The 72,089-nt window shown below is 35.1% G+C and overlaps 1 pseudogene; it reads right to left on the bottom strand.

Annotated features, from left to right (window-relative positions):
- Positions 1-51,259: 51,259 nt before the first annotated feature.
- Positions 51,260-51,979, bottom strand: LOC117078429 (annotated as a pseudogene).
- Positions 51,980-72,089: the final 20,110 nt, after the last annotated feature.

Below are 72,089 nucleotides of genomic sequence, written 5' to 3'. Positions count from 1 at the left end.
TATGATATTTTGTTGTTGCAGTCCCAATAGACCAAGATAGTGGGTCACTAAATGAGAGTTTCCTGCTTACTAGGCAAAATGACATGTACTCATTGAAACTGTATGTAACTATATTGAAAATCCAAAATATTTTACACAAAAAGCTTCTAGAATTAATAACTCAGTTGAGTAAGTTGCCAGGAGACAAGATCTCTATACCAACAATGCGTTGTGCTTCTACATAGAAGCGATGAGAAATGGAATTCTAGTTTATCTCTGTCTAGCTATCTACCTAACTGCCTGCCTAAAAATCTATGAACCAACAGATACATAGGGACAGGTCTACCTAAATGCATGCAAGATTTGTATGCAGAATACTACAAAACATTAATGAAACAAGTCAAGGAAGATATACATAGAGAAATATACTGTGTTCATAAATTGGAAAACTCAAAATTGTTAGTAATTCTCTTCAAATTGACATATGGATTTAATGCTAACCCAATTAATATTTTAGTAAGGTGTTTGGTTGAAGTAAATAAACTATTTTTAAAATATTCATGGAAAAAGAGTAAATAACTTAGAATGGCCAAAATAATTTTGACAAGGGAGAGTTGGAGGAATCTATAACTTAATTTTAACACTATTAAGTTAAGTAATCTAGGCAGTGCCAAATTTCTTAAATTATAGATATGTAAATACATGAAAGAGTATAGGGGACTTCAGAAATTTACCCATGCATATGTGGTCTTTTATTTTTGGCAAAATTGCAAAGAAAATTCAAAAAAAAGGAAGAAATATTTTTAAATTAGTGTTGCTGAATCAATTGGATGTTCATGTACAAAAAAAATTCATTCATTTATAATTTTTATCATATATAAACATCAATTAATTAATATTTTAAAATGTATTTGTGTTTATGAATGTTTTTTGCTTATGCATTCAATAACTCACATAAATTGTAAAGCAATATTTTTTACCAGGTTAGTTTACAGGTTATGGAATCAGGCCAACCAACTAGAGTACAGATTAGAATCTTCAACTCTATGTAACTTTGCAAATATAATTGATCTTTTATGGGTTTAGTTTCACTATTTCTAAAACTATTACATTTATACTTTCTTCATGGGATTACGGTGATAATTAAATGAGGTTATTTACATAAATGATAATGAAATAAAAACATTTACTTATAATTACTTTGTGCCTACGAGCTTTAGATGTATTGACTCTTTTACAGTTCACAACAAATGTATAATGAGTTACTTTCAATCCATATATGGTATATGAGAAAATGAGGCATATCAAAATTAAGCAATGTGTTTAATATAGGAGACTTAAAGTTTTAGAGCTACAACTATAACTCAGACTGATAGAGACTATGTATTCATTACTCTGTTCTAATGTTAACACAGTGATCCATTGGAATGAGATGTTTATAATGTAATGCATTTAGTATATAATATTATATAAACTAGATATATATTGCCTTTTGAACACATTGCACAGAAAATACATGAATCTTGATAAGTCAGTGTTATCACTAATTCAATATTTGCAATGTAAGTTTTAAACTACTATACCGTAGCTATTATTTTCTTTCTTTCTTTTCTTTCTTTCTTTCTTTCTTTCTTTCTTCTTTCTTTCTTTCTTTCTTTCTTTCTTTCATAGGGCTGCTAGCTGTAACTTTATGTTATAGTTTAGTAAAATCTTTTCTGTTGCAAGACTTTTTCTCATCTAGATAATGACATTTACAATGTAAAATTCATGAAAAAGTAGAGTAAGCAATTGGATATGTTCTCTACAAATATAAATTTTTATGAATTTATTTGTGATCCAGTTGTTTTGTCCTAGAGGTTTTTAGAAAATTGTATTATTATTCTTAATTTCATTGTCAAAACAGTGATTATGCTAGTCTTAATTGTATTTTATGAGAAACTCCTTTAATAATGTCACTTCCTCTTGCTTCAGGTGGATTAATGTAGTTTCATGTATTTACTTACAGAGGCTATCAATATGATAGAGATGACACAGAGAAAATACAGAAAATATTAGTTTGATAATATGTATAATTCATGCTAAATCACTCATTATTTTATGTTACTCATATCCTAATGGAAATTAGCATAAATATCCCATAAAGCAACTCTTCAGTTAGATGGTAGCATGGAGCATATTCAGAGTCAGATAGGCTTATACCATCATACCAGTACCTAAAAGTATCAGAGCAGAGTTATATACATTTGAATATGTTATAAAGAACATGTGTTATAAAGAACATATGTTATAAAGAACATGCAAATTTTTGGTAGAAATGTAAGAAAGAAGGAGGATAGTAACTGGCAGAGTTGGAGAAGGCTTTCAATTTGCCTTTGTAGTTTTCTAATTATCTTTGAATAATTATACAATGTTTTTCAAATTCAAAACACATAGTCATAATGGAAATGGTTTTTATAGTAATTCTAAATGCAGAGAAGTCAAATTGTGTATCAAGATTTCAAACAAATTTTAGCCTCCTTTACATTAGATAGTCAATATTTTGACATTTTGGGTAGTGTCCTGTAGTAAAAAAGTAAAATCTTCCATGATCATCCTTTAAAGGTGACATGAAGAAAAAAAAACAAGTAATATTTCTGGAGGCTGGGTTCTTTGTTATTATACAGCATGAAATAGAGTACTGGTTAGAACAATTGGATAATATGATTGGTAGACTGTTCATTGGTTTTCATCTTTTAATGTCTTAAAATTACTCCAAGCAAAATACTAACAAATCTAAAAGTGTACATATTTGTAATCATTTTATTTATTGGGAATAGGTGTGTTCAGTCAGTTGCAAGGTTAATTTCAATTAAATTTCTAGAAATTTCACTAGAATTTACTTTCCTGTGAAATTTTAAAATTTTCTTGGAAGTTATGTTAATTTGAATCTCAGTCTGCTAAACCTTTAAATACACTTCTGAATGACAAAGCTAATTCACCAATTGTCATCCTCAAAAAACAAGGTAAAATAAATATACATTGGGTGGGAGAAAATGACTTTCCTTCAAATAGAACATAAGGATATATTTATTAATGAAGGTAGAGGCAATTAAGAAAATTTAAAGTATTAATAAATTCAGTGAGAGAACTAGTTTTACTGATTGTAGTATGTCTGTCTAATTAAAAAACATGCAAACCAAATGACCATCTTTATTTACATCCCAGATTCTAAACGCAAGTGAAAGAGTCACTCATCAAAGGCTTCTATGGCTAAACTTCATGATTATATACTAAAGAGGAATCTAACCAAGAAACTCACGGCTGCTCTTGAGAAGATGCACTGCTAAACCACTAAGGCAGAAATCACTTTTTATGACCTCATCCAGTATTTGATAGAAAGGGATTAGCAGCTTACCTGTAAACTGCTCTCTTCATTTACTGGGAGATTCTCTGCAAAGAGAAGTGACCCAGTCAAATTTCCTTCCCAAATCCATTGTTGGTATGTTATGGTGAATGTATCTGTATATAGAATGCTTTAACAAGATAAACCTGGTCTCTTGAGAATTGCTTATGTTGAAGAAACCTGAAATCCATCGATTCATGGGGTATGACTTTATAAGAAATATCATGTAACCTGTAACTGTTAAGAGTGTACAATGAAGTTTTGTGGCCAAACAGCTTACTTATGTGCAAGTAATAGCTACATACATCTCTTACAGTCATTGACTGTTAAATCTTGATGAGAATCTGGCCTAATGTGAGAAGAAAGGACCTAGAAAGCTTCTGGGTAAATGATTATACACACACACACACACACACACACACACACACACACATATATCTTATTCAATTGCATGTGCACTTGAGTTTATTGGTAAAGCTTAATATAAAATAAATTTTCTAATTTGTGTGAGTCTCATTTGACAATCCAATCATGTGTCTTTGTTCAGGGTATTCCCAAACAAATTGTCTTTCAGAACTTCAAAGTACAATGTCTAATAAAAAACAGGGAATTAAAAACACGATGAGAATTTGATGTTCTTTGTGTTATATCAGTTATGTCCATGTGACTTTGTACAATTTATATAGCTCCTCACACATTAAATTCTTTGTTTAGTTATTGGCCTCTTGGAATAAATTTTACAATGGAGTGATCAAAATCTTTGATTTTGTTCTATTTCAAACTTCTAGCAAATACATGTTTTGAAAGGTCACTTGGGTCTAAGAAACCACACTTGGAAGTAGCAGATGAGGTAAGTAGAAATTCATTAAAAATTATTCAGCAATTTTAGTGGATAAAAAGCTCACTGAATAATGTGAATAAATGAATGAAGGGAATGATGTACTATGGTGGCCAAATATCTAAGTTGATATTGTGTGATATTGGAGTGAAGATGATACATTTTACTCTCTAATAGATCACAATGGAATACCATGTTAAGTTCTAGGCATATCATTTTGAGAGATATAGATACGGATTTGCCTGGGAAAGTCCTACTTTATATTTATGTCTGTTTTAGGAAACAATTATTAACAGTGGCCCTTTTCATTTTCAATAGTGCTCTGCTTTCAATGATGAATATAGGGTCATTCTAGATGTAGACAAAGTAGAATATGTTTAAGGGAAATCAGTTTGCAAGGTAAAGGACTAGACATGTCTAACACGGATGTTCTGGATATTAGGAAACTTGTCACAATTTTATTCAAGTATTTGAGAATGTTTAATAATTTATTTTCTAACTACCACAGCTTGTCAGCTTTGGAAATGATTCCATAGCAGGATTTGAGTTTTTCCTATTACTGCAACATGGCTTCCATCATGACTGACAGCCAGGACAGCTTCTAGTGATACTTCAGAATTTATTCTAAAAATTAGTTTTTAATTTTAATTAAAGAAGACCTTACTGATTCCTAAGATCTCACCAAAGGCTCAAAGTTTGTGCATTAACAAAGTCAGAGAAAAATGGGGGAGAGAGAAAGAATAAGAAAGAATGATGCAGGACGGGCACCGTGCCTCAAGCCTGTAATCCAAGCACTTTGGGAGGCCGAGATGGAGGGATCATGAGGTCAGGAGATCAAGACCATCCTGGCTAACACGGTGAAACCCCGTCTCTACTAAAAAATACAAAAAACTAGCCGGGCGAGGTGGAGGGCGCCTGTAGTCCCAGCTACTCGGGAGACTGAGGCAGGAGAATGGCGTAAATCCGGGAGGCGGAGCTTGCAGTGAGCTGAGATCCCGCCACTGCACTCCAGACTGGGTGACAGAGCGAGATTCCATTTCAAAAAAAAAAAAGAGTGAATGATGCTCTGGGAATATATAACACAGTTGTTTGATTTTTATTTGACTTCTGCAACACTCAGGTTACAGACAGAGGATGCTTGACTGTAATGAGCTATTGAAGATTAAAGACTGGGCTTCTGCAAGATCATAATGGCAAGTGAAAGTCCAGTTGTCTCATGATAAATTTCTTTTCTTTTTTATTATTATACTTTAAGTTCTAGGGTACATGTGCACAACGTGCAGGTTTGTTACATGTGTATACTTGTGCCGTGTTGATGTGCTGCACCCATCAACTCGTTAGCACCCATCAACTCGTCATTTACATCAGGTATAACTCCCAATGCCATCCCTCCCCCCTCCCACCTTCCCATAATAGGCCCCGGTGTGTCATGTTCCCCTTCCAGAGTCCAAGTGATCTCATTGTTCAATTCCCACCTATGAGTGAGAACATGCGGTGTTTGGTTTTCTGTTTTTGCCATAGTTTGCTGAGAATGATGGTTTCCGGCTGCATCCATGTCCCTACAAAGGACACAAACTCATCCTTTTAATGGCTGCATAGCATTTCATGGTGCATATGTGCCACATTTTCTTAATCCAATCTGCCACTCATGGACATTTGGGTTTATTCCAAGTCTTTGCTATTGTGAATAGTGCCACAATAAACATACATGTGCATGTGTCTTTATAGCAGCATGATTTATAATCCTTTGGGTATATACCCAGTAATGGGATGGCCGGGTCATATGGTATTTCTAGTTCTAGATCCTTGAGGAATTGCCATACTGTTTTCCACAATGGTTGAACCAGTTTACAATTCCACTAACAGTGTAAAAGTGTTCCTATTTCTCCACATCCTCTCCAGCACCTGTTGTTTCCTGACTTTTTAATGATCGCCATTCTAACTGGTGTGAGATGGTATCTCTTTGTAGTTTTGATTTGCATTTCTCTGATGGCCAGTGATGACGAGCACTTTTTCATGTGCCTGTTGGCTGTATGCATGTCTTCTTTTGAGAAACGTCTGTTCATATCCTTTGTCCACTTTTTGATGGGGTTGTTTGCTTTTCTCTTGTAAATTTGTTTGAGTTCTTTGTAGGTTCTGGATATTAACCCTTTGTCAGATGAGTAGATTAAATTTCTAAAGAAGGGGACCAGCATGGTGGTTCATGCCTGTAATCTCAGCACTTTGGGAGGTCAAGGCAGGTAGATTTCTTGAACCCAGGAGTTCTAAACCAGTCTGGCAACATGGCAAAACCCTATCTGTATAAAAATTGGCCAGGCATGGTGACTCACCTATAGTCCCAGCTACTAGGATAGCTGAGTTTGGAGGATTGCTTTAGCTCAACAGGTTGAGGCTCCAGTGAGCCATGATCAACCCACTGCACTTCAGCCTGGATGACAGAGCAAAACAGGGTCTCAAAAACTAATATTAAAAAAAAAGTAATAATAATAATAAAGAAATTTCTGAAGAAAATACTGAGAAACTTTATGAGGAGTGAAATTTCTAGCCATACCAGTGTGACTATGATACTTTCTGGTCTAATTCCTGAGGAAATGTCTTCCACTCTTCCACCATTTTTTTCGATTTGGGTGAATGTATACTGTATATGATAACTACATGTTTGTGATACTTATAAACAGATGCAAGTATCAGTGTACGTTGGGGTAAAACATTGTTGGAAAAAATTCAGCATGGAAGCAATAATTTTGTAACCTTTGTATGTTTATAAAAGTGTCCATTAGTTTATTGCCAGAGTCTTTTGTTTGGCATTCAACCTCCTACCCATGCGTTCTTCCTGAAGGTAACACTGGGAAACAACTATTTGGCTTCTCAATGCTACCTGCCAGGCTGGTTTTTCTGAAACTTTGTTTCCCAGCAGGTCCCAAGTAGTTATGTTGTTTGAAGTTGTGCTTTAGTGAATCCTTAAAATATTTTTTGTGTCCTCTCTACTTTCCAAACAATAGCTATAATAAAGAAGCATTTTCTTCTCAGTGATAAGCCAAGATAAATTATTATAGAAACCCTGCCTTTGGAGAAATTCCTAAAAATTCAAAACCTTTACTTTAGCATCTATCCTTTGTTTTAATTTGTCAGTAGATATATATCCTCAGCATTGTATTTATGTTAGTAAGAGCTAATCTTCAAGCAGGTGTTTTTAAAAATAAACATTTTATTAAAAGAGTAAATTCTGAGAAACTCACTAGAAGTTGAACCAAAATTAAATGAGAAAAAAAAATTAATCAGGATTATTGAAAATGCTCCTTTTGAAAGTGACCTCTCACAAGATTTCTAAGTCTATGACATGTATATTTTTCCAGTAGGCTATTGCCACATTCAAATGTTTACTTCTTAGGCTGGCTGCCTTAACCTTCCAGAGAGTAACTGGAGGGTTAGCCTACACCTTCAGGGTATCAGATTCCATACATAGAAAAGGGAATGAAACAAAATAATTTCTGCTGAACATCTGTAGGTTTTATAGTCCAGAGTTAAGGCCTAATTGAGAAAAGGGCTCAGAGGAGCCTGACTAGAATTTGGTCCAAGTGAGAATCTTCATTACCGTTAGTTGGAAGAAAAGTTTACAGAAAGTTTACAAAAAATTCTGTAAACTGTTTAAAAAGTTTTATTCTAAGCCAAATATGAGTGACCATGGTCCATGACACAGTGCCAAGAGATCCTGAGAACATGTGCCTGAGGTGGTCGGGCTATAGCTTGTCTTTATACATATTAGGGAGATGTAAGACATCAATCAATACAATATATATTCTTTGAGTCCAGAAAAGTGGGACAACTCAAAGTGTGCATATATAGCAGGCATAGTTTCCAGGGCATAGGTGAATTCAAAGATTTTCTGATTGGCAATGTGTTGAAAAAGTCTCTAAAGACTTGGAATCAGTAGAATGGAGCCTCTGGGGTAAGAAAAGGGGTTGTGGAGACCAAGATTCTTATTATGCAGATGAAGCCTCCAGGTAGCAAGTTTCAGAGAAAATAAATTGTAAATCTTTCTTATCGAAGTTGAAAAGATGTCAGACTCATAGCTAATGCTCTCCTGGATTAGGAGAAAGACCTGGAAAAAGAAGGGGATTCTCTATAGAAAGTGGATTTTCTCCACAAAAGACAGCTTTGCTAGGCCATTTCACAATATGTCAAATAACTACATTTAGGGTAAAATGTCGCAAATTCTTTCAGGGCCTGGTGTTATGCTGGTATCTTATTGCTACTGTTAATCAAGTTTAGCCAAAGCTGTTTCCTTACATATTTGAGTTTGGCCTAAAGATTTTTATGTACATCATGAACTATAACAAGTGGAAGTGTAAACCAACTGTAGCCCAATCACTGAGTTTTGGCCAACCAAATGTAGTCAACTTTTTGAACCATGTTTAAATAAGGCAGACACCAAGCTGTAATCAGTCCAGTTGTTTCTGTATCTCACTTTCAATTTCTGTACATCATTTCCCTTTTTTTTGTCTATAAATATTTTTCCAACACATGGCTGCACTTGAGTCTCTGAATCTGTTGTGATTCTGGGAGCTTCTTGATTCATGAAGCATTCATTGCTTAATTAAACTCCTTTAAATTTAATTCAGCTAATGCTTTTAACAACTGGTGTTAGAAATGGGATCCAAAGTACAGCTTCTAGCAGCCCCTAGGAGTGGTGAGTGAATAAGCAATGTACCTTCAAGGATCCACTTGTGTCCCTTAATCTCTGAATGTCTTCGGATCATGAGTAAGTCTGTTCTCAGATTTTAGAACTCCACAGATTTGTGTTTTGAACCCTCTGAGTTTATTTGAGCACATTTCTGATCCAAACTGGGTTTGGAAGTTGCAACAGAAACTTGACTGGGTCCAGAATTGAATTTGATCTGGCAATTAACTGGCATGGATCCAATTAGAAGCCTGTTACATCTTACTGGGTGAGAAAGAAACTGGTAGTAAATGGTAGTATGGCAGGGATCATAAAATTTCGCTTTTAAAAATTCACAAGGATTTTTGTGTTCTACCCCTTTGTTTCATTTTTCTTGAGTGCTTAGGTAAGAAAAAAAATCATTGGCTAAATTAATTAAGGGAACCTGAGAACAAAGTCAATGTTTTAGATAAGAATGGAAATGGGATCCTTAATTTCTGAAAAACTGAGTTTCTTCCAGCTTATACATTAGGCCTGGGAAGCAGAGAAGTCCTACAGAAATGGTAAAATCTCATAAATATAACTAGGAGCGGAACATTCCAAATGAACAACAATGCACTGAAGTGCATTAAAAAAAAAAAAAAAGAGGACTTCCAAATTAGTCTCCTGTAGGGATGTTGATTGGTGAGCTTCTAAATAGATTTCAACATTTTTATTTAAATCACACTTATTTTACTCTGGCCAGAGTAAAATAAAAATATTAAATATTAATATTTAAATATTAATATTAAAATTCAGGTCCCCCATGCAGCTGGGTGAGTGGCAACTTGCAAAACAGAGAGGATTTTGCCTGTGGTTACATGATTTTACTTTGTAATGTGGCTTGGGCCCTGGAGCCATGGTGTGGTAAGTAGGGTCACTAGGGCTGCTCAGGGAAGGGGAACACAGAAATCTGACATGCAGGCAAAAAGGTAAGAATTTCTTACCAGACTTCTAGACTCTCTCTCTCTGTGCAAACCAGTTGAATGAATAGTAAAAATCACTGGTTATCTCTTCTGTAATGTTTTAATTAATGGGAAAGAGAATGTGTGAGGCTAGTCTTAAGCTGTAATGAATGTGGTGTGCCCTATATGTCTTTCTGTATGGTTCTCTCATGAAGGGGGGTTCCTTAGGATAGAACGAGGGCCTAGGACCCCATTAGCCCACTGTTCAAGCCAGCCCAGAAAACTGGTCATTTACAAACTTTGTCACAGTACTCTGAAAACCAAAGAAACAAACAAAAATTGGATGAGGTCTCCATTTTGTTTTATGTTCTTGGTAGCTTGACTTTGTAACCATGTGGCCGTACTTTCTTTTGGTCTCTGCCATTTTACAATGGTGGCACAGGTTCAATACTGGCTTAAGAAAAATGAGTAAGTTTTGGTTAATACCTTTGTGACTTGTACCACTTGCTTAATCGCTTCCCTTCCACGAATAGCTTCTGGCTTCCTTTCTTATATCTTCCTTTCTCTGAGCTACCTCTAAAGATTCCAGATTTTGCAAAAACTGATTACTACCTCTTTGAAAATACCTCTCTTGTGGTTAAGTCATAACCTTAGTTGAGGCTTGTTGGTTTCTCTTGTGAAATTACTTTTGGTAAAGTTTAAAAGCCAGAATATTGGTTGCTTGGCTTGACTAAAGGTGAGTAATAAGAAATTTAAAATGATTTTTAAAAGAGGGCTATGGTTAAAAGTCAGCTTAATTAAAAGTGGATATCCAAGCTATAGGTATCTTTAAAAGTCTTTTGTTTTTTCTCATTTTGGATCTTGTTCTTTTTTTGGAAAAAGAGTTTTTCTTCTCAATCGACTAAATTATTTTGTCTTGCCACTGTTAATGCACACATGAGAGGACTTAAGATAACTTCTGATGGCCTGGGACTCCTTGGGAAACAAGAGGACTTGCCACACACTCTGTTTTTGGAAAAACCTCTGTGTTCCTCAGGAAAACCCAGGAATTGAAAGCAAATAGATCTCTCTCAAAGTCTAAGTCTCTGTGCGGTTTTGCATTGTGTTATCTGACTCTTTTTACTTTGTTGAGTGTGACCCCTAATAATCTGAGAAAGGTCTCAGTTAATTTAAAAAGTTTCTTTTGCCAAGGTTGAGGACATGTGCCCATTACACAGCCTCAGGAGGTCCTGACAACATATGCTCAATGTGGTTGGGGCACAATTTGGTTTCCTACATTTTAACAAGACAGGAGACATCAATCAATATAAGCAGGGAGGGAGCTTCCAGGTCACAAGTAATTGAGAGACAAATGATTGCAATTTTTTGAGTGCCTGATTAGCCTTTCCAAACGAGGCGATCAGATATTTATTTCTCTCAGTGAGCAAAGGGATGACTTTGAATAAGATGGGAGGCAGGTTTGCTCTAAGCAGTTCCCAGATTGACTTTTCCTTGTTAGCTTAGTGATTTTGGGACCCCAAGATTTCCAAGATTTATTTTTCTTTCACAGGGTTATGAGAGATTACTTTTCATTGTAAGAGAGCTTTAGTGTGTAATAACTAGGTAGGAAATACAGTTTTAGAAATGGGCTGATTGCAAAATGTGCTGATGGGCTTTGGGTTCCCATGCAATAAAATGCACAGTAAAAGCATTGCACTGTCTCCTCCCATAGCATTTCCCTATTTTTTGAGAGTCTAAGATCTGTTTTTGTCTTCCAGCTGTACCTGCTTATTAGCTCTAGAAGCTGCGTGTTTTACTAGCCCTGTTTATTGAAGGGCTCCATCCTGAGGCCAGTAACCCAATTAAGAAACTGGAAAATTTAAAAAAAAAAATAAAAAAACTTACAACTACTGGATCTTCTTCTGCCTGTCTGTGTAGTTATATATGTATTGTGTATGTGATGTTCACATAAAAGAGCTATAGTTAATTAACTTAAAGAAAAATAAATGCTTAAATCAAATATTTTGAAGAAAAAATAAAACTTCCATGTCTTTTAGTTCATGTAACTTTGATAATCTTTTGGAAATAAAAGCAGCTTTAAAATTATCGGTAAAATAAAGACATTTGGTCTAAATCAGGTGGGTCAGATATTAGGTTTCTTAAATGCTTCAAGGTCATAAACTGCTTTGACTTTTAAAAATCTTTCAATTTATCTACTTTGGAGACATTAGATTATAGATAAGGCCTGGGGACATATGGAATTAGCTACACCCCCTAGCTAAGCAAAGAACGTTGAAAAGAAAAGAGGTTTTATATAAGGAAGGATCTTGTATGGTAAAATCTTGTCCTAAAGTGAAACAACTGGTTGTTTAAAAAGAGGAATGTTGAGGACAAGTCAGAAAGTCCAAGCATGTTACAGATGATCTGTGTAGTCATGAAAGGATTTGTGAATGTAAATCTGTGCACCAAAAGTAAAAGTTCACAAGAGTTACCATTATATGTGTTTGAGACTACTGGGAAAAACAACAACAACAACAACAACAAAAACCAAAAAAAAAAAAAACAGTTTTACCTGCAAGGTGTGTAAAGAAAGTAAAATGTGTTTTTAGTAAAAGATTATAAAAAGGTATGGAAATGTAAATTTTTGCCTAGTTTAAAGGGTTAAATAATAGTTTTACATTAGATAAGATAAATATAAAGGTTTAAACAAGTTGTGGAAGGTTTGTAAAAAAATGGTCTTATAAAAGAAATTCTGTGTTTGAATGTATTATCTAAATTTAAAGGAGAATTATTTGATTTTTCTGTAAATTGAACATTGGAATAAAAACACAACAGGGTTTTCTTAGAGCTCTGATATGCTCTTTAAGAAAAATTTGTAAAGGGTTATAAAGGGTTTATGAGAATCTCCGATTGTGATCAAACTGATTATGATAGAATGGATTGGTATGTAAGGATTCATTAAGAATTGGGGTAGATATTAATGATACACTAATACAAGGGTGAAACTTGGCTTTCTCTTTTGAACAAGATTTTCATGTAATATTAAAGGACAATAAAAGATTTTTATTAGCTTTTTGAATAAACTACACACAAAAAAGGGAAAGACAAGAGACAGATTGTTTGGAAAGTGAAGTCTTCCCTGTATCAATAAGTAAAGGTTTTTGCCTTTTAAATATTTTTGAGTCATCAGTTTGGTTAAATGAATAAACAACTTTTGGTTCACTAAATAACTAATGGTAATCTGGAATTCTATTTCATAATATCAAATGTTTTAAAAATTTAACATATTTGATAGGCTGCCCCAAATTAAATTTCAGCTTCAAAATTGTCTTTTCTGACCCTGACTTTGAGATGCTACAGAAAAACATGGAAACATCCCAAAACAGAGGTAAACAGGATTATTTGACATGTTTACTTACATTGGAAGCATTACCAAAATAAAAATAATGTTTAATCTTCAAGTTATACTTTAGCGAATAATGTTAGCATATGTTCCAAAATTCATGGAATTACTAAAATTGTTATATGTCTGAGTATATGCTATCAATAATAATTATGGTTATTATGTTAAGTTAAAGTTATTGTAGACCACAGAAATCATGAAATTTCCTTGTAAATTGTGTTTTTAACTATCACTAAAGGCATTTCCACAGTTAATTGCTTAATACCAATGCAGTTTCTGAAAGCTTCACAAGCATGCTAAATCCTAGAATATAGTGTCTTCTAGGAGGTTTATGAAAGGATGGAAAGGACCCTGAAAAGCACTCTTGAATACAGGTTTTGGATAATTTTAGAATCATATCATTTGAACTGGATAAGAATTCTTGCAACTTTAATGAAAAGACTGACTGGGTTATAAAACTCTAACTCAAGTAGAACAAAAATTAATGGAATATTTTGAAAATAATTTGCCAGATTTTCATGCTAAATCAGCTAATCCTGAAATTGTTTACATATACAATTAGAACAAACCCCATAGTCTAAGCCAAATTACCTTTCAAAACCCATCGGTTGTCAGCACTGTGCACCTAATTTGGAGACTCTAGTATTCAAGAGGACTTAAGTCTAATTTTTATTTTAAAAAAAGACTTATGGAGAACTAGGATGGCCACCTTGTCCTCCCTGAGTCCTTAAGGCTTTTGCTATTAAAAGTTCTGCATTCCACGCCTCATCACAGAAAAGATGAAATGATGTAAATTAAATATATATTGGTGTGGTTACTTACAAATTGCTAAACTAGTTTATAATGAATGTTTAGTTTGTCATACCCATATTCCTGGAAAGACAACCAAAACTTCACATAAATTTCACTACCTGATGGACCCTTTAAACGTTTATATAGGAATTTTATTCAACTGCCATTTTCTTTTTTTATTTTCAAGTTTCAATTATGTATTCATCAGTGTACTCCCCAACACATTACATCAACATGATTTTATGCCTTCTTTGGAGAAATATTTCATGGTTAAGTGGAAAAATTTGCAGATGGCTTCTGGAAGACCTTCATTCTAAAGCTACAGTAAAATATTTCAATTAGAAATCTGGACCTTCTTTCTTCAGTTTGCTGTAATCCATATTCACTGAATAGAAATTGTATTGATTGTTGAGACCGAGTTTGTTCCAGGGTTCTGGGTTATTCTTTCTGTCTCAACTAACATCTGGATTAAACAATACTAGATACAATACATACAGTGACTAATACCAGATCCTGGGCTAAGTAGTATCTCAATCAATTGTCATTTTCAATGTCTGTTTTATTTTTATTTTTATTAATTTTTTTGTATAAAAGGTTTCCCATACAAGAAGGATGATGTTATAACAATAGACTACTATGCCAGCATGTATTTTCAACACGTAAAGGAAGTTTTTTATGGTGCATTGAGGACAATCCACCCCTTCACAATCTAAAACCCCAAAATTGGAACTTCTGAGAACATGAGAGGAAGACTGCCCTTGCCATCCGTACTGCAACAAAACTTCAGGACCTTGAACTTTGGGTTAATATTCTCACAGCTGAGAAGGGGTGCTTCACACTCTTGAAACTGTACAGCCATTGGTACCCTTAAGATAAAGCTAACTAGGGAAGTTTCTCCCCAGAAGTAGATGGCATCCTTGATGTAAACAGCTTTCCCAAGATCACGGATCAAGACTTTTCTACTATCATGAGGCTCTTATTCTGAATATCTTTTTCTTGCTTATGCCTCTGCAAACGATAGAAGTGAAAACAAGGTATGCTGTGTACACTTATGGGGTATACTTTTGTTTGTGAGGTAATTTGCAGCCAGTCTTATATATGGATAACTTTATACCTTGATAAATGAAAAATGAAGGCCCAATGTAGGTGAGAAACTTAAATGGTATATATGTTGCCTCATAATCAGTCAGAAACAGAATGTTGGTTTACTCCTCTTAACTCACATCATGCATTAAAGAGAACTTTGCCAGGAGGCCTTCATTCTTCTAGAAGGGCATCATTTGTTACGTTCTCCTCTTTCCATGGTTTGGAGTAAAAAAGGCAATGATTAGAAATGTATCCCTCATCCTTGAGGAATCACCACAGATTACTGGATATCTACCCAAAGGATTATAAATCATGCTACTATAAAGACATATGCACATATATGTTTATTGCGGCATTATTCACAATAGCAAAGTCTTGAAACCAACCCAAATGTCCATCAATAATAGACTGGATAAAGAAAATGTGGCACATGTACACCATGGAATGCTATGCAGCCATAAAAAAGGATGAGTTCATGTCTTTTGCAGGGACATGGATGAAACTGGAAGCCATCATTCTCAGCAAACTATCATAAGGACAGAAAAACCAAACACTGCATGTTCTCACTCGTAAGTGGCAGTTGAACAATGAGAGCACATGGACATAGGGAGGGGAACATCACACACTGGGGCCTGTTGGGGGGTGGAGGTCTTGGGGGGGGGAGATAGCTTTAGGAGAAATACCTAATGTAAATGATGAGTTGATGGGTGCAGAAATCAACGTGGCACATGTATATCTATGTAACAAACCTGCACGTTGTGCACATGTACCCCAGAATTTAAAGTATCATTAAAAAATCAATAAATGATAATAATAATAAAAGAAATGTATCCATCATGATAACCTCTTTAGCAGATTCTACTATAGGGACTATGGTTGCACATCAGACTTTAAATTCTTTGTGAAAGTTATTCTAAAGAATATAATTGTGTAAACAACAAGGTATCTGTGCAGCCACTGACAGTTTTGGCCTACGAAGAAATACATCAAATGTAGGTTATAGAGATTGAGTTGTAGAGAATTAATGAAGAGACTGCTTAGTTATCTAGCTCATTCTTTGATTTATTTAATGTGTTTTGGCTTATGGGGACCCTGGGTAATAAACATACTCCAAATTCTTGGTATTATCTTCCCCATAGTCATTATAGTAGTATCCCTGGTGTGCCATATTCTCTGAAAGGTCTTAAATATTTGCATGAAGTCATCTCTAGAATGTCAAATTGTCTCTCTTCAACTGAAATTACAAGAGTTAAAAGAAATGTGTAATAATGAGGACATCATAACCTATGAATTACTTCCTGAGATTGGAATCCCAAAATGATGGTAACTGACAGTGGCACTAAGGCCCTAAGTTTTGGTCATACTCTCAACTGAGTGAGAGCCTGATGAAAAGGGAAATTTCTAAATCAAAATTATGGGTTGCCATTGTTTTGGACTGAGGTCATGCACTAGACCTCAACAGATCAAACCAAACAGAAATGGAGTCGTCCATGGTAAATGTCACATAATCAAACTAAGACTTTAAGGAAACATGTAGAACTTAGAACAGACCAGGTTTTGTTTTTCTTCTGCAAACAGGATGCTCCAGCATAAGGAGGTACACTGTACTCTGTCCTTGTTTCCACCTTACAGAACCCACAGTTCTACTATTTCTGAGTGGCTTTCAAGACCAATGGTAGCAGTAACATCAATGACTAAAGTTTTGGTCAATCTCTCAAAAATCAGAAAATGCCCAGAAAGAGAAATTGTTAATCTATATTAGCATAAAGCTGCCTATGTGCATATTTAAGTTCAGCCTAAATATTTTTTTTTATACATTGTGAACTATAACAAGTGGAGGTGTAAGCTGACCATAGCTCACACCTATGTCAATCACTGAATTTTGACCAATTAAAGGTAGCCAACTATTTGAACTGCATTCAAATAAGGCAAATGCCAAGCTGTGACCAATCCAGTTGTTTCTGTACCTCACTTCCAATTTCTGTACATCATTTCTTCTTTTTTTTTTTCTGTAAATCTTCTTCCAACATGCGGAATCACTGGAGTCTCTCTTAATCCACTATGATTCTGGGGTCTGCTGGATTTGTGAATTGTTCATTGCTCAATTAAACTCTTAGGTCTCTGTTTTGATGTTATCACTGGTCAGCTGTGCCAGAATTCCAATGACAGGAAGGCATAATGAGGCATGTCTGACCACTTATTCTCATCATGACCTGAACTAGTGTTTCAGGTTTACTTTAGAATGCCTGTGGCCAAGAGGAGGAGTTCATTCACTTGGCTATGGAGACTTAGAATTTTGCTCTTGGATTACACATTTATAGACTTGCATTTGGATCCACAAAACATGCTTAACCCAATGCCTAACACAAGCTAAGCTATCAAAAATGATGTTTATAAAATAAAAATTAAAAATAAATTAGAATATCAAGTCACTGTGCTCTTCTTATAACTTTTTGTGTGTTGTTAAATAACACTTCTCCACCTTTCCTTGTCACTCATCACACACAAATTAAAATACTTTATCAAATGTTTGCAGGAGCCTAAGGCCACATTTTTAGGACAATGCAGCCTCCTTTTTGAGTTATTGCCTGGGAAAGCTCAGGAATGCCAACATAATCTATTGCTTGTTCTTACGAACACCTGAAAATAGGCCACTGACCCCATTTTCGAGAGCATTTACTAAAAAGGTTTTATAATTGTGAATCCTTCTTCTTTCCCTCTGAAATGTATATACAACTCTTAAAACTCAAGAATGTCTTTCTCAAGGACCTGGAAAACCATTCATTTGATATTTAATCTTTAGGAAGGTTGAGGTTACCAGTTCCCGGTCTCTGTGGGAGAGCAGAATCCTAACTTTGATAATTACCTGCTGACTGACACAACTGGCCTAATTCCATTTAGATATGAACCAATACTTTGTAATTTTTCACTTGACTACTGAGCTCCTGCTCACACTTCTGCCTACTCCCCTCATTCGCTCTTGGAAATGCCTAGTCACCACTGGTAAACATTGAAGTTGAGTTCAGTTCATATTGGACCATCTTCTCTCTTGCAATGACGTATTACTGAATGAAATATCTTCTAACCACTTTAGTGTTTGGTTTCATTTGTCTTTGACAATTGTCTTCTCTCTTCTATTTTATAAATAAGTAAATTAACTCAGATAACTTAAGTCTTTGAAAAAGGTGCTATTATTCTTTTTTTACAGATGAGAAAACTGAAGCAAAGTATAATTAGTAACTTACCAAAGGTGATACAGTTAGTAGGTGATAAAATTATAGAAGCTTATGTGTATCTAATTGCATGATGTGGAACTGGATGATGAGGTTATGGATAAAGTATAACCTAATGAATTACATCCACAGGCACTGCAGCCAGACTGCCAGGATCAGCTCTTCTAATTTTGCTTGTTAGATGACTAATCTTGGGCAAGTTACTTAACTGTTTTGATTCAATTTCATCATCTTTAAAAGGTAATATTAACAATTCCTAACTCATAATGCCACATTCAAATCTTATCTCAAATTGAAATCCCCATGTGTCAAAAGAGGGGTCTGGTGGGAGGTGATTGGAATATGGTGGAGCTTTCCCCCATGCTGATCTCATAATACTGAAGGAGTTCTCAAGAGATCTGGTTGTTTGATAAGTATATGGCATTTCCTCTGTACATTTTCTCTCTCCTACTGCCGTGTAAGACATACCTTGATTCCCCTTTGCCTTCTGCCGTGACTTTAAGTTTCCTGATGCCTCCCCAGCCATGCAGAACTGTGAGTCAATTAAACCTCTTTTCTTTATAAATTACACAGTCTCAGGTAGTATCTTTACGGTAGCGTGAGAAAGGACAGATAAACCATACATGTGTACTCAATGTATTAATATTTTTGCACCATTGCAATTATTGTTATCCTACCATATTGTTGTTTTATCATTATTTTTTCTCTCTTCCTAGTTTGTGGTAAAACAAATGAATTAATTTAAAAATTACTTACCAAACAGCTTCATTATTATGTAGACTAAGAGGGCAATTAATCTGGATATTTTCAAGAGTATGAACTTTGACCTAGGCAAAGGTAACTGGAACCTGTGTTATTTGAAGTTTTGACTGATGTAGGCATGCCACTAGATGAGAAGATGATTAATATTTCAGGAATAAACTCACAAAGTTTTCAAATAAACTCTAGAAGTTTAAGACCAAAGGAATAGAAATAAAACAATCTTACAGAAAAGGCATGTTAGCATTCTTAAGGCAAAGTCCTAACATAATCAATAGGCATAGCAGAATACAAGTCAGCATAAAATGTTTATTTACTTGAGATTTTTCCTATATTGATCCTCATGGAGTATTCTTCAGAGTAAGTGAATGCTTACTCTCTGACTGTGTAGTGATAGCGAAAAGGAGAGACAAATAAGTAGAAATAAACAATAGAGAAATAAATAGAAATCAGTAGCATCTCAAAGACCTGGTGAAGATCCTTCTCCTAAATCATAGGGAAGATCCTGATGGTGTCTAAAGGAGGCTGAGACAATCCATGTTGCTTTGTGTAAGACTATGCACAATCCCCTGAATTGGAATAGAAGCAATCACTATAGCTAAGCTCAGGTTCACCGTGATTCCTTGGTCTCCCTGTATAGGTATTGGCTGACAGGGAGATGTCACGTGCCTTCAGACAGCCTTGTAGTTATGATGAGGAGACCCTGAATACCAGAGGGCAAATGGAGACAAGTTTGTCTAAGTGCACATGATAGTAGGAACTTGAAGCCACTTCCAATGATATCAGTAGTACTAGGAGATTAAAGGATCAAATGTTAACCCAAAGGACTTTCCACCTCAATGAGAGGTCCGCAGTGAGAATAATGAAGGGTCATGCCCCTCTTTTTAGTTCACAATGCCATACAACTGAATCTATTCCAGGGAAAAGAAAAGAATGCACAAAACCTATACATGACAGAGCTTAACTCTGAATTTATAGATAAATCACAAATTTGTCATAATTTACTTTTGTAATGATAGAATTCTGTCTTCATTAATTAAGCTCAAGAGATAAATAAAATTTAGTAATAGAAAATATAAATAAATTGAATTGTCATGTATCTTGGTCTGTGTTTAGAATTGCCTCCTTTGCTTATCTATACTCGCCAATAAATAGTGTCTTCACCCTTTTCATCCCAACTACTCAGTTGATGTAATGGGCCGTCTCTGCAGGGAAATATGCTCCATTTGATCACAGAATGCCATAAGCTGCTCAATTAAATCACTTTGAACTAATAGTACTTTCTTACAATATAATATATTCTTCCTGTGCTATGACTTCCTGGTGCTGGTATTCTACTTAACATCATGAAAGCACAGTCATGTTAGCAGACTTGGTGTTTGATCTTTAGAGATATTGTGGGTTATTATAACTGACAGTAGTCTAAACACATATTATTACATTAGGAACAGAAAATATGAAAAATTAACATTTATTGAGTTATTTCTTACAAGTTCTTGTTATAAACTTTTCACCTACTATGAAAGGCAAGTACTTTTATCTTTTTCTACCAATGAAGAAGCTAAGCTCAGGAACATTAGTCTTGCTAGCCTTTGAAGTAGAGTTAATTTCAAACCTATGTTTCCATAATCATGTTTGGCATTATTTGCACTACAGAGTAACTTCATAAGTAGCTGGGGACTGACCTTGATCCACATTCTCCTCAGGGAGAATCTGTCCTTGTTTCCCTTTTACAATATCGAAATCAAACATGGAGCAGATTCCTGGGTCCCAAATCAGGTCTATTGAATCAGATTAAGTGACCAAAAGGACCGTGGATCTTCATTTTATTCACCTCAGGGAATTATTTGTGGGTAAGTTTTTAACGTTGCATATTGTTCTTTAACAGAGAATTTGAGATGAAAAATGGATGAGAGAAATTAAAATTTATGAAGCTTTTATATTTTCCAAAGAAGACCCTACTTATTCTTAAAATAATTACCAAAATGTTATTTCTGCAACTACAGAATTCATTATTGGGAACTAATATTTTAAGGTTGAAACAAACAAAAAAACTATCAAAACTTCTTGAAGGAGGCCACTACTGTAAAATTTTTGCCACTACTCCAGATCTTTTGGTGTTACAGTACTTTGAAATGTATTACACCATTACTATTTAATCAGCTTTTAGAACTTTTGCAGGCATAGTGTGGAATGATTAAAGGTGGCTTTTATCTGAGAAAAAAATGCACCTTTAGCAAATGTGAGATATTCACATAAGAATTCATTAAACTTTTTTCATTATCTCAGCTGTAGAAACTTGCCCCTGTACTTGATCAATAAATCTGTTATTTAAAATTTAATGATTATCTTTTGACTTTTCTCTACAAAATATCATTCTGATTAATAATTAGTAACTCATATCTCCCTCTCCAGCATCACTTGTTATTTGACTCTGTCATTAGCAAATCTGGTATATAATCGTTTTTATAGCTGCTTACTCCCAATGGATTCTCCTAAGCTATTTTTTATATTAAGAATATTTTTTACCTAGAAATAGAAGTGGATAATTAACATATATTTACAGATTAAGTTAATTTTCTGAAATTCAGTTTATTATGTGAAAATACTTCTGCCTTTATTATAAGTTGGTGACTATAACTATATATATATAATCAGAAAGCTTAGATATAATAGAGGGAGTAAGTCATATACAGATGTTGCTATTTATTTATTAATATCTTCTCTCTTTGTCAAACTTATATGAGATAGTTATAAATAATTTCACTAGCAGTCAGGAGAAGAAAAGCACTATTAGTTTGATTTAGGGAAAGAAGGGAGCCTCATGAAAAGCACAGTTTCGACTTGACAAGTACAGAAGGGGATAAAGGTTGTTTTACAGAAAAAGAATGAATAAACTGTATGATGAAAGCGCACAGGGGAACAGTTACAAATGAGCAATCATTGGTTATTTATTTATCTGAAACACAGTGGCAAAAGAAGAAGTGAGAAATTATACAGGAAATATAGATAGAAGTTAGAGAATAACTTTCTAAGGAATTTGTATTTGACTCTTCAGATCAACATTACCACTAATTGAGCACCTATGGAATCTGCCTTTGTGAAAAGCACATTCTGTGTATGAAATAAGGCCCTGAAATATCAGAGGTCATCTGTCTATTAATCCAGGACTTTGGAATTAATTCTTTTTTTTTTTCTTTCAGAGTAAATGGAGAGTAAGAATATTTTTGAAAACAATTATACATCTATTTCTCATTGTGAATCATTGCAACATTCTAATTTTATTGCATAATCAAAATTATTCAGTATTTTTATATATAAATGATATGAAATATGGGTATACATATTTATATATATATGTAAAATACATATATGTTATATATACCTATTTGATATGGTTTGGCTCTGTGTCTCCATCCAAATCTCACCTTGAATTGTAATAATCCTCACATATCAAGAGCAGGGCCAGATGGAGATAATTCCATGGAGGACATGGAGGACAGTTTCCCCCAAACTGTTCTCATGATAGTGAATAAATATCATGAGATTTATTCTTGTTAGTAAATGGCTTGCACAAGCTCTCTTGCCCACTTCCGCCATGTAAGATGTGACTTGGCTCCTCATTCACCTTCCATCATGATTGTGAGGCCTCTCCAGCCATGTGGAACTGTGAGTCAGTTAAAATGCTTTCCTTTATAAATTACTCAGTCTCAAGTATGTCTTTATTATTAGCAGGAGAACAGATTAATACACTATTATATATGTTTACATAGCTATTATATACATTTACATAGTTATATACATATATATACTCACACATATATACATACGTGTGTGTGTGTGTTATGAGATCAACTTTCTGTAGTCAAAATTACTCACAGTACTGTTCAAACCTTGAGGGTCCAAGAAAGATCAATTGGCTTATGAAAAATTGAACAGTCAGTCAGTATTAGTGCTGAGATTAGTTCTGAGATCTTCTGACACCTAATTCTAGTTTTCTTTTTCTATATTATTCTTTAGAGCTTGCTCATTAATACTGCTAATTTAGAATAGCTGGATGAAGATTTATTTGCATTTTTAAAAGACTGCACTATATTGTTGATGCAATTTATTATCATGAAGAATAACTTTAACCAGATTAATGAAGCCTGCAATGTAGATTTAATTGCCAAAGTAAATATTATAAGTGTTAAATTAATGGTTTACTTGAAAATACATCTTTGAAAGGCCTTTGATGTCAACTAAATGTTACTTAATCTTGCTTTCTTGATCATTTAAATTTAAAAAAAAGTATTAATACATTGAATAGGTTTTCATGGCTTTAGCTCATATTATCAATATTTTCAAATGTAATGAGCCATGCTAAAAAAGAGAGTTTTTATTTTATGTTTTTGTTTGTTTGTTTGTTTGAGACGGAGTCCCGCTCTGTCGCCCAGTCTGGAGTGCAGTGGCCGGATCTCAGCTCACTGCAAGCTCGGCCTCCCGGGTAACGCCATTCTCCTGCCTCAGTCTCCCGAGTAGCTGGGACTACAGGCGCCCGCCACCTTGCCCGGCTAGTTTTTTGTATTTTTTAGTAGAGACGGGGTTTCACCGTGTTCGCCAGGATTGTCTCTATCTCCTGACCTCGTGATCCGCCCGTCTCGGCCTCCCAAAATGCTGGGATTACAGGCTTGAGCCGCCGCGCCCGGCCGAGAGTTTTTATTCTTTAGATACAGTGGAAAAATAACATTTTTCTACTAGGAAGCTAAACAAATAGTTCAATGTAGGGAAATGTTGCTCTTCCAACCATCACATTCCATGACATGAATTTATAGTATCTGGAGCAGCTTAGAAATCTTCTTAATCAGAATTACACAGTGTTCTTGAGAATAATAAAGCAATGTAATAAGCACTCACTCATTACACAAGTTAAAGATGCAATTGTGTTCTCCAAAGCCAACCTGAAGTAGATAAATACAAGTTTTGATTTAAATAAAATCTGTCAAACCAATCGGCATCCTTCTCAGAAGAGTACATATTTTACATTTCAAAACATATGGGTAATAGTATATTTATCTCACGGAACACCTAAATTAGTAACAGCAGTAAATATGAATATGTATCGTCATATTCCTAGGAATATATTCACCATGTTCCTAGGAAAAGATGAATTTTTCTGTATCATGACAACCCTCAGAGTAGTTTTAACATGCCTAATCAGTAAGTAGGAGTTTTATTTTTATGATAAGTAGCCCCTGGAACGATTTTTAATGCAGTTTAATCAATAAGTAACAATAACTCACCTCAATGAACACGCTTTTGCATTCCAGCCAATCAATGAGGGCTCCTCGCTTCTAAAAGTCAAGCAATTAAAAATGGACTATCTGATATACGTCAACCACTCAGCAGCAGTCTCACTCTATACAAATCATGTCAAGTCACTCGCCTGTAAAGTTCTACCAGTCATTGGATTCCAGATTTTTAAAAAATTCTACAAAAAATTAACACTGCTGTATTTGGAGATACTGTGCTTGACCAGCAAAACTCTTTCGAATTGCCTTAAATAGTACATTTAGGTTAAGTTGTTATCTTAGATATCAAATAGGATTTTACTCTTTGATAGTTTTGAAGGTTACACTGAGATAATTTTGAAGATCTTTGCTTGGCAGCTTTTTAGGGAACCCTGGAATCAACAGGCATACACACTGGGTTCTTTTTTCCCAATTTCCATGTTGTTTCAAGATTTATTTTTTGAAGAGTCAGTCTCAACAACAATTTGAGCTCTGTCTTGTTATTTTAGAACTTTTAGACCAATGTGTCTTGGTATAATGTCCTTAGGCCTAGAATTTTACATAAAGTAATTAGATCTTTTTATCTAAGGTTTCACATGTCCCTCTTTTCTGCTGTATACTAATGCTTGTAAAATTATCTGGTTAAAATTCAAATGTGTTAAATTTTTAGTTTTTGAAGCTCTCTGTGGCTTAGCTCCTCTATATGTGACTTCAGGCTAATATTCTCTACTTCACAAATGTGTTGCAAAACTTAAATGAGATGTAAAAGAAACCACTTAAATTATTACTTAGTAATAACTTTTTATGGAATTTGGGTAATAGTCTGATTTTATATAGCAATAAGTTTTCATCACATGTGCCTCCAAAATGCTGTTGTATTGCTGTCCTATCCTTCATCTGTAACTGAAGGCAGGGTTAAGGAAGACTACACTTCTTTCATTTTTAGGTAACATGTTTACACATAAAAATTGAATATTTTAAAGCTTCTCATTCTTACTTTTTTGGATTTTATTACCTTTTTCCATATTCATTGCTTAGGCAATACACAATATATTGGAAATTACATTATCTAACTTCTCAATACATTCTTCTCAAAATGGAATGATGCTTATTTACTTAAAGAGAATAATCAAAAAACATATAGTCTTTTTTACTTATTTGTTGATTTTTGAGATAGGGTCTCCCTCTGTTGCCCAGGCTATGGTGCAGTGGCATTATCACAATTCACTGCAGCCTTGACCTCCTGGGCTCAAGAGATCCTTTCACTTCAACCTCCCAAGTAGTTGGGATTAGAAGAATGAACCACCATACCCAGTTGTTGTTTTTACTTTTGAAAGGTATTTTTGCTTTTGAATTCTATGATGGATAAACAGGAGAATAAAAATAAATTAGTGTAATATAAGTCAAATCCATTTGTATTTACTTTGAACCGTATCTTAGTTTGTAACAATTTCTAAAAAATATTTATATGAGTATTTTTGCCAATAAAGCACAAAGGAATGAGCCTATAAACTTTTTGGGCATATTACTAAATCTGAAGACTTAAGTCTGTCAATATCCTTAAGCAAAACACTCAAATATAGTAAAGAAAATTGTAAACTGTAAAGATTTTTCATTGTCAGATGAGAATTGATATTATAGATTTTCAAGTATTTATATCAGCACTAGAAATGCTGGATTCATGCAAATTTCAAGGCGAAAGAATCACTATAAAAATATATATTTTAATTTATTATGTTATACTATTAAATAATAGTTATGCTAATTGCACATAATTTGATCTAGTATGACTTTCAAGGTAAAGTTTTACCAAGTCATTTTCCAAAGTAGCAAGTAGATGGCATTATATTACTATTCTTAATACATATGCCTAATAATACAATTCAAGAAAAAATAGTTTTACAAAACCTTTTACTTTCAAACTTAAAAGAGTAAATATATCTGTTCTTATTCAATAATCTATTCGAGTCCACCTGATTCTAACGGTATTGCACTTTTAGTGATTTTTGTGAAATAATTGCTTTGTTAAGTAAAACTAATTACTTCTAGAAAACTGTTTAGCATGTCAAGTAAACTCCTCAACATGAAATCAAGTTCTCTTTATTTCATGACACTTAAGACTCTTTAATGTTTTCTAGTTTAAAATTAAATGTTAATCTATACTACAATATTCTCCTCTCACCCCAAACCGAGATAAACGAACGAAATAATTAAAATAAGAAAGGTAAATAATGGCAATCCTTACTTCAAACAAATAATGCTCTTCAAACCATAACCACATTATTTCAAAAGCATTCACAAGAGAAAAAGACAATTAAGGATTCTAGGAATCCATGTGTAGCTCTTACCCAGATATAGACAGAAAAAGAAGCAACAATTATGTAAACCTAATTAATATTTACATGTTTTAAAAGCTCCATATATGCCCTCCCAAGAAAAATTGCAGGATCATCTGGATTATATTTACCAGGGAAGGGGCAATATGCCAGGGTTTTGTATTTTGCTATTCATATTAGCAGAAATCTTAAGGTGACAAACATATTCTGTTATGGTTGCCAAGAGGCACTTTCAACAATAACAAAATCTTAATAAAAAGGCAAAAAAGGCAATTAAAAAAAAGCCAGATGTGTGTTTCACTGAGCCTGCGGATTACTGATAACCTAATGAGGAGAGCCATTCATTGGAAAGTCAAATTTAAGTTCTCATTTTTTGCTAAAAACTTGTACCATTCAACATTTGAAAGTTATGTCTATGTTTTACTTCCTATTTCTAGAAGAAAAGTTAGTGGCAAAAGTTGTAAAGATTGGGTAACTTGTGGAGAATAAATGTTTTTTATTTTGTTTTTCTTTCAAGCACAAAGGATCCAAAGTATAACCTGAGTTAGGAAAACAATCCAAATTCTAATGGTATAGGCTATCAAAATGCTAACAAAATTTATATATGTGTGTATATGTGTATCTATATCTATGTATCTATATATATAGAGAGATGTTATTCTATGTATCTCCATATGTTTAGATATATTATCTATATAAATGGATGTCATTTTGTAGAATTCAGAGGAAAAATCCAAATACATTAAAGCAAATAGACATAATATATATATAAAAGAAAAAAAAAACACTACAAAATGATGATGAAAATATTTAAGGTTAAGGTGGAATACATTTCCTTGGGTGAAGAAAAAAATAATTTGTAAGGTTGAAGGTTAATTTTTATTACTTGAAAATTTTATACCTAGTTATCAAGTTGTTAAATATTCTGGTAAGGTTTTATAAATTCAAAATAGATAATTTTTTAGTCATTCAAGCATGAAAACTTAATTGTCCATGATAAGTATGTGTTGTATGTGTGGGGGGCATCACTCATAACTAACTAGGGCTACCTTTGAATGTCTAGATGGTATAGTATCTGACCAGAGGATGAAGGTGTGGCAATGGCCTCATGATTATGGAATTCACTGACTGTAACAACCAGATTCAGCTGGCTTCACAAAAGCCTGGAAAACCTTTCAAAAGACACATCTAAAGCAGAAGCTTAGAAGCAACACTCCAGTAGGATGGGAGGCTGTGGAAAGAGCAATCTTTCAGGATGTAGTATATATGTTGAGTAAGAAGCCCTGATGTGGTGTTGTGTACACAAAAGAAGATATGGTTTTTCCCCCAGAAAAGAAATGTGTGGGTCCAGGAGCCAAATGACAGAAGTAGCAGTAGGCCAAATTTCTGTCATGCCCATGACCCTTGGAAGCATTTTGTGCCTTCTATTCTCACTGTTTTGGATTCTACAGGGTTGGAGGTTCTGTGAGCATAAGGAGATGCTTTCTTGTCAAGGTCCTATTTAATTGCAGGCTGCTGGTAGTTACCTTCTTTGAAATCCTTGTAACCAGGGACCAGGGACCTGCTAGAGAAAAAAGAGTCACCACACATACAGAGGTAATGGATGCTGACAAAAAGGAAAAGTTGCTTTTACTAAAGTAGCTCAGGGAGTGATAAATGTGAAACAAAAGTGATCTGCTAGTGTGTTACCTTAAATAAGTGTGAATGTACAAGTGTAGCAATCTGAGCCTGAGGGATAAGTATCAAAAATTCAGACCCCTCAGGAATGAAGGTTTGATTCACACTGCCAGACAAACCACCAAGATCTGCCCCGATTGTAGTTGAGGATATGGAAATTTATAAAACAAATTTTGGGAGGAAGATGATTAGTGCTAGTGTCGCACCAAAATCAAATGCAGCAGTTAAGACTATAGTTCACCCCACAAACTTCTCTTGTCTTAGGTACCCTCAAGAAGAGAAGTCCAATATGGAAGCTACTCCTTAACATGGTTTTAGAAAGGGTGATCATGAAAATATGTGTCTCTGATCTTATGCCTCAGGAACCATAATGGACAGATAGACTCAGTTTCTGCACTCAGAATCTGTCATCATAATAGCTCAGAACCCTTGCTTTTCATGGAATGCTTCCAAAGAATGATTAGATATAGCAGGGATAGTAAAACAGGCTCATTCCTGTGAGGTTGTGGAATTCTAGGGGTGAAATTGGCTTGAGAAAGTCCCATACACAGGTCTGACCATAACTTTCTTTGAATTCCCTTTCAGTGTGAGATTCTTCCTACTTAGCTTTCTTCCTTACCTTTCTCCTTCACAAAATTCACGTTTACCCTGCATTCTCTGGTTCCCTTCACCCTGCCTACTTGCATATATAAGAGTACCTAGATTTCTGCTTCTTGAAGACCCTAACCTAAAACAATTTCAGAAATATTTTAGTTCTCTATAATTTCAGAAATATTTTAGTTCTCAGAGATAGTGAAATAATATCTACAAAGTTTTTGTTTTTAAATAATGTAAGTTGTGATTCAATTATTTATCTCTCTCTCTGTATATATGACATATATATACACATATATAATTTTTATACATTACACAAATATATAATTTATATAAAATTAAATTGTATAAAATATACTTTTACATATAAATTTATATAATTTATATGTAATTATATAATTTAAATATTTATAAATTATATATACTAAATATATTAATAAATTATAAATATTTATATAACTTGCAGGTTATATAAATATATATAAACTCTCTGAAATAAATGAATGACAAAAAAAATTTTATTAAGGGAAGAGAAATAACCAACACTTACCCAGATAATTAATAAAAATAAAGAAGTCACTGAATGAGAAAATTAAGTTTCTTAAGACCCAAAGATCTGTGGCCTACAAGACACAAATCTCACTTATAAAGACACATAGACTGAAAATAAATGACTGGAAAAAGATTTTCCATATAAATGGAAAGTAAAAAATAGTAGGAGTAGCTGCATTTATAAGAGACAACATATATTTCAAGTAAAAACTGTAAAAAGAGACAAATAAAATATTATATAATTAAGAAAGGGTGAACTTAGCAAGAGTACACAACAATTGTAAACATACATGCACCCAACACTGAAGCACCAATATATAAAGCAAATATTATTGAAATAAAAGATAGAGATAGACCCCAATACAATGAATGCCTCAGATTTCAAAACTCCACTCTCAGCTTTGGAAAGGTCATCCAGACTCCAAACCAACAAAGAAACATCAGACTTAAAGAGTACTAAATGGACCTAACGGATATTCACAAAGCATTTCATCCAACGGCTTCAGAATACATGTTCTTCTCCTTGGCACATGGATCATGTTCAAGCATAGGCCGTATCTTAGCTACTAAATAAGTCTTCAAAAAAACATATATAATAAAATTCTATTAAGTATCTCTTCTGTGTACAATGAATAAAACTAGAAACTATTAACAATATAAATTTTGTAAACCTTACAAACACATAGAAATTAAACAATTTGCTCCTCAGTAACAAGTGAGTCAATGAAGACATTATGAGAAAACTAAAAAATATTCTTGAAACAGATGATAAAGGAAATACAACATACAAAAACCTACTGGATACAGTGAAAGCAGTACTAAAAGGAAAGTTTACAGCTGTAAGTATCTATTTCAGAAAGATAAAAAAAGTTTAGATGAACAACCTACCAATGTATTTTAAAGAAGTGGAAAAGCAAGAGCAAATCAAACACAAAATTGTTTAAATAAAAATCTGAATAACAAAGATCAGAGTATAGATAAAATTGAAATAAATGAAACAGTGCAAAAGATTGCTGAAATATAAAGCTGGTTTTTTTTGAAAAGATAAACAAAATTGACAAAACTTTAGCCAGAGTAACTAAGAAAAAAAGAGAAGACCCAAGTAAATAAAGTCAGAGATGAAAAAGAAGACATTACCACTGATACTGTCGAACTTCAAAGGATCATTAGCTTCTACTGTAAAAAACTATATGCCAATAAATTGGAAAATCTAGAAGAAATGGATATATACCTAGAGAGGTAAAACCTACGAAGATTAAATTATGAAGAAATTCAAAACCTGAACAGATGAGTAACAAATAATAAGATCAAAGCCATACTAAAAAGCTCTCTCATTAAAGAAGACTGTGACCCAATGGTTTCACTGCTGTATTTTACCAAACTTAAAAAAAAAAAAAAAAAAAAAAAAAAAGAGACTACCACTCTTATTCAACTTATTCTGAAAAATGGAGGAGGAGACAATAGTTCAAACTCATTATATAAGACCAATGTTAACTTGATACCAAAACTAGACAAAGATACATCAAAAAAAGCTACAGGCCAGTATCCTTGATCAACATTGATGGCAAAGTCATCAACAAAATACTAGCAAACTAAATTCAGCAACACATTCAAAAAACCATTCATGATGACCAAGTGGGATTTATCCCAGGGATACAAGTATGGTTCAACATACACAAATCAATGTGATACGTTTTATCAACAGAATAAAAAACGAAACCATATAATCATTTCAATTGATGGAGAAAAAACATTTAATAGTATTGAATATCCCTTCGTTATAAAAATCTTCAAATATTGGGTATAGAAGCAACAGTCCTCAAAACAATGTAAGCTATGTATGACAGATCCACAGCGACTATTACACAAAATATGCAAAGCATTGGAAGCCTTTTCTCTACAATCAAGTACATGACAAGAATTCCCACTTGCCCCATTGTTTTAACATAATACTAGAGTCCTAGCTAAAGCATATAGACAACGGAAAGAAATAAAGGGTATCCAAAGTGGAAAAGGAGAAGTCAAATCAACTTTACTGCAGATAATATGATGTGTGTGTGTGTGTGTGTGTGTGTGTGTGTGTGATAAAGTCTCCCTCTGTTGCCCAGGCTGGAGTGCAATGGCAAGATCTTGGCTCATTGCAGCTTCCACCTCACAGGTTCAAGCTATTCTCCTGCCTCATCCTCCCGAGTAGCTGGGACTACAAGTGCACATCACCATGCATGGCTGATTTTTGTATGTATAATAGAGACAGGGTTTCATTGTGTTGGCCTGTCTGGTCTCGAACTCCTGACCTCAAGTGACGTGCCCGCGTCAGCCTCCAAAAATGCTGGGATTATAGGCATAAGCCACCACCCCTGGCCTGATAATATGATCTTATATATGGAAAAGCTTAAAGACTCCACCAAAAATCTATTAGAACTGTAAAATTCAATAAACATGCAGGATAGAAAATAAATGCACAAAAAATTAGAAGCAATTTTATATGCCAACAGCAAGCAATCTGAAAAAGAAATCAAGAAAGTAATCCCATTTATAAGAGCAAAAATAAAAATAAAATACCTGACAATTACCTTAACTAAAGAAGTAAAAGATCTCTACAATGACAACTATAAAACCCTGATGGAAGAAATTGAAGAGACCACAAAAATGGAAAAATATTTCATGTTGAGTGATTAAAAGAATCAATATCATTAAAATGTCCATAGTACCAAAAGCAATCTACTGATTCAATGCAACTCCTTTCAAAATACGAGATGTATTCTTCACAAAAATAAAAAAAAAAAATTCTAACATTTACATGGAACCACATAAGACTTAGAATAATCAAAACTACCCTGAGTGAAAAGAACAGCATGAGATAAATCATATAACCTGACTTCAACTTATACCGCATAGCAACTAAAACAGCATAATATTGGCATAAAAACAGGCAATAAAACCAGTGGAACAGTATAGAGAAACCAGAAACAAATCGATATATCTACAGTAATTCTATTTTCAACAAAACTGTCAAGAATAAACATTGAGGAAAAGACAGTTTCCTCAATAAATGTTACTGGGAAAATTAGATATTCATATGCAGAAGAATGAATCTATACCTCTATGTGTTGGCATACACAAAATTCAAATCAATATTGATTAAAGCCTTAAATTTAAGACCTCAAACTATGAAACCCCTGAAAGAAAACATTGGGGGAAATTCTCCAGGACATTGGTCTAGTCAAAGATTTCTTGAGTAATACTCAACAAGCATTGTAGTATTGCAAATCAAAACTGAACAAATGGATCCACATCAAGTTAAAAATCTTTTGCACAGCAAAGGAAACAATCAAGAAGTGAATAGACAACACATAGAATGAGAGGAAACATTTACAAACTATCCAGCTGACAATAACCAGAATATATAAGTAGCTCAAACAACTCAGTAGGAAAAAGAATCCAATAATTTGATTAAAAAATAGGTAAAAGATCTGAATAGACATTTATCAAAACTACACATACAAATGGCAAACAGTTGTATGAAAAAGTCCTTAACATCACTTATCATCAAATAAATGCAAATCAAAACAAAAAAAATCATCTCACCCCAATTAAAAAGGTTTTTATCCAAAATACAGACAATAATAAATGTTGGTGAGGACGTGATGAAAAAAGGATCATGGTATACTGTTGGTGGGAATGTAAAATAATACACCTGCTATGGAGAACATTTCGGAGCTTCCTCAAAAAACTAGAAATTCAGCTACCATCTGATCTAGCAATCTCACTGTTAGACATATACCCCAAAGAAAGAAAATCAGTATATCGAAGAGATATCTGCACTCCCATGTTTGTTGCAGCATTGTTCACAATAGCCAATACTTGAAAACAACTTAAGTGTTCATCAGTATATAAATGTGTAAAGAAACTCCTGGTACTTACTTGGCTATAAAGAAGAATAAGATGCTGTCACTTGCAACAACACGGATGGTACTGGAGATCATTATTTTAAGTAAAATAAGCAAGGCAGAGAAAGACAGATTTCACATGTTCTCACTTATTTGTGGGAGCTAAAAATTAAAACAATTGAGTTTATGAATATAGAAGTACTCAATAACCATCTACACTTTTTCCCTACCACCCCCCCCACTACCCTTCTTAGTCTTTGGGTACCAAAAAAAAAAAAAAAAATAGCAAGAATGAATAAGATCTAGTACTTGATAGCACAACAATGTGCCTATAGTGAATAATAATTTAATTGCACATTTTAAAATAACTGAAATAATAGAATTAGATTGTTTGTAACACAAACTATAAATGCTTGAGGTAATGGATACCCCATTTACCCTGATGTGATTATTATACATTGTATTCCAGCATCAAGATATTTGTTTTTTTTTGTTGTTTGTTTGTTTGTTTGTTTGTTTTGTTTTGTTTTTTGTTTGAGATGGAGTTTCTGTTGTCTGGGCTGGAGTGCAGTGGCACAATCTCAGTTCACTGCAACCTTCACCTCCTGGGTTCAAGTGATCCTGCTGCTTCAGCCTCCGGAATAGCTGGGACTAGAGGCTAATTTTTGTATTCTTAATAGAGATGAGGTTTCACCATGTTGACCAGGCTGGTCTCAAACTCCTGATCTCAAGTAATCTGCCCGCCTCCGCCTCCCAAGGTGCTGAGATTACAGGCGCAAACCACTGTGCCTGGCCGGGTATTAAAATATCTTATGTACTCCAAGATTATACACACCTACTGTGTATCCACAGAAATTAAAAATTAAAAAATTATCTAAATCTTAAAAAACAGGAGTAATTATCATTATACTATATAGCATACTTGTTTTTCAACATATATTACAAACTTACTGTAAAAATAGTATACATAAAAAATATGCCTAGAGAACTCACGTTTTCATAATGTCACTAAATGTTTAAAATTGTACAGAAAGTTTCAAAAGAGTGTTTTAATAACATTAGAGAATGACCCTAAAATTATAAGTTGGAGATTGAAAATCATTTATGTGTTCAGTAATATAATGATGATGATAATTTTGATATGATTATCATGATCACAGTTCTTGAAATGTGTGTTTAATGATTAATATTTTATATGTCTTTATAAATATTTACATAGTTCTGAAATTAATACTTATAAAAAATCTCAGAAAATAATTTCCAGTATTCTCAATCTCTAGTCAATGACAAAGGTCCATTTTAGAATTTTTACAATAATTACTAGGACTAGTGAGACCTTGTCCATTGTCTTACTTTTTTCAACCTCATGAAAATCTCAGGGGATGTACAGTTTTCAGTATTTGTGATTATAACTGTGTATATAATAAAGGACACTGTTTGTATTAGGTAATGATGAAAAGTTAAAGTCTACCTTTCTGAAAACCCAGAATACATTTTTTGAGCATGCCTATAAAAAAGACATAATTTCTATCATTTCTTTATGATAGAGAATAAATTGGAATTATTTAGTCTTAGGGAAACATATGGAGACACAGGGCTTGTTTTTGAAACAACAGACAGAACTATGATTGTACTAAATTTCATTCTATTTATCCTTTCAATTAATAGATGCATATATGAAAATGCCTAAACAAAGTTTTTGCCTCTAAAATATGTTGTTTTAGTATAAAAAATGCTGGACAAATTGTACACTCTATCTAAACAGCAATAATGATTATCCAGCCTAGTGAGGAAAAGGCCCACTTCATCTGAGATGAACAGTTACAAATCAGCTCTTTAAATGTATTCCAATGACACCAATACATGAGTCTGATATTCTAATTTATATTCTAGTTCTGTTGTTCCTGTATTCAAATAGTAAACTTACTTGGGTTTTTCATCATTTAAAAATGTACTTTTATTTTTGATTATTATGGGTACAAAAGAATTGTACATATTTTTGGGATACATGTGATTTTTTGATATGGGTATACAATCTATAATCAAATCAGGGTAGCTGGGGTTATCCATCACATCAAGCATTTATTATTTCTTTGTATTAAGCTTATTGCAGCATTATTCATAATAACAAAGACATGGAATCAACCCAAATGCCTTCAATGATAAACTGAATAAAGAAAATGTGATACATATACACCATGGAATACTATGCAGCTATGAAAAGGAATGGGATCATGTTCTTTGAAGGGATATGAATGAAGCTGGAAGCCGTTGTCCTTAGCAAACTAATACAGGAACAGAAAACCAAACACATATGTTCTCACTTATAGGTGGGAGCTGAACAATGAGGACACATGGACACGGGGAGAGGAACAACACTCACTGGGACCTGTCTGGGTAGGGCAGGTGCAGGGAGAGCATCAGGAAAAATAGCTAATGCATCCTGGGCTTAATACCTAGGTGATGGGTTGATAGGTGCAGAAACCGTGGCACATGTTTACCTATGTAACAAACCTGCACATTCTGCACATGTACCCCAAAACGTAAAATAAAATAAAATTTAAATAAAATAAAAAATAATATTCCAATTCATTTTTAGCTATTTGAAAACATGCAGCAAATTATTTTAACTATAGTCACCCTATTGTGCTAGTGAATACTAGATATTATTCATTCTACCTGTATTTTTGCAGTCATTAACCATCCTCACTTTATCCTCACTGCCCACTTCCCTGTTACCCTTCCCAGCCTCATTCTACTCTACTCTTTATTTCCATGAGTTCAATTTTCTCACTTGCTCTCTTTTTAGTTTTCAAGTATGGGTAAAAACATGCAATATTTGTCCTTGTGTGCTTGCCTTATTTCACTTAAAATAATGACCTCCAATTCTATTCATGTTGTAGCAAATGCCAAGGTTTCATATTTTTTGACTGCAGAATATTTCTTTGTGTATATATGCCACATTTTCTTTATGCAATTTTCCTTTGATGGACACTTGGGTTTATTCCATATCTAGGCTACTTTGAGTGCTGCAATAAACATGAGAGTGCAGATGTTTCTTTGATATATTTATCTGTTTTGTTTTGGATATATATCCAACAGACAAGAGATTAATAGCCAGAATGTGTGAGGAGCTCATACAACTCCATAGAGAAAAAAATAAATAATATGATTAAAAAATAGGGAAAAGATCTAAACAGAAGTTTCTTAAAAGATGTACAGATGACCAACAGGTGTATTAAAATACGTTCAGCATCACTAATCATTAGAGAAATGCTAATCAAAACTACAATAAGATATCATCTCATCCCCATTAAAATGGCTTCTGTCCCCAAAACAGACAATAAGAAATGTTGCTGAGGATGGAGAAAATGATAACCCTTATGCTCAGTTCGTGGGAATGTAAATTCACACATTTTTTATTTACTCTTCACTATGAAGTACAGTATGAAGATTCCTAAAAAAACTAAAAGAACTACCATGTGATCTAGCAATCCCACTGCTGGGTATATACTCAGAATTTTTTAAATCATTCTGATGAGCAATAATATGCTTATGATATTTGTCATCTCATTTTGACTTTTACAGTCAATCATTGAAATTGGTAGGTCCTTATAATATTGACCTACCATAGTCTAAAGGTTGATTTAAAATATCAAAATACAGCTTGCTAGTAAATTCGTTTGAGCTTAGTAAAATAATTTTGTTTTATTCTTCAACTCCTGTTCAACAGACCGAATACTCTGCAACATCAGGGAACTGTTAGAACTGGTCATTGTGGGGAAAAGCCATTTCACAGGAAAGAGTGAAGGGGGAAATCCAGAGGTGATTCTTCTGCAAGAATACAGACAAGGAGTTTATCTGATGTTCATTTCGTTGATTCAAGTTTTGTTTCACAAAGTTATAACGAATTACCACTTTTCCTTTATGAAGAACCTAATAATTTATCACACAGAGGAAGACAAATGTAGATGAATGTGTTGACGATGTGGGAAGTGCAAGATGTACACTTTTGTATTATACAGATATGTGATCTCTTTTGAAATTCACTTAGCTAATGGGATCTTCTGTGTCTGGAATCTGGGCAAGAAGTAAATAGAAAGTGAAGAAAGGAATTCTGTGATTGAAAATAGCTATCATATTTTGTTATTGTAAATTCTAACCCCTCCCCCCCCAAATATTACAGGACATTTTTTTTTTTAATTTTTTATTTTTTTATTTTTATTTTTTTTTTTTATACTTTAAGTTCTAGGGTACATGTGCATGACGTTTATATCATGTATAACTCCCCCATGCAATCCCTCCCTCCTCCCCCCTCCCCATGATAGGCCCCAGTGTGTGATGTTCCCCTTCCCGAGTCCAAGTGATCTCATTGTTCAGTTCCCACCTATGAGTGAGAACATGCGGTGTTTGGTTTTCTCTTCTTGTGATAGTTTGCTAAGAATGATGGTTTCCAGCTGCATCCATAAAAAATAAATGTTGAGTAGTAAATCATGGCACAAAAACTGGATACTTCTTAGAACTTCCCCAGTTTATAAAGTTGCCAGGCATAACAAAAAATGTTTATACTGTCATGCTTTTAATATTATTTTATTCGTTTATCTAAAAGATAGTTTCCATAGACCAGAAAGGAAACTATGTTTTAAATAAATGAATAAAATATTGTCCACTGAGTACCAGAAATTGAGAAAGCACATTGACAACACAAAAGAAGTCAGCATGAAATATACATTCTTACAAACAAACAAATAAATAAGATAATTTCAGATAACCATTATGTTCCAAAGAAAAAACTGAAACTGTGAGACAGACTAACTTTATTAGGATGTTCTTTAATAAAAGGGATCAAGGAAAACCTCTTAGATTTTACCTGTTTTGACCTCTGAAGTAAAACCTAAACAAGTAGTAGTAGTAATCCATGAAAAAACTTGTGTATACTGAATTCTGAGATCACGCTCTTCTAATTAGATCTGTTTATTTAAAAATATAAATATGGATATATGTACTTATTTATTATAATCCATATACTTAATGACTAAATGTATTTTTAAAGTATTAGATTAAAATGTATCATTTTTTCAATAGCTTGTGGATGACAGTTTAAAATGTCTTTTCTAGAATTTCAAGGCACAATACACATGTGATGTGAAATTCATTGTTAACAACACTGGTTATAAATATATTTTTAAAATAGTTTTCATGAGGATTTCTAAATTAATGACTGACTTATCAAATCTAAATACATTATTATTATGTATTTAAACATAAATACATAATAATATCTCACTGTGTGTCTGAAGCACTTATACAAGTGTTGTAGCTGATGTCAGATCACCTTATTCTTTTTGCTCACTTCTGCTTGTTTTTTCAGATGCATTCAATTTGTAGTTTCTTTGAGGGAATTTTTTCTCACCCATATGCCTATTTTGTGAGAGTTAGTTTAGTTAAAACTTGATAGTATACTTTCCAAATCTACTCAGGCACAGGAAACCCTCAAAACCTTATAATACAAGTCAGGGCCAAGAAACAGAGAGGCTGCTGCTGTCAAGCCTCCAGTTTCCCAGAACTTCCACCCCTACTTCTTCTTGATACGTCGCACAACCCACATGACATGTGAGATATCAGGCACAGACCGAGTGAACGCCTCAAGGACAACCTGTATATTAAGTATAGTAAAAGTTTTTTTTTTTAAGTTTTAAATTCTGGATTTAAAAGTAGAAATATAAATTCTATTATCCATTTATCTCAATGGATCATTTTGAACACTCCCTGAGTTGTATGTATGTACCTCGGAAAGCTCTGTTCACTTCACATTTGGACTGGAGGAGGGAGGTAAGGCAGCTCTCAGACTAATGGATATTTTTACTGAAGAAAATGTCTTGTCTCAAAGTAGCTACATGTTTTTATTGCATCCTTTATCACAATACAGCTGAAAAACCCAGGTTAAAGATGCTACCACACTCTTGGTCAGCCAGAAGATATTTAATAATGATGGATTAAGGAACTGCTAAAAGAAAAAAGAGATAATTGAAGTGTCTGTTAGGTAGATAAAAGCATTAATTCTGATAAATATCAGTTACATTTTAAGTCCTATCCACATAACTTAATGGTAATTAGTATGATTCATAAAGTAACATTTTTTCTAAAAGTGAACTTTTACCATCCAAGATTTACATGCAGAGTATTTTACATTATTCTTGTAGTAAACAAGGCTAACTAAAAAGAAAAAAAAAATAACCCTTTCAACATTTAAATGATCATATTTGTTCACATTTCTATCATATATTTCCCTAAGAGAACCTTATTTCTGTAGGTAATATTACTATTATGATGGTGATGTATCATTAAATTCACGCAGAGGCTATGCCTTTCATCTGTGGTATCCCTCCTTATAACTAACATAGAGGAAAGAATAGAGAAGAGCCCCCCTTAACCACGACATTAGTTCTGTAGTAACTGCATTCTTGTAACATCAAGAATCATTCTGAACACTGAAAGTCAAAGAGCAAAGAATCATAGTTTAATCCTCAGCTACTAATTAACAAGTATTAATAAATAATCTCTGCTCTGTAGTTGTCCTCCCTTCATCCTATCTCCAAAATGCTGAGTGGACAACATTTTTTCCTAATGCACTGACGGATCTTATCACATCTTTTTATTTTGGTTGATTTTTTTTTTTTTTAAATGGGAGTAGGGTGCCAAAATCCAGTTGTATAAGAGTTTTGCCTCACAAAATACACAATCCATCTATACATCATGGCATGGACTATAATCCCTTATTAATAGAATAGGAAGAAATAAGACCAAAATATGTAAAATACACAGAAATATAAAATATAAATTTTTAAAATGCACTCGAGCAAAATATATGACTGTGTAAGATATTCAAGTGTAGTCAACATAGTTTTTCACAGTATATGACTGTGTAAGATATTCAAATGTATTCAACATAGTTTTTTAAAAATTGCATCTAATACATGTAAAATGTAAATGGTGTGCTGGTCTCAGAATTAGGTAATTACTAAGGTAAACACTATTGTTTTACTGGTTTTAGTATAAATTATTAATTTTAACTCCTTCTTTCTCACTTGCACTTATTTAGAGCACAATGCAAGTCAAAGCTATAATTCTCTCAGATTAATACATAGCTCTATTTTTTATGCTGGGACTCTGTTATATTAATATTCTTCCTGCATTGCATAGAGGCTTTCAGGCATTTCATCAATAACATATAGACTTCCTATATAAAAAAATAAGGTAAATTCAGAAGGGCTATTTTCCTATTCTTATTAAGTTTGGATTGATATGGGTAAATTATCATTTTTAAAGTACTATTTGCCTACCCTAGCAATGCTTTTCTTGATGTTAAATGTTAGCAATATTAGAATTTCATTAAAATTAGAATTTTATTAAAATGAAGTAAAGTATATTAAATTAAATGTATAATTGTGCATTTAATTTTCATAGCAATACTCTTTCCAAATGTACACAAAGAAACAGAAGGTTGATGAACTTTTAAAAAATTGTCACTCATGGTTAATTTAAATATAGTCTATGTTGCCTTGCATGATAATAGATACACTTGTTATGACAAAGTAACAGGGTTCAATAATTTTAAATTGATTAATATTTTATATGGTCACATTTCTATTAAGACAGTTGGTAAAGGTAATTATACAGGCCCCAATTGTATACACACACACACACACACACACACACACACACACATATTTATCTGTATTCAGTAAGAAATAAAGAATTTGGGGTTGATCTATTTTTTAGATTACTGAAACTAATCTTCATTGAAGGACAAATTTTATTATTTATTAAGAAAGTATGATTAATCACTTTAATTGCAACCATGGTTTAAAAAACTGCTGGGGCAGAATAAAATTTATAGTCAGAATAGATGTTATGATTTTATAAAAGGAAATTTCTACATCATGAAAATTCTTTTCCTAGCTCTACATATGAGAGCTTTACAGTTTTTTAACTGAGTCAGCATTCTTACTAGGTAAAATTGCTTGAACCTTAAAGCGCAAACATTGTTGAGAAAAATACTGACCTGTGTTTATGAAAAAGTATGAACAATTGACATATCTATTCTTGTGATCACAAGGTATTGATGCAAGTTTCTAAAGGCATAAATGCAGGAGCTAGAAAGGTCCTTAAAAAAAAAAAAAAAAAAGACTTTGGATAAAACAAGACTGTGTAACGAACATATTTGCCCTATCCCTAGACCTGACATAGTGGTGCTGAAGGACTGAATGGAGCTAAGGGAAATGAACCATACAGAAAACCAGAATGAGTTTAAGCTAACAATACATATTACATCAAGAATTTAAGTAACTTGTTAGTTAAAAAGAAATCATATGCCTCTGTTAGAGGATGGAATAAAGAAAATTATCAACTTAAATTTTCTGCTGATTCTTTTAGTATCACACAGTTTCCTCCTGGATTTTATTTTCTCTTTGTTTCACAGATTTTATTAGTCATTACTCAGGAAGTAACTCTTCGTCCCATAATAATTAGCAAGATCAATGTAGTATTTATTTCTGTTTTACTCATTGAGTTTTAGGAAATTGACAGATTTTGTGAATAACACTAGCGTATATTCTCCAGGGCTCTCTGTATGTTTCTGTGTATTTATGTGTAATACATCTGTTGCAGTATGCAGCTCCTCTCAGAATCATTTTCCGGTTTCTGCTCAGCAAAAGGGTGAAAGGAAAACAACTTAGAAGACAAAAATGAAATTGTTGCCAGGCTGCAGCTCTGAAACAAACTTGGAGGCTCTTTCAGTTTTTTTGAAGCAGCATGTGTCAAACTCGTGGTGAATCGGATTTTTATACTCAGAATCAGAATCCGCTTAGCTGACACAGCTGATGTCAAAGCTTTGAGGGTACAGTGCAAGATTCCTGTTTGTGCTGAAACACTGAGCACTTCCACTGGAAATTTATTTACCTAAAACAATTGCCTCACCTTTAACTGAATGCTGGAGTGCAGACATCCAGAAAACCTGCTTTCTTTTTTAGAGCAAAGGCAATGAAAAATGTGATGTCACCTTTTTTCTTTCTACAGATTGCCTCTGAGAGCATATGTACCTATTAGTTTGCTGCCACCTTTCTATGTTATCAAGTCTAGCTGCTTAATTGTTGAAAAAGGTGTAAAGCAAAGCCCCATGTACATCCATTTTATTAGATAAAATAATTGCTGAAATAGAGCACCAGATTAAACTATAATGTTTTTCCTGAGGAGATTAGGTGAAGGATTTTTAAAAAAATTATTTAAGAGGGCTTCGTTGAGGATATACACATTGAGGAATGCATACGTCCTCTTCTATTTTGAAATAAAATCTATCGTATTCAAGGGATTCTGTGGTAAAATTTATACAAGACTGGGCACAGTGGCTCAGGCCTGTAATCCCAGCACTTAGGGAGACCAAGGCAGACAGATTGCCTCAGCTCAGGATTTCGAGGTAAGCCTAAGCAACAAGCCAAAACCCCATCTCTACCAAAAATGCAAAAACTTAGGGTGTGATGGTGTGTGCCTGTAGTTCCAGAGCTACTTGGGGGGTTGAGGTGGGAGAATCACCTGAGCCTGGGAGGCGGAGGTTGTAGTGAGCTGAAATCTCACTACTGCATTCCAACTTGGGTGAAAGAGACCCAGTCTCAAATAAATAAATAAATAAATAAATAAATAAATAAATAAATAAATAAAATTATACAGCAGTGTGCTAAGCAGGATTATATTATTGTCTAACCATCTTATTATGAAGGATTTTCTATGGAATTCTTCAAGTATATAATGAAATTGGAGTTTCTCATGTGCATTATAAACAAACATACCTATATGAATCATTTAAAAAATAACTTTATTATCATGCTTCTATAGTACCCTAATTGCTAAGGAAATTCTCATTTGTAGTTTGTGTTCAGCAGTTAAAAATCTCTGATTTAACGAAATTCTGACTCTTACCCACAGATTTAAAGAAATAACTTGAACTTAAAGTGATTTTTTATTTTGGATTTAAATTATACTTAACTGTAACACAGGTATACGTGGTAAATACTATTGTTCAATAATAAATTATAATGTGTAAGTAAATAATAAAAAGCTGACTGAATACCTACACACCTGAATGTACATACAAGGATCTTCATCTTCTTTTTTTTTCTTTTTTTTTTTTTTCTTTTTTCTTTTTTATTATTATACTTTAAGTTCTAGGGTACACGTGCATAACGTGCAGGTTTGTTACATATGTATACTTGTGCCATGTTGGTGTGTTGCACCCATCAACTCGTCAGCACCCATCAACTCGTCATTTACATCAGGTATAACTCCCAATGCAATCCCTCCCTCCTCCCCGTTCCCCATAATAGGCCCTGGTGTGTATGTTCCACTTCCCGAGTCCAGGTGATCTCATTGTTCAATTCCCACCTATGAGTGAGAACATGCAGTGTTTGGTTTTCTGCTCTTGTGATAGTTTGCTGAGAATGAATGTTTCCAGCTGTATCCATGTCCCTACAAAGGACACTAACTCATCCTTTTTTATTGCTGCATAGTATTCCATGGTGTATACTGCCACACTTTCTTAATCCAGTCTGTCACTGATGGACATTTGGGTTGATTCCAAGTATTTGCTATTGTGAATAGTGCCGCAATAAGCATACGTGTGCATGTGTCTTTACGGCACCATGATTTATAATCCTTTGGGCATATCCCCAGTAATGGGATGGCTGGATCATATGGTGCTTCTAGTTCTAGATCCTTGAGGAATTGCCATACTGTTTTCCATAATGGTTGAACTAGTTTTCAATCCCACCAACAGTGTCAAAGTGTTCCTATTTCTCCACATCCTCTCCAGCACCTGTTGTTTCCTGACTTTTTAATGATTGCCATTCTAACTGGTGTGAGATGGTATCTCATTGTGGTTTTGATTTGCATTTCTCTGATGGCCAGTGATGACGAGCATTTTTTCATGTGTCTGTTGGCTGTATGAATGTCTTCTTTTGAGAAATGTCTGTTCATATCCTTTGCCCACTTTTTGATGGAGTTGTTTGTTTTTTTCTTGTAAATTTGTTTGAGTTCTTTGTAGGTTCTCGATGTCAGCCCTTTGTCAGATGAGTAGATTGCAAAAATTTTCTCCCATTCTGTAGGTTGCCTGTTCACTCTGATGGTAGTTTCTTTTGCTGTGCAGAGGCTCTTTAGTTTAATTAGATCCCATCTGTCAATTTTGGCTTTTGTTGCCGTTGCTTTTGGTGTTTTAGACATGAAGTCCTTGCCAATGCCTATGTCCTGAATGGTATTACCTAGGTTTTCTTCTAGGGGTTTTATGGTATTAGGTCTAACATTTAAGTCTCTAATCCATCTTGAATTAATTTTCACATAAGGAGTAAGGAAAGGATCCAGTTCCAGCTTTCTACTTATGGCTAGCCAATTTTCCCAGCACCGTTTATTAAATAGGGAATCCTTTCCCCATTTCTTGTTTTTCTCAGGTTTGTCAAAGATCAGATGGCTGTAGATGTGTGGTATTATTTCTGAGGACTGTGCTCTGTTTCATTGGTCTATATCTCTGTTTTGGTACCAGTACCATGCTGTTTTGGTTACTGTAGCCTTGTAGTGTAGTTTGAAGTCAGGTAGCGTGATGTCTCCAGCTTTGTTCTTTTGACTTAGTATTGTCTTGGCAGGGGTTCCATATGAACTTTAAAGTAGGTTTTTCCAATTCTGTGAAGAAACTCATTGATAGCTTGATGGGGATGGCATTGAATCTATAAATTACCTTGAGCAGTATGGCCACTTTCACGGTATTTATTCTTCCTATCCATGAGCACGGTATGTTCTTCCATTTGTTTGTGTCCTCTTTTATTTTACTTAGCAGTGGTTTGTAGTTCTCCTTGAAGAGGTCCTTTACATCCCTTGTAAGTTGGATTCCTAGGTATTTTACTCTCTTCGAAGCAATTGTGAATGGAAGTTCATTCCTCATTTGGCTCTCTGTTTATCTGTTACTGGTGTATAAGAATGCTTGTGATTTTTGTACATTAATATTGTATCCTGAGACTTTGCTAAAGTTTCTTATCAGCTTAAGGAGATTTTGGGCTGAGATGATGGGGTATTCTAAATATACAATCATGTCATCTGCAAACAGGGACAAATTGACTTCTTCTTTTCCTACCTGAAGACCTTTTATTTCTTTCTATTTCCTGATTGCCCTAGCCAGAACTTCCAACACTATGTTCAATAGGAGTGGTGAGAGAGGGCATCCCTGTCTTGTGCCAGTTTTCAAACGGAATGCTTCCAGTTTTTCCCCATTCAGTATGATATTGGCTGTGGGTCTGTCATAAATAGCTCTTATTATTTTAAGATACGTTCCATCAATACCTAGTTTATTGAGCGTTTTTAGCATGAAGGGCTGTTGAATTTTGTCAAAGGCCTTTTCTGCATCTATTGAGATAATCATGTGGTTTTCATGTTTGGTTCTGTTTATATGCTCGATTACGTTTATTGATTTGTGTATGCTGAACCAGCCTTGCATCCCAGGGATGAAGCCCACTTGATCATAGTGGATAAGCTTTTGGATGTGCTGCTGGATTCAGTTTGCCAGTATTTTATTGAGGATTTTTGCATCGATGTTCATCAGGGATATTGGTCTAAAATTCTCTTTTTGTTGTTGTTGTATCTCTGCTCGGCTTTGGTATCAGGATGATGTTGGCCTGATGAGTTAGGGAGGATTCCCTCTTTTTCTATTGATTGGAATAATTTCAGAAGGAATGGTACCAGGTCCTCCTTGTACCTCTGGTAGAATTCAGCTGTGAATCCATCTGGTCCTGGACTTTTTTTGTTTGGTAGGCTATTAATTATTGCCTCAATTTCAGAGCCTGCTATTGGTCTATTCAGGGATTCAACTTCTTCCTGGTTTAGTCTTGGGAGAGTGTAAGTGTCCGGGAAATTATCCATTTCTTCTAGACTTTCTACTTTATTTGCGTAGAGGTGTGTATAGTACTCTCTGATGGTAGTTTGTATTTCTGTGGGGTCGGTGGTGATATCCCCTTTATCACTTTTTATTGCGTCTATTTGATTCTTCTCTCTTTTCTTCTTTGTTAGTCTTGCTAGCAGTCTATCAATTTGTTGATCTTTTCAAAAAACCAGCTCCTGGATTCATTGATTTTTTGGAAGATTTTTTGTGTGTCTATCTCCTTCAGTTCTGCTCTGATCTTAGTTATTTCTTGCCTTCTGCTAGCTTTTGAATGTGTTTGCTCTTGCTTCTCTAGTTCTTTTCATTGTGATGTTAGAGTGTCAATTTTAGATTTTTCCAGCTTTTCCTTGTGGGCATTTAGTGCTATAAATTTCCCTCTACACACTGCTTTAAATGTGTCCCAGAGATTCTGGTATGTTGTATCTTTGTTCTCATTGGTTTCAAAGAACATCTTTATTTCTGCCTTCATTTTGTTATATACCCAGTAGTCATTCTGGAGCAAGTTGTTCAGTTTCCATGTAGTTGAGCGGTTTTGATTGAGTTTCTTAGTCCTGAGTTCTACTTTGATTGCACTGTGGTCTGAGAGACAGTTTGTTGTAATTTCTATTCTTTTACATTTGCTGAAGAGTGCTTTACTTCCAATTATATTGTCAATTTTGGAATAAGTCTGATGTGGTGCTGAGAAGAATGTGTATTCTGTTGATTTGGGGTGGAGAGTTCTGTAGATGTCTATTAGGTCCGCTTGGTGCAGAGTTGAGTTCAATTCCTGAATATCCTTGTTAACTTTCTGTCTCGTTGATCTGTCTAATGTTGACAGTTGGGTGTTGAAGTCTCCCATTATTATCGTATGGGAGTCTAAGTCTCTTTTTAAGTTTCTAAGGACTTGCTTTATGAATCTTGGTGCTCCTCTATTGGTGCATATATATTTAGCATAGTTAGCTCTTCCTGTTGAATTGATCCCTTTACCATTATGTAATAGCCTTCTTTGTCTTTTTGATCTTTGTTGGTTTAAATTCTGTTTTATCAGAGAGTAGGATTGCAATCCCTGCTTTTTTTTTGTTCTCCATTTGCTTGGTAGATCTTCCTCCATCCCTTTATTTTGAGCCTATGTGTGTCTCTGCATGTGAGATGGGTCTCCTGAATACAGCAAACTGATGGGTCTTGTCTCTTTATCCAGTTTGCCAGTCTGTGTCTTTTAATTGGAGCATTTAGTCCATTTAATTTAAGGTTAATATTGTTATGTGTGAACTTGATCCTGCCATTATAATATTAACTGTTTATTTTGCTCGTTAGTTGATGCAGTTTCTTCCTAGCATCGATGGTCTTTATATTTTGGCATATTTTTGCAATGGCTGATACCGGTTGTTCCTTTCCATGTTTAGGGCTTCCTTCAGGGTCTCTTGTAAGGCAGGCCTGGTGGTGACAAAATCTCTAAGCATTTGCTTATCTGTAAAGGATTTTATTTCTCCTTCACTGATGAAACTTAGTTTGGCTGGATATGAAATTCTGGGTTTAAAATTCTTTCCTTTAAGAATGTTGAATATTGGCCCCTACTCTGTTCTGGTTTGTAGAGTTTCTGACGAGAGGTCTGCTGTTAGTCTGATGGGCTTCCCTTTGTGGGTAACCCGACCTTTCTCTCTGGCTGCCCTTAACAGTTTTTCCTTCATTTCAACTTTGGTGAATCTGACCATTATGTGTCTTGGAGTTGCTCTTCTTGAGGAGTATCTTTGTGGCGTTCTCTGTATTTCCTGAATTTGAGTGTTGTCCTGCCTTACTAGGTTGGGGAAGTTCTCCTGGACGATATCCTGACAGTGTTTTCCAACTTGGTTCCATTTTCCCCCTCACTTTCAGACACCCCAATCAGATGTAGATTTGGTCTTTTCACATAATCCCATACTTCTTGCAGGCTTTGTTCATTTCTGTTTCCTCTTTTTTCTTTAGACTTCTCTTCTTGCTTCATTTCATTCATTTGATCTTCAATGGCTGATACTCTTTCTTCCAGTTGATCGAGTTGGTTACTGAAGCTTGTGCATTTGTCACGTATTTCTCATGTCATGGTTTTTATCTCTGTCAGTTCGTTTATGGCCTTCTCTGCATTGATTATTCTAGTTATCCATTCTTCCATTCTTTTTTCAAGATTTTTAGTTTCTTTGTGCTGGGTACATAATTCCTCCTTTAGCTCTGAGAAGTTTGATGGACTGAAGCCTTCTTGTCTCAACTCATCAAAGTCATTCTCCATCCAACTTTGATCCGTTGCTGGCAATGAGTTGTGTTCCTTTGGAGGGGGAGATGCACTCTTATTTTTTGAATTTCCAGCTTTTCTACCCTGCTTTTTCCCCATCTTTTTGGTTTTATCTGCCTTTGATCTTTGATGATGGTGACGTACTGATGGGATATTGGTGTGGGTGTCCTTCCTGTTTGTTAGTTTTCCTTCTAACTGTCAGGACCCTCAGCTCTAGGTCTGTTGGAAATGGCTTGAGGTCCACTCCAGATCCTGTTTGCTTGGGTATCCGCAGCAGAGGCTCATTTGAAAATGCAGAAATCATCCGTCTTCTTTGTCACTCGTGCTGGGAGCTGGAGACTGGAGCTGTTCCTATTCGGCCATCATGCTCCACCCCCAGATCTTCATCTTCTAAGCCATTAGTTTCAAATAAAGTAAGTGATAATAGTTTAAACTTACAGTTTTATAGTACTATACTTTTAAAAATAACTTAACACACAAAGCACACAAAAGAGAAATAGAGCTGTTAATTTAGATTAAAATATTCTAAAATACTGACAGTTATTGTAAATCATATGTTATATTATTACTCTTTTAGTAACTATGATAAGAAGTTATATTGTGGAGTTGTTCCAAGGAATTACAAATGAAATGAAGAAAATGTTAAGAAATAAAAATCAAACTGAAGAATGGATCTCAATGAACTTTTAGTTTATTAAGAATTGAAAAATAATTATTGATAACCTAATATTAAATAATTCCTAGTTAAAATATCATCCCAAGTTATTCTTTACCACATTACCTGGTTAGTTTACTACTTATTATAATAAAAATATTTTTTATAATCTGAAATAATGCTATTTTGTTTTTTAGAGTTTTTATTTTATTTCTTACTGCTGGCTCCACATGAGAAATAAGTTGCATCATGCAGATTTCTGTTTTATTTATACAGTTTGGAATCAATGGCACTTGATTCATGGGCAGACATAGAATAGGTAGTCAAATATTGTAATGAAATAATTAATGACTGCATTAATTATGTAAAGTTCCCTGCACATGTTCTTGGAAAATAATGCAACTTTGTTTTTAGTGTAAGAGAATTTCAATTGCCTGCCTTTAATATAATCTGGATTTGTAACATATAGGGCAGATATGTAGACCTTAACTTCGGTATTCTACCTGTATTTATTTCATTTTCTTCTCATGTTCAAGGCAAGCTGTTATTTTCATTCTTTTCTCTTGTTCAGGCATTTTGTCATATCTCTGTTTTCTTACTTTGAGGTGATTAGTGTTTTTAGGATTTTTATTTCTAAATGCAAAGAGCAATTGGGTTTGGGAAGACTAGTTTTTAAGAGAAAGAGTTAGCAAGAGAAAGTTCTATAAATTCATGGATGCTGTGATACTCACAGAAGTTCTTCAGAAATAAGATTTATTGTTCAGTCCTCTACCCTCAGCACTCTTTAGGAATTGTTTCAGTTGAAGAGAGTCATCTGACTCAGGGTCGTAGCCTCTCCATACTATTTTTGGAACTCTTCGCATGGTTTTATGAGGTTCCTTTAAGATCACTTGATTTGTCTCTTTGTCCATTCATTTTGTCTTCCTCTCCGTTCTAGAGGAATTAATTCAAGCACACTTCAAAATATAACTACTGCATGCAAAACTTCATTTTGCACTCTGCTTTCAGGGGAAACCAACTTGGAAATGTTAACACAGCGTTTTTGTCAGAAAGAAAACACTTAGATGAGATTTTGAACTGAATTAAATACCTCCCATCTGGAAATGAGGATTCCATAACCATGGTGTGGAGCAGAGAGCTCCTGACACAAGGTAGCAGTGCAATTGTTAACATGCTCTCCTGTGATAAACTGGGATGATATAATTGGTGGGGATATGCAAACTGGGTATTGCATCAGTCTTTGGAGAACTATGGGGGAAATAATAATATTGAGTACAGTAGAATTGCTCAGTTTAATTACTTTGGGAAAAAATAACAAAAAACAGAGCAATTAATTGGTAACTAATGCTAACCATAAAGGTAAAAGTCAAGTCTCCTTATTATTGTGCAAAGAAGATCTCATCTTCTACATTGGGTAGGAAGAGAAAGATGAGGACCAGGTCCATACTTAATTGTAAGAATATTTGACCTCTAAAGAAAGTTCCATGGTTGAATATTCACACAGAAACTCTCGGAGATGGGGTAGAAACACTGGTGGAATGGCCTCTAGAAATATCAAAATGTAATAACACATACAGACTGCAGTAAGCAGAATAATGTCCATTAAAGATATTCTAAGCTCCTAAACCTTTGGTACGTTTGGCTGTATAGAAAAGGGGAATTAATGTTTCTGATAAGATTAAGATTGTTAATAAGTTGACCTCTAAGAGGTTATCCTAAATTACCTTGGTAGGCATAATGTAACCACAAGAGGTCTTAAAAGTGAAAAAAGAAAAGCAACAAGAAGATTTCTTAAAATGCTTCCAGTTCAAGTCAGAATTAAGGTGAATATTAGGTCCCACCAGTTTTACAGAGCTGTAGATGTTTTGCTGTTGTTCTTTCAAAAAAGAAGAATCTACAATAAACATGTTCATTTGAGAAAAATAATGTGTTTGTTAACTTTTTATAGCCATTCCCAAGTTACTTTAAACTTTGTATGTTGTTCAAGAACAGAGTATATACTGGTTAGGATGTGTTCATAGCTGATGCATCTCTAAAAAGTTTTTCATGAAGGTGGCTAGCTTCTGAACATCTTCAATCGTGACAGCATTACACAGAGAGGCCCTGATAACTCCCACAGACCTATGCCCTTTCAAGGACAACATATTGAGTTCAAGAGCTTTATCAATAAATCGTTTTTTCTAAAGCATCATTTCCTTTGGCATTGCCTATGTGGAACGGAATATTCCTCTTGCTTCTATTTCGGGGCTCCACTGGACATACGTAGAATCCTTAAGAATTATCAGTAATCTCATAAATCATTTGGAATTTGATGGAGCTAAGCTGCTCCATGGTCGCCGTACCTCCATTGTTTTTAATCCACTCCAGGACCATGACATAGATGCTGAAACATGGAGGCGTGTTATGCAAGGAGCTGTTTCCAGCTTGCGCTTTGTATTCCAGGACCGAAGGGCACTCTTGGAGGGCAAATCCCAGTAGGTCATCATGGACAATCACCACGGTGACCCCAGCAGAGCCAACATTCTTCTGAGCACCAGCAAAATGCCTTTGCTGCTACTTTTTCTAGTTAGATTTCAAATTTGCCTGTGGACTTAAAAATGCAAGTTGCAATTAATTATTTCTGGAGTCATAACACACAGCATAGAGGGTAGGTGGGGCCCTACAGGTGCTGAATCTAGACATCTGTGGGGACTCCTGGGTTCAGCGGTTGTTGACTCAAGGTCAACACTGACCATTGGAGGAGTGGTTTAAGAGGAGTTAAGGCAAAGGGCAAACTGTAGATCGATCTTTATACTGTTATTACAAGAGAAGTGACATACTTTATATATGTTTATATTAGCCAGGTCTGTTTTTAATACCATATACTTTATATTTCTATATATTTATATTTATAATAATACTGTTATCACTGATACATGTAGACATTTTTAGAATTTATTAAATCCTTGACCTTGTGCATTATTCCATTAGCAACAGTTGCACCGCATCCCCAGTCTTCCCCTTCCTCTTTTTAAGCTGTTTTATGAAAAAGGTCTAGAAGTTCTTGATGCATTTTTACCATTCTTTCCATAGGTAGAAAAGAAAGGTGATTGGTTGGTTGTTTTTCAGTTATGCCATTAAATTAAACATTTCTGTTAAATTACCTTATCCTTTGTTCTCTTGACTGTTTACTTTGTAATGTTTGATGACAAGAGTGATACTTTGCTGAAAAGTCTTTCCCCTCTTGTCTATCTATTGTCAGTATTTTATGTTGAATATGTAAAGAACATTAAAGTCCTAAAACATCTGAAAAAAAAAGTGAAAGAAGAAAGAACCACATAGATGGCAGCATCGGAATTTGGGCAACGGTGCTGCTGGGTTATGAGCCAAGAAATGCAAGCTTGCTCTTGAAGTTGGAAAATGCAAGAAAACGTATTTTACTAGAGCCTGCAGAAGAACCTAACCTTGCCAACAACCTGATTTTAGCCCAGTGAGACCCTTTGCAGACTTCTGACCTCTAGAACTGTAAGATAAATTTGCGTTGTTTTAAGACCCTAAAATATGGGTAACTTGTTATAGTAGAAGTAGGAAACTGATACACTTACTGAGATGCCAAGGAGGCTGTGGCAGATGTGGCAGAAGAAATTAAAAGGCAGCAATTTGCTTGCAATTATATTCTGTGTAAGATATCAGGAGTTTGGTTTGAGACTATTGCAATAAAGTGAATATCAAAATAAGGCAAGTCACAAAGAGCATTTTAATTTTTAAATGTATATAAAACTTATGTTGAGTAGATACACATGGACACAAAGATAGAAACAGCAGACACGTGGACTCCTATAGTTGGGAGGTTATGGGAAATTGAGTGTTGAAAAACTACCTATTGGGTACAATGATAACTATCTGGGTGATGGGTATACTAGAAGGATGAACTTCACCACTATACCAGTATATTCATGTAATGAACCTGCACATGTATTCTCTGACCCTAAAATTTAAAAGAAGAAAATAAAAGGTTAGGTTTATACCACACTGTAGTCTTACTGTGCAATAACATTGTGTGTAGATTATGTACATATCTTAATTAAACATATTTCATTGCTAAAAGATGCTAACAATAATCTGAGTCTTCAGCATATTCTAATATTTTTGATGCTGACTGATGAGGGTGATGGTGCTGAAAGTTGAAACGGTTGTGGCAATTTCTTAAAATAAAATAATGATATTTACAAAACTGGTTTACTCTTCCATTCATAAAAGTTTTCTCTGTAACATATGATACTATTTGACAGCACTTTACCCACAGTGGAATTTTCCATAATTAAAGTCAATCCTCTCCAATCTGCTTTATCAACTCATTTGACTTAATATTTTTAATTCTTTGTTGTTGTTTCAGTAATGTTCACAGCATTTTTACCAGGAGTATATTCCATCTCAATAGACCACAATCTTTGCTTATCTATGAGAAGTAACTTCTCATGAGTTCAACTTTCATCATGAAATGGAAAAAAAAAATAGCCATATATTCAGGCTCTGCTTTTAGTACTAATTATCTTGCTATTTTCACCACATCTGCAGATATTTTCTCCACTTGAACTGCTCAAAGTTATCCATGAGGATTGGAATCAACTTCTTCCAAACTCATGTTAATGTGGATATTTTGATCTCCTCCTATGAATGAATCACCAAAGCTATTAATGGCTCCTACAAAGGTGAATACTTCCAGAAGGTTTTCAGTTTCCTTTGTCCACATTCACTGAAGCAATCGTTTATTAAATAATAAGATTTAAAAGTGGAAATTACTCCTCAATTAAAGTGCTGCACAATGGATATTGTGTTAGCAGTCATGAAACAATATTAATCTCCTTGTGCTTCTCCATTAGGCTCTTGGGTGATGAGCCACATTGTCAATAAACAAGTACTCTTTTAAAAGGAATCTAATCTAAAGGAGTAATAGGACTCAACAGTGGGCTTAAAATATTCAGTAAACCATGCTGTAAATAAATTAAACATCATCCAGGCTTTGTTGTTCCATTTAAAGAGCAGAGGCAGAGTAGATTTATCAGAATTCTCAAGTGCCCTAGACTTTTCAGAAAGGTAAATGAGCATTGGTTTTAACTTCAAGTCACCAGCTACATTACCCTGAAGCATGAGTTAGCCTCTCTCTTTGATGCTTTGAAGATAGATATTGAATTCTTCTTAGCTATGAAAGCCCAAGATGGCATCTTCTTACAATAAAAGGCTAATTCATTTACATTAAAAACCTGTTGACTTGTGTAGCCACCTTTATTAATTATCTTAGCTAGATTTTCTGGATAACTTGTTGCAGCTTCCATATCAGGACTTGCTGCTTAACCTTGAATTTTATGTGATGGAGATTGCTTCTTCTCTTCCACCATGTGAGCCAACCTCTGTTTGCTTCAAAGGTTTATTTTGGCAGCTTCCTTACATTTCTCTGCTGTCATAGAGTTTAAGAGAGTGCTGGAGAGGATGTGGAGAAATAGGGACACTTTTACACTGTTGGTGGGATTGTAAGCTAGTTCAACCATTATGGAAAACAGTATGGCGATTTCTCAAGGATCTAGAACTAGAGGTATCATATGACCCAGCCGTCCCATTACTGGGCATATACCCAAAGGATTATAAATCATACTGCTATAAAGACACATGCACATGTATGTTTATTGTGGCACTATTCACAATAGCAAAGACTTGGAATCAACCCAAATGTCCATCTGTGACAGACTGGATTAAGAAAATGTGGCACATATACACCATGGAATACTATGCAGCCATCAAAAAAGATGAGTTTGCGTCCTTTGTAGGGACATGGATGCAGCTGGAAACCATCATTCTCAGCAAACTATCAGAAGAACAGAAAACCAAACACTGCATGTTCTGACTCATAGGTGGGAACTGAACAATGAGATCACTTGGACTCTGGAAGGCGAACATCACACACTGGGGCCTATCATGGGGAGGGGGGAGGGGGGAGGGGGGAGGGATTGCATTGGGAGTTATACCTGATATAAATGATGAATTGATGGGTGCTGACGAGCTGATGGGTGCAGCACACCAACATGGCACAAGTATACATATGTAACAAACCTGCACGTTATGCACATGTACCCTAGAACTTAAAGTGTAATAATAATAAAAAATAAAAATAAAAAAAGAAGCATACCGGAAAGAAAGATGTAGAGTCTGTGAACATAAAACTCAAGTGCCCAAAACCATAAAATAATCTAATATTGTGGAAAAATAAAAAAAAAAAAAAAAAAAAGAATTTAAGAGAGTGAGGGACTTGCTCTGGATTAAGTTTTGGCTTAAGTGAATATTGTAGCTAATTTGATCTTCCATTCATACCACTACACTTTTTTTCCATAACAGTAATAAGGTTGTTTTTCTTTCTTATCACTAATATGTTCACTGGAGTAGCACATGTAGTTTCCTTCAAGAATGTTTCCTTCGTATTCACAACTTAGCTAGCTGGCAAAAAAAGGCCTATGGCCTATCTCAGATTTCAACTTCCTTCCTCACTAAGCTTAATAATTTGTAGCCTTTAATTTATTGAGAGAGAAATGTAACTCTTCCTTTCACTTGAACACTTAGAGGTTATTGTGGAATCACTAATTGGCCTGATTTCAATATTATTGTGTCTTAGGGAATAGGGAGGCCCAAGGAAAGGAAAAGAGACTGGGCTATGGCTAGTCTATGGAGCAGTCAGAACACATTCAATATTTATTGATTAAGTTTTCTATCTTACATAGGTGTGGTTCACAGTTCACTACATATCAAAACAATTACAATAATAGCATCAAATATCACTGACCAAAGGTCATCTTAACAGGTAATAATAATAAAAACTCTGATGTATTGCAAAATTACCAAAATGTGACACAGAGACACAAGTGAACCTGGGCTGTTGAAAAAATGGTGCCGATAGACATGCTTGATGCAAGATTGCCATAAATCTTCAATTTATAAAAAATACAGTGTTTGTGAAACACAGACAAGGGCTACTTATATGTCAATGAGAAAGTAATAACCTTACTAACAAGTTCACTGATTGCTTTTTTTAGGGGTTTTCCTGATGTTAAAAAAAAGTTGTTGTTGTTTTTCTTTTTGTTCGTTTTAACATCAGGAAATAACTTGGCTCTCTGAGCGCAAAGATTAAGTGCCATCATTTGACCAAAAAAAAAAAAAAAAAACAAAAAAAGTTTTCTGGTGGTTTTCAAACATCAGAAGTCAGGCTGACTCAATTATTGTTATTGGACGCAACATCGCAGTGGCAGCCATGGGAGCCTAAGTTGCATAGAGTTATAATTCTTTTTAATAAAAGACAATTTTCCTAATGACAAGATAGATGAGCAACCAGTGAGATTATGACTGTTCACACTCTATAATCAAGAAAGAAAGAAGAACCTATGAATGAAAAAGGTAGACATTTTCAAAATATAGCCACAATTTCATCATACAGACTCCAGAACTCAGACAGTTTTGGGATTCAAAGCACATTAACTGAAGGATCAGTCAGAACCCCAGGAGGAAGGACTGACAATACTACAGCCATTGTGCACAGTGATGGTTCCTTAGTCCTTCCTAGAAGGGACCAGTAGTCATTTTACTTGCATGGTCATATACTGAGAAAACGGACAACATAAAATCTTTTCAAAACCATTAGACAAAGGCTTGAGCTAATATTGATAGTCAGCATTCAAGCTGTCATTGTGACTTCTCGGTCAGAGCGGAGACAACTGTGGGTGAGGCGATGAGTAGAGTCTGGCCTATGTCCTCATGGTGAATCCAAAGCTTCTAAGGCCACAATCCAATGTTCATTTCCCTGGTTGCTAAATGTATAGTTGGAACTAACATACTTGATATTTCCACAATTCCTACGTTTGCTCTTTGGCCTGTGTGGGGTGAGAGCTGTCTTAGTGTGAAAGGACAACTGAAAGTTTTTTAAACTGTTCTTGTATTATATAAGATAGTAAATATAAAAACATCACAAACTGAAATGGGTGGCAGAAATAAGTGCTATTTTTAAAGACCTAAACTAAAGAATACAAGTGAAGTGTCCTCATTTTATCACCTGTTAATTCACCAGCCTGGCCTGTGCAAAGACCAGCTGAATTCAAGGATGACAGCAGACTCCTTTAATCTCAAGCAAGTAATAAACTCAACTCAGCTGTAGCTGTTCTGTCAGATGATAGATAATCTGTAGAACAGATTAACATAGGCTAACATACAGGATATGAGCCATTGACCTGGTAAATATGTTTGTTACCACCTTTGTCCAAAAACAGTTTGCTTTGACTTAGATTAAAAGCAGTTTGCATTCACATGAAAAGGTCAATGGTATACAATTATAGCCTTCACTCAGGGCCATGATAACTCTTCTTTCCTTTGTTATAATCTAGAGACCTAGAACCACTGGACGTTTTGCAGATGCATCACTATATCAATTGCATTAAACTAATAATCCCAGATGAGAAAGAAATGCTAGTACATTAATGGCCTTTGTGGAAACATGCCTTTCAAGGCACGTGCATGCCTTATATCAGAGAGCATAAGAAAGCTGCACAATGCCTAGTAGGTCTATCTGGATTCTGAAGGCAGCATACTCTGTACTAGGAATACTGTTTGGATCAGACAGGATGAATACCAGCTTTAAATGGAGTCTAGAGGTTGCATAGCATGAGCAGGTTATGGTACAAAATATCTAGCTACTTAGAGCAATATGATGCAATATGACCCTATGGTATTAGAGCATCAATAAAGGAATTCCAATGAATCCCACTAGAGGTCTGGAATGGAACTGCATTATGTGTATCAGAGAATTACAAAACTTTCAGAAAACTATTGACATTCTCCTGGATCTTGGTAAATACAGAGAGTCTAACCATGGTATAACAAATGACCATGTGGCCAGAGCTGCCCATAATGAGCTGGTTAACGTCAGATCCACCAAGTCACAGGTCATGTAGACTGGCAACAGTTGAATAACCCATTGTAAGATAGCAGTGGTATATCCTGGATGTCACCTAAGAAGTATCAGAGGGCATAAGAAAGCTATATGTGCAGGTGGTCCAGGACAATCACATCAAGCACCTCTGTAGTTAATCTCTGAGGGTGCTCACATTTATGCCACAGGGAGGCTCCCTATGACCAGCTAATAGAAGAGGAAGAATTCATAGCTTGGTTCATAAATGTGTTGGTTTAGTGCATGGGGTGGCTTTGAAATACTATGGCAAGAATAAATTTTCCCAAAGGGGAAAAGCTTGGATATTTTGGCTATTCTTCACTTTGAATAGAAACAAAACTTGAATTTAGAATAGTCATTGAATCACAATGCTATTCCTATTAAACTACCATAGACATTCTTTACATAACTAGAAAAAAAAAAACAACTCTGTTTTGAAATTTGTTTATTTATTTATTTTTTGAGATGGGGTCTCACTCTGTCACTCAGCCTGAAGTACAGTGGTGCAATCTCGGTTCACTGCAACCTCTACCCCCCAGGTTCAAGCAATTCTCCTGTCTCAGGCTCCTAAGTAGCTGGTATTACAGGACAAAAGAGAGCTCAAATACCCAAGGCAATCCTAAGAAAAAAGTACAAAGCTGGAGGCATCATGCTACCAGGCTTCAAACTATACTACAAGGATATAGTAACCAAAACAGCATGGAACCAGTACAAAAACAGACACATGGACCAATGGAAGAATAGAGAACCCAGAAATCAGACCACACACCTACAACTATCTGATCTTCGACAAACTTGATGAAAACAAACAGTGGGGAAAGGATTTCCTATTCAATAAATGGTGCTGGTATAACTGGCTCGCCATATGTGTAAGATTAAAACTGGACCCCTTATTTTTAGTATATGCAAAAATTAACTCAAGATGAATTAAAGAGTTAAATGTAAAACCAAAAACTATAAAAACTCTGGTAGGCAACCTAGGCAATATCATTCAGGGTGTAGGCGTGGGCCAAGATATCATGAAAAAGATGCCAAAAGCAATTGCAACAAAAGCAAAAGTTGACAAATGGGATCCAATTAAACTAAAGAGCTTCTACACACACAAAAAAAATCAACAAAGTAAATAGACAAGCTAGAAAATGAGATAATTTTTTTTTTTTTGCAATTCATTCTTCTGACAAAGGTCTAATTTCCAGCATCTATAAGGAACTTAAATAAATTTAAAGAATAAACAAATAACCCCATTAAAAAGTGGACAAAGGACATGAAGAGACACTTTTCAGAAGAAGACATACGTACGGCCAACAAACATATGAAAAAAGCTCAACATCATTGATCATTAGAGAAATGCAAATCAAAACCACAATGAGGCTGGGTGCTGTGGCTCATGCTGTAATCCCAGTAGTTTGAGAGGCCGAGGTGGGTGGATTACCTGAGGTCAGGAGTTTGAGACCAGTCTGGCCAACATAGTGAAAGCCCATCTCCACTAAAAATACAAAAATTATCTGGGCATGGTGGTACATGACCGTAGTTCCAGTTATTCAGAAGGCTGAGGCAGGAGAATCACTTGAACCTGGGAGGTGGAGGTTGCCTTGAGCCAAGATCATGCCACTGCACTCCAACTTGGGCAACAGAGCAAGACTCCATCTAAAAAAAGAAAAAGAAAAATGAGGTATCATCTCACACCAGTCAGAATGGCTGTTATTGAAAAGTCAAAAGACAGCGAATCAGATGCTGGTGAAGTTTTGGAGAAAATGGAACCGTTTTACACTGTTGGTTGCACTGTAAACTAGTTTAGCCATTGTGGAAGACAGTATGCCAATTTCTCAAAGACCTAAAACAGAAATACCATTTGACTCAGCAATCCCGTTACTGGGTATAAAACCAAAGGAGTATAACTCATTCTATTATAAAGACACATGCACATACATGTTCATTGCTGAACTATTCACAATAACAAAGACAGGGAATCAACCTAAATGCCCATCAATGATAGGCTGGATAAAAAAAAAAAAATGTGGTACATATACACCATGAAATACTATGCAGCCATAAAAAAGAATGAGATCATGTCCTTTGATGAAACATGGGTGGACCTGGAAGCCACTATCCTTAGCAAACTAATGTAGAAATAAAAACCAGATACCACATGTTATCACCTATAGGTAGGCGCTAAATGATGAGAACACATGGACACATAGAGGGGAACAACACACACTGGAGCCGGGAACAACACACACTGGAGCCTTTAAGAAGATGGACGGTGGGAGGAGGGAGAAGATCAGGAAAAATAACTAATAGGTGCTAGGCTTAATACTTGAGTGATGAAATAATCAGTAGAGCAAACCCCCATGACACAAGTTTACCTATGTAACAAATCTGCACTTGTACCCCGAACTTAAAATAAAAGTGGAAAAAAAAAAAAAAAGAAAGAATATACACCGAATCATGAGCAGTGGTGAATGTTTTGGCTGGTTGGTCAAGTCCTGGAAGGACAGTTTGTAAGACTGAAGGAAGGTGATCTCTAGTAGAGACATATGGATGGACTTGTATTTATTGTTTGCAATAACTCAGAATTTAAGAGGGATGGGTAGTGGAATATAATACCATAATGGGAAAAAACATATACATTTTAATGGTGGTAATTTATCAAGAGGAGGGAGTATTTACTTCTTATTTAGAAGAATAATAGTTTTTTGGGGGAAAGGACTGAAGGTCGTGAAGTCAGCGTTCTTTCTTGTAGCTGTATTAGCTGTATCATCAGCATGTAGAATATGCCTGGCATACAACAGGTACTTAGTAAATACTTGTTAAAATACTTGTTGAGTAATAGAAACATGCAAAATATATCACCAGGAGGGAAGTATATGGAATAAAATTATGTAAAATTTCAAAAAAATGTAATAATGTTCAATTGATAATTAAAATGATGGGTTACTGGCAGTTTGTAATTGAGTCAACTTAAAGAAGTTAAGTTACTTAATGTCACCAAGATTCTATTTATTTAATTTATTTTGTAAAATGTAATTATGGATTATATTCACCTCATTTTTTTATATAAATATGTGATTGCATCTAAATGCATCTAAGCCTACTAGTGTTGATTTAGTAAATGCTTAAGAAAATTTAACCATTTCATAAAGTTATTCATGAAATTGTTGCAAATAAATTATAATTTATACATAAAAAAAATCAGTGTCTCAGTATTTATTCTGGTATTTGCCAATATATAGCAGTATGCTTTCACTCAGCAGGACAAAGATACATCAAATGACTGTCTCTATTTAAAGATTAAGTGAAAACTGGGAGAATGAAGAGCTAATTTCATAGTCAGTTGATTGTATTTTTTCACTTTAATATATGCTTATTGCTTATTGCCTCTGGTACACTTGAGCATGTAAATCTGTTCATTATATTTACACACTGATTCAAGAGCTAAAAGACAGATGACAGAGATTTAAACAAAGTGAGTGAAAAACCAAATTCTCCTCGTGCTGATTGATGTATGCTTTTACTCACATAAATGCCAAATGCATTAGCTGAAGTGAGGCTGGGAGGATCTTTATTAATATTTACATCTGTTGTTGCAGAAGTAGATAAAACGTCTTTCTTTTTTTAATTTTAGAAAAAGACTAGTAAATGACATACTTTAAAAAAAATCTTCATTTTGAAATACTTTTCTACATTTCTCTACCTTTTTATATTCACGGTTAACTATATATATATTTGAATATACAAATTACTATATACCACAGTTTTTAAAAGCATTTCAACAGTTAATATAAGAAAGGAAACAGTGAAGTTTTTGTTTAAAATACAAAAGAATCAATTCATATCGATCTGAGTAATTTCACGTTTTTGAAGAATAATTTATTTACTTTACTTGACTAAGACAAAGACTTACTCTCTTGTTCAGTTCTCCAACTTTTTCTTCATTAAAAAACTTTCACAAATTAAAAAAAATAGGAACGTCTATATGTTCATTTTATGATGAGTTGTCTTAAGCCAGTGTGTGAAGATGTTACAACCATCGTTATTTTTAAAAGGACTCTGATTGTGTACACTTGAATTTCCTGATTTCAAATCATTCCTAGGTTTTAGAATAATGTGTAAGTCATTTAAGATTTCTTATTAAATTATTACTACACATACAAGCTCAAAAATATTATGAATGTTAGTAGTCATCAAATTCCTAAAATACACATTAATACAGCAATTTCTAATTAGTAAATCATTTATTTTTATAGAAAATACTTTTGCTGTGCATTTAAAATGCAGCCTATGAGGATGGAGAAGGAGAAATAATTTTCATTCCAGTTGATTCGGCAACTCTTAAAAGAGTCAGCATGTCTGAGAATTTGTTTCTCCTACAGCCAACCTCTGCTGATAATCTTTTACTTGACAGCATTTCTAACAAGCCAATTCTTTCCAAATGTGTGTTCTGCTTAAATGCTAGTCATACTCTGCAGCCAGGATATCATGAAAGATTACTTTTTAGCATGTCTTTACCTACAACGAGAATAAGTTTGTTTTATTTTTAATTCAGTTTTAAATTTGTGAAAGTTGAATATGCTCTCCCCCTGAAAGATTGCCATTGTCCAAAATTTCAGTTACTTTGAACAAGCAACTATTTAAAAAATGAAAATATTAATGAGAATTAAAATTAAAATGCAAATAGCTTAATCTTTCTTTGCTACTTTAAATTAAGTTTAGAATTTGATCGGGGGAAAAAAAAAACAGAAGGAAATGAAGGTGTTAGCTTCAAAGCAGAGTTCATAAAGCAGACAGTCCTTGGGGGTTGAAGGTGAAATGATAGCATGAGTTCATTATAATGGATTGTTCCACAAAGAGATGGAAATAATAGGCATCACCAAAAAGGATGACCCTGTAATGTGCATGTTTAAGATGACATAATAGGATAAAATTTGAAGGCCACAGATCAATTGCTCAGAAGCTCAGTAAGAGTAACTTTACAATTTGAAATAAGAAAGTTTACAAAGCATTTAAATAATTTTATTAAAATAATAAATTACATGTCCTTTTATCCTAGAAATTTTTATTTCTATTTCACACGTTTTTTATTTCCCAAAGTAATTTGATTAATAAAATATCATGCTTTTATATATGAGCAACTATGACAGTACAGTATGGGATAAACAGATACAATCAAGTAAATTTTTTCTTTAAGTTGCTGTTAAAAATGACAGTAATCCATGAATTAATACAGGCTTTCAGTGTAAGTTTTTATACTGTATGGTCGGCGTATGAATAGCTAGGAATCTTAAATAAACTGATGCTTTGTATTGAAAAGCCAAACACACACACACACACACACAATTATTTTAAACTTCTATTTTGATTATATTGTCCCTAATCTAGTCTCAGGGAAGCAAGAGCTTGCCATTAAGGAACCTCTGTATATCGATGTGGTTTTCCTGCTCATTTTGAAATCTGCTGGGCAGCAGTAGGGTGAGACCTGCAAATAAATGAAAAGGATGGAGGAGTTGAATGTGTGAGTTTTTTTAGCTGATCAGACTACTCTTCTATAGTCTTCATTATTCCATTGTCTGTCCCAAATTTTTCTTTCCCCTAAATTAATCCTCTCAATTTACTATTGATGCAGCATTTCTTAGAATTTGTTCTATAGAATCATAGTTTTATGAGATATTACTTAGAAAACAAAAAATGCTAGGATAAAGTAACTTTCAGAAAGAAAGAGAGTGCAAAACAAAGTTAAGCAGATTTCTTTACCACAGGTGTGTTTAGAGGATTTCTTATTCTAATGTATGTTATAAAACTCCATAAAAGGGATATTATATGTGGGATGTTTTCCATATTTATCTGATGACTAGTAGGTTTGTATGAATACCTAAGCACTTTAGACCAGGAGTTTGGCAAAGAAAGAGCACAAGCAATGTGAGAGTCAGCAATTCTTTTTTTTTTTTTTTTTTTCTGAGATGGAATCTCGCTCTGTTGCTCAGGCTGGAGTGCAGTGGCGTGATCTCAGCTCACTGTAACCTCTGCCTCCCAGGTTCAAGTGATTCTCCTGCCTCTGCCTCCATGGGCTCACACCTGTAATTCCAGCACTTTGGGAGGCCGAGGCGGGCAGACCACCTGAGATCAGGAGTTTGAGACTAGCCTGGCCAACATGGTTAAACCCGGTCTCCATTAAAAATACAAAAATCAGCCAGTTATGGTGACTCTTTCCTGTAATTCCAGCTACTCAGGAGAGTCAGCATTACGAACAGTCACCCAAGAACAAATGAAAGTGTATTAAAGTATATTTAAGATATAAAGAATGATTATGAAGACACAAGAGGCGGGTCCCTAATTTCAGTTGCTGTATCATTCAGATTAGGGATGGGCAGTGACTGATTTAAGGGTAACATTGACTCCAATCTTGCCCTAGAAGAACTAAATACTCTCCTTACCCCATTGCCATAGTCTTCCAGTTATTAAATTGGAGAAATAGAACAAGATGAAATAGCTACTCACTTCCAAAAATAAGGAAAACATAATGTTGAAGAGCTAATATCCTTGCAATATAGGGCAAAATGAGACATATAAAGGTATTTAATTCACTGGTTTCTATTTACAGACTTCCAGGATGTTTGATAGCATACTCATCCTCAGGACACCTACAAGGGAACTGCTGAAGCAAGAGTAATCCAATATCCTATCTTAATATGCTGTTAGAATGATAAAGTGTCTACTGAAAATATGTGAAGATGGGGAGGGAGTTGAGACTCATAATAACAATTTGGTGAACATTGCTCTGCTGGAGAGGATGGAACAATTCATATGACATAACTGAGACAAAAATCAAGTTACCATCCCCTCACATTAGATGGAATAATTTTTAAAATAAGTATTTCTAGCAGAGATTTTTAAGAAAAATCCCTAAAGTATTTTTCAAAATCTTAGGCTTGCAAATTGAATTTTGGAAAGAGTTCATACATCAGAGAAACTAATGCTGCAACTGATTATACTTACTTGTACCTACTTGCCCTGGCAATATGTAAGTGGGACAGAGGAAGATGGAGAAAAGGAGTCTAAAAAAGATTAACAAAATACTTATTATTGGAAGTAAGTAGGAACATTTAGGTCCATGATAAAACAACCACTATAATCTGCCACCTAACATGGGAGCATTGCCAAACTCTAAGACCGTGGATTCCTTTGAAGAGATGCAGAGAAAGTAAGTAAATAGATCCTTGATAGGTGAAAATATAAGCAAAGAGCCAGATGCCAGTGTGTGAGCCCACTTGTGAGCTTGATAGGCCAGAAGCTTGAAATGTCCTAGGGAAGACTCTGGAGCATCAGTGAGCATTAGAAGAAGCAAAAGCAATGATGGTAATACCCAGGAACCAAAGGCTAGCACACTATTATTTTTTCCTGGACTTGCTAAGTCTCAATATTCTTGTCAATCTCAAATAGGGAAGGAATATATATTAAGAGGTTAAAGAATAAGATACTTGTAACACAATGGAGGCAAACCTTTCTTCCTATTGTTTTGAAAATGAAAGAAAAATAAAGAGGATATGATTGTTAATGAGAATAAAAAGGCATATAATTTTTTTAAAGTACTCATTTTAACCCATTTTACTTAAAGGATGTTTATATATTGAAGGCTTGTCTGGTAAAATGAAATAGAATATTTTATCAATAATATTCTATGGCAATTTGTAGTAAAATAAAGGTGAATGATTATTTATTTATTTATTTATTTATTCTTATTATTATACTTTAAGTTCTAGGGTACATGCGCATAACGTACAGGTTTGTTACACATGTATACTTGTGCCATGTTGGTGTCCTGCACCCATCAACTCGTGAGCACCCATCAATTAGTCATTTATATCAGGTATAACTCCCAATACAATCCTTCCCCCTTCACGCCTCCTCATTATAGGCCCCGGTTTGTGATGTTCCCCTTCCTGAGTCCAAGTGATCTCATTGTTCAGTTCCCACCTATGAGTGAGAACATGCGGTGTTTGGTTTTCTCTTCTTGTGATAGTTTGCTAAGAATGATGGTTTCCAGATGCATCCATGTCCCTACAAAGGATGCAAACTCATCCTTTTTTATGGCTGCATAGTATTCCATGGTGTATATGTGCCACATTTTCTTAATCCAGTCTGTCACAGATGGACATTTGGGTTGATTCCAAGTCTTTGCTATTGTGAATAGTGCCGCAATAAACATACATGTGCATGTGTCTTTATAGCAGCATGATTTATAATCCTTTGAGTACACACCCAGTAGTGGGATGGCTGGGTCATATGGTACATCTACTTCTAGATCCTTGAGGAATTGCCATACTCTTTTCCATAATGGTTGAAATAGTTTACAATCCCACCAACAGTGTAAAAGTGTTCCTATTTCTCCACATCCTCTCCAGCACCTGTTGTTTCCTGACTTTTTAATGATTGCCATTCTAACTGGTGTGAGATGGTATCTCATTGTGGTTTTGTTTTGCATTTCTCTGATGGCGAGTGATGATGAGCATTTTTTCATGTGTCTGTTGGCTATAGGAATCTCTTGAGAAATGTCTGTTCATATCCTTTCCCCACTTTTTGATGGGGTTGTTTGTTTTTTCTTGTAAATTTGTTTGAGTTCTTTGTAGGTTCTCGATATCAGCCCTTTGTCAGATGAGTAGATTGCAAAAATTTTCTCCCATTCTGTAGGTTGCCTGTTCACTCTGATGGTAGTTTCTTTTGCTGTGCAGAAGCTCTTTAGTTTATTGAGATCCCATTTGTTAATTTTGGATTTTGTTGCCATTGCTTTTGGTGTTTTACACATGAAGTCCTTGCCCATGCCTATGTCCTGAATGACTTTCTCCTAGGGTTTTTATGGTATTAGGTCTAACATTTAAGTCTCTAATCCATCTTGAATTAATCTTCGTATAAGGAGTAAGGAAAGGATCCAGTTTCAGCTTTCTACTTATGGCTAGCCAATTTTCCCAGCACCATTTATTAAACAGGGAATCCTTTCCCCATTTCTTGTTTCTCTCAGGTTTGTCAAAGATCGGATGGCTGTAGATGTGTGGTATTATTTCTGAGGACACTGTTCTATTCCATTGGTCTATATCTCTGTTTTGGTACCAGTACCATGGTGTTTTGGTTACTGTAGCCTTGTAATATAGTTTGAAGTCAGGTAGCGTGACGCCTCCGGCTTTGTTCTTTTGACTTAGGTTTGTCTTGGCAATGCGGGCTCTTTTTTGGTTCCATATGAACTTTAAAGCAGTTTTTTCCAATTCTGTGAAGAAACTCATTGGTAGCTTGATGGGGATGGCATTGAATATATAAATAACCTTGAGCAGTATGGCCATTTTCACAATATTGATTCTTCCTATCCATAAGCATGGTATGTTCTTCCATTTGTTTGTGTCCTCTTTTATTTCACTGAGCAGTGGTTTGTAGTTCTCCTTGAAGAGGTCCTTTACATTCCTTGTAAGTTGGATTCCTAGGTATTTCATTCTCTTTGAAGCAATTGTGAATGGAAGTTCATTCGTGATTTGGCTCTCTGTTACTGGTGTATAAGAATGTCTGTGATTTTTGCACATTAATTTTGTATCCTGAGACTTTGCTGAAGTTGCTTATCAGCTTAAGGAGATTTTGGGCTGAGACAATGGGGTTTTCTAAATATACAATCATGTCATCTGCAAACAGGGACAATTTGACTTCATTTCCTAACTGAATACCCTTTATTTCTTTCTCTTGCCTGATTGCCCTAGCCAGAACTTCCAACACTATGTTGAATAGGAGTGGTGAGAGAGGGCATCCCTGTCTTGTGCCAGTTTTCAAAGGGAATTTTTCCAGTTTTTGCCCATTCAGTATGATATTGGCTGTGGGTTTGTCATAAATAGCTCTTATTATTTTGAGGTACGTTCCATCAATACCGAATTTATTGAGCGTTTTTAGCATCAAAGGCTGTTGAATTTTGTCAAAAGCCTTTTCTGCATCTATTGAGATAATCATGTGGTTCTTGTCTTTGGTTCTGTTTATATGCTGGGTTACGTTTACTGATTTGCAAATGTTGAACCAGACTTGCATCCCAGGGATGAAGCCCACTTGATCATGGTGGATAAGCTTTTTGATGTGCTGCTGAATCCGATTTGCCAGTATTTTATTGAGGATTTTTGCATCGATGTTCATCAGGGATATGGTCTAAAATTCTCTTTTTTTGTTGTGTCTCTGCCAGGCTTTGGTATCAGGATGATGTTGGCCTCATACAATGAGTTAGGGAGGATTCCCTCTTTTTCTATTGATTGGAATAGTTTCAGAAGGAATGGTACCAGCTCCTCCTTGTACCTCTGGTAGAATTCAGCTGTGAATCCATCTGGTCCTGGACTTTTTTTGGTTGGTAGGCTATTAATTATTGCCTCAATTTCAGAGCCTGCTATTGATCTATTTAGGGATTCAACTTCTTCCTGGTAGAGTCTTGGAAGAGTGTAAGTGTCCAGGAAATTATCCATTTCTTCTAGATTTTCTAGTTGATTTGCATAGAGGTGTTTATAGTATTCTCTGATGGTAGTTTGTATTTCTGTGGGGTCGGTGGTGATATCCCCTTTATCATTTTTTATTGCGTCTATTTGATTCTTCTCTCTTTTCTTCTTTATTAGTCTTGCTAGCGGTCTGTCAATTTTGTTGATCTTTTCAAAAAACCAACTCCTGGTTTCATTGATTTTTTGGAGGGTTTTTTGTGTCTCTATCTCCTTCAGTTCTGCTCTGATCTTAGTTATTTCTTGCCTTCTGCTAGCTTTTGAATGTGTTTGCTCTTGCTTCTCTAGTTCTTTTAATTGTGATGTTAGAGTGTACATTTTAGATCTTTCCAGCTTTCTCTTGTGGGCATTTAGTGCTATAAATTTCCCTCTACACACTGCTTTAAATGTGTCCCAGAGATTCTGGTATGTTGTATCTTTGTTCTCATTGGTTTCAAAGAACATCTTTATTTCTGCCTTCATTTCATTATGTACCCAGTATTCATTCAGGAACAGGTTGTTCAGTTTCCATGTAGTTGAGCAGTTTTGATTGAGTTTCTTAGTCCTGACTTCTAGTTTGATTGCACTGTGGTCTGAGAGACAGTTTGTTATAATTTCTGTTCTTTTACATTTGCTGAAGAGTGCTTTACTTCCAATTATGTGGTCAATTTTGGAATAAATGCGATGTGGTGCTGAGAAGAGTGTATATTCTGTTGATTTGGGGTGGAGAGTTTTATAGATGTCTATTAGGTCTGCTTGGTACAGAGATGAGTTCAATTCCTGGATATCCTTGTTAACTTTCTGTCTCGTTGATCTGTCTAATGTTGACAGTGGAGTTTTGAAATCTCCCATTATTATCGTATGGGGGTCTAAGTCTCTTTGTAAGTCTCTAAGGACTTACTTTATGAATCTGGGTTCTCCTGTATTGGGTGCATATATATTTAGGAGAGTTAGCTCTTCCTATGAATTGATCCCTTCACCATTATGTAATGGCCTTCTTTGTCTCTTTTGATCTTTGATGGTTTAAAGTCTGTTTTATCAGAGACTAGGATTGCAACCCCTGCTTTTTTTTGCTGTTGTTGTTCTCCATTTGCTTGGTAGATCTTCCTCCATCCGTTTATTTTGAGCCTATGTATGTCTCTGCATGTGAGATGGGTCTCCTCAATACAGCAGACTGATGGGTCTTGACTCTTTATCCAGTCTGCCAGTCTGTGTCTTTTAATTGGAGCATTTAGTCCATTTACATTTAAGGTTAATATTTTTATGTGTGAACTTGATCCTGCCATTATGATATTAACTGGTTATTTTGCTTGTTACTTGATGCAGTTTCTTCCTAGCCTCGATGTTCTTTACATTTTGGCATGTTTTTGCAATGGCTGGTACCGGTTGTTCCTTTCCATGTTTAGTGCTTCCTTCAGGGTCTCTTGTAAGGCAGGCCTGGTGGTGACAAAATCTCTAAGCATTTGCTTATCTGTAAAGGATTTTGTTTCTCCTTCACTTATGGAACTTAGTTTGTCTGGATATGAAATTCTGGGTTTAAAATTCTTTCCTTTAAGAATGTTGAATATTGGCCCCCCACTCTCTTCTGGCTTGTAGAGTTTCTACTGAGAGATCTGCTCTTATTCTGATGGGCTTCCCTTTGTGGGTAACCCGACCTTTCTCTCTGGCTGCCCTTAAGATTTTTTCCTTCATTTCAACTTTGGTGAATCTGGCAATTATGTGTCTTGGAGTTGCTCTTCTGGAGGAGTATCTTTGTGGCATTCTCTGTATTTCCTGAATTTGAATGTTGGCCTGCCCTACTAGGTTGGGGAAGTTCTCCTGGATGATATCCTGAAGAGTGTTTTCCAGCTTGGTTCAATTTTCCCCCTCACTTTCAGGCACCCCAATCAGACATATATTTGGTCTTTTTACATAATCCTATACTTCTTGCAGGCTTTGTTCATTTCTTTTTCTTCTTTTTTCTTTTGGTTTCTCTTCTCGCTTCGTTTCATTCATTTGATCCTCAATCGCTGATACTCTTTCTTCCAGTTGATCGAGTCGGTTACTGAAGCTTGTGCATTTGTCACGTATTTCTCGTGTCATGGTTTTTATCTCTGTCATTTCATTGATGACCTTCTCTGCATTAATTATTCTAGCTGTCAATTCTTCCATTCTTTTTTCAAGATTTTTAGTTTCTTTGCACTGGGTACATAATTCCTCCTTTAGCTCTGAGAAGTTTGATGGACTGAAGTCTTCTTCTCTCATCTCGTCAAAGTCATTCTCTGACCAGCTTTGATCCGTTGCTGGCGATGAGCTGCGCTCCTTTGCAGGGGGAGATGCGCTCTTATTTTTTGAATTTCCAGCTTTTCTGTTCTGCTTTTTCCCCATCTTTGTGGTTTTATCTGCCTTTGGTCTTTGATGATGGTGACGTACTGATGGGGTTTTGGTATAGGTGTCCTTCCTGTTTGATAGTTTTCCTTCTAACTGTCAGGACCCTCCACTGCAGGTCTGTTGGAGATTGCTTGAGGTCCACTCCAGATCCTGTTTGCCTGGGTATCAGCAGCAGAGGTTGCAGAAGATAGAATATTGCTGAACAGCAAGTGTAGCTGTCTGATTCTTACTTTGGAAGCTTCCTCTCAGGGGTGTACTCCACCCTGTGAGGTGTGGGGTGTCAGACTGCCCCTAGTGGGGGATGTCTCCCAGTTAGGCTACTCAGGTGTCATGGACCCACTTGAGCAGGCAGTCTGTCTGTTCTCAGATCTCAACATCCATGTGGGGAGATCCACTGCTCTCTTCAAAGCCTTCAGACAGAGTCGTTTGTGTCTGCAGAGGTTCCTGCTGCTTTTTTTGTTGTTGTTGTTTAGCTGTGCCCTGTCCCCAGAGGTGGAGTCTACAGAGACAGGCAGGTTTCCTTGAGCTGCTGTGAGCTCCACCCAGTTCCAGCTTCCCAGCGGCTTTGTTTACCTACTTAAGCCTCAGCAATGGCGGGCGCCCCTCCCCTAGCCTCGCTGCTGCCTTGTGGTTAGATCGCAGACTGCTGTGCTAGCAATGAGGTAGGCTCTGTGTCCATGGGACTCTCCCCGCGAGGTGTAGGATACAATCTCCTGGTGTGCCCGTTTGCTCAAAGCGCAGTATTTGGGTGGGAGTTACCCGATTTTCCAGGTGTTGTGTGTCTCAGTTCTCCTGGCTAGGAAAAGGGACTCCCTTCCCCCTTGCGCTTCCCAGGTGAGGCGATGCCTCACCCTGCTTCAGCTGTGGCTGGTCGGGCTGCAGCAGCTGACCAGCACCGATTGTCCGGCACTCCCTAGTGAGATGACCCCAGTACCTCAGTTGAAAATGCAGAAATCCCCGGTGTTCTGTGTCCCTCACACTGGGAATTGGAGACTGGAGCTGTTCCTCTTCAGCCATCTTGCTCCGCCCTGA

Source organism: Trachypithecus francoisi, unplaced genomic scaffold (assembly GCF_009764315.1).
Source record: "Trachypithecus francoisi isolate TF-2019V2 unplaced genomic scaffold, Tfra_2.0 Lachesis_group0, whole genome shotgun sequence".
Classification (NCBI taxonomy): Eukaryota; Metazoa; Chordata; class Mammalia; order Primates; family Cercopithecidae; genus Trachypithecus; species Trachypithecus francoisi.
The sequence above is the reverse complement of the archived record's forward strand: the minus strand, read 5'-3'. Positions and strand labels throughout refer to the sequence as shown.